Source organism: Poecilia formosa, unplaced genomic scaffold (assembly GCF_000485575.1).
Source record: "Poecilia formosa unplaced genomic scaffold, Poecilia_formosa-5.1.2 Scaffold191, whole genome shotgun sequence".
Classification (NCBI taxonomy): Eukaryota; Metazoa; Chordata; class Actinopteri; order Cyprinodontiformes; family Poeciliidae; genus Poecilia; species Poecilia formosa.
The window spans coordinates 261,356-332,584 of NW_006800130.1; the positions used below are offsets into that span (position 1 = coordinate 261,356).

Consider the following 71,229-nt stretch of genomic DNA (forward strand, 5'->3'; position numbering starts at 1 on the left):
AATCCAAGAGATGATGCTGGAGTCTGGCGCAGCGAGCTTCACAGAAAGCACCGCGTTCATTGGGAGGGCAGGCTCCTGTTTGGTGGAAGATGTGCTGATAAATTAAAGATGGCCTGCCTAGTCAGCTTCTCCTTGTAGAGAGAAATCAGCATCACGGTCAGCTTAGAGCGTGCAATGTGGCATGAAGGGCCTCGGCTAATCCCGGGCCAGGATTGGGGAATGAGCTAACTTCCTTTTATCTTTTTTTCTGATGCCGCCTCTAGCCGAGATTGGTGATTACGACCCTAGGAAGCATCCTGAAGGTTACAGCTCCAAATTTCAGTTCTTTCCCAAGCACTCGGAGAAACTGGAGCGCCGGATCGCAGAAATACACAAAACTGAGTTGATGTAAGAGATGATGTAGATAAACGTTTAATTCAGATTTTGCTTTTTGAAAAACATCACTAAACATCCCCTTACATTTTTGTAATTGCCTATATTTTGAAGTATTAGTTGGTAAATATCAGTTGTCTAAACAGATGGGAAAGATAAATAAAGATCTACTCATTTTTATTCTTTTTGCATAGGTGAAATTATAAATGGTTATTGTTGGAAATAAGCATTGGCACCAGCACAAAACCTAAATTACAAAGTGGAACCTGTAAAGACAATAAATATTTTTTTGTTAATCAGGCCACAGATTATTTTTCTTTTACATCTCATTCATACACAACTACATGCATTACTGAATTAATTCACAAATCTATATATTTCTTACATTTTTTTTAGGTAAGATATTAGGTTAAATGTAGGCTGGCGCATAGATAAGTTTTAAAATATTTAATGACACACAGAAAAAGGTTCTTATTGTATCAATCAAGTCAGATGTTTAGTGATGAATGCTGCATAACATTACACGCTGCTGCCCACTTGTGGCAAAGCCTTTCCTCTGCAACTGAGGCTCATTATGAACTGACATCTGGGCTGTTGCTTTTCCTCAGCGGACAGACTCCTGAAACATCAGAGCGAAATTTCCTGCTGAAAGCCCAGATGCTGGAGACATATGGTGTTGATCCGCATCCATGTAAGGTGAGAGGCAGTTTTTTAACTACCGTGGTACTAATTACTAGACATTTTTCAGGCATTTCAGTCCAAGCTGTCATGTTAAACTATTGCCACAGAAAGTTGCTCGAACACACATTTTTGCCAGAATGGTCTATATATTAGTCCTCGTCTATATAAGATGCTACAAAATGAAAAGAAAAATCTCTTTGCAGTTGTATAATCTCACTCCTAATTTCTGAGAAAAATTCAATTTTAACCATGAGTACATTTGTTCAGTAGGAAAAAATATAATACTAGGGAATGGTTGATCACAGTGTCTAATAATTTCTTAGTAATAATGTAGTCTCAACAACCACTAAATGCTGTCTAATTGCCACCGGTTGTTTGGGAATCGTACAGGAGAAAAGCTTTTTCCATCCTACCATCACTGTTGCAACAAAACGTAATTTTATTTTATGGCCTTTTACCTACTTTTGTTTGCGTGTCAAAAATTGGTCCATATATCTATGTCTTCTGTTTTGTTTTGTTTTGTTTTTTGTTGCATCTAAATCTGATTGTATATCTTAAAATATTTTAGGATGTGTCGGGGAACCCCGCTTTTCTCGCCTTCACGCCATTTGGCTTTGTGGTTCTTCAGGGAAACAAGAGAGTTCACTTTCTTAAATGGTGAGAGCAAACATGAAGACTCTTAGATAGATATGATATGATATGGTAACACTTACACCTTCGTATAAAGTGCAGATAAATAAGTAACTTGAGGATAAGTGGCTTGGCCAGGACCACATCGACATGCGACAGGAGGAAGCTGGAATCTAACATACAACTTTCTGATTGAAACACCATAAGTCCACCCACTAAAACCATTTATGTGTACTAGAAAATATTTAGGGCTAATACACCAGAAGCAAAGTTTATTAATGGAGAGGGAATGTATTTATTTATTTGGACATGTTTATCTATTTTCTATAAAGTGACTTTATCTATTTCCTCTTATGACAAAACTCCAAAGCTTTCTCATCATGGTCTGTGGCGTCTTGTGTGGACGTCAAACAGCAAAGACTTAAAAAAAAAAAAAAAAGAGGCAGGCCTCTACTTTATGTAGTCTGACATACCTGTTGTTTGTTATTTATAACATGATGTGTACTACAGCTGGTTGTACAGCCACTGTCAACAGTCTGTTCCTCTGCCTGTGCCTGTGCCTCGAGACAGCGGCTTTTACATGCACAGATGGCTAATTACAGAAGCTAGATGTGTTGAGCATCTTAGTAGAGGTCAAAAAGTGGCTCATACCAACAGTATTTACGTAATTTAAAAAAAAACAAACAAACACCTACAACAGAGTAATTTTCTGTTTTCTGTAACGGGCATGATTGTTGTCATCAATATAAAGGCAAATGCACTTTCGTGTATTTTTAATAGCTTACTTTGTTTGCCTTCAGTTGTTCTCCATCCTCTATTTTCTCTTTCTCTTCCTCTGGGGAATATTATCGCTAATTTGTTTTGTCAGCTAAACATGAAGCGCCGTGGCTGTTTATGTGATCTCAAAGTGGCTGCATGAATATTTAAAGAGGTTGTGGCTTTCTGTTTCTGCGCGGCTGTACGTGTGCCGGTGATTGCGCTTGCTCTCCCGGACAGGAACGAGGTGTCCAAGCTCAAATTCGAAGCCAAGACTTTCCACATATATGCAAATCAGAAGGAGGTGAGCAAGTGAATTTATTTAATGTGTCTTGCTTCGGAGGTGTGGCTTTTTGTCACAGCTGGCTAATCTTTTTCTGCAAACCTCCATATCTCTTTTGTGCAGGACAGAAAGATCATTTTAACGTACTTTGCGCCCACGCCGGAGGCATGCAAGCACCTTTGGAAGTGTGGCGTGGAGAATCAGGCGTTTTACAAGTGAGTCTGCAGCTTTCATATTTTATTAGGCTCTTCTTTCGCCCTCTCTCCATCCCCGAACAGTGTCAGACAGGATACCATCACATCACGATGGTGTCCTTAAAACCCCTTCCCTTCAGCTTGTTTATCAGCTGGAGAAGTGAGACGTGAGGTCATGCTGATCTTTAGTTTCTGAGCAGGCTCAGGAATGAGACTCCAAACACTTCAGTGCTTTTCCTGATAGATGCTTCCAATGTCTTAGCCATGAGTTACAGTTCAGGATCTCCATGATCTACAGCTGATTAACAAAAAACTAATAGTCTGGGGTGCTGGGTAGAGTGCTAGCACCATGGTTAGAGGCTATAGTTCTCAATGTAGCTGTCCTGGGTTCGATTGGGACATTTGCTTCTCTCTCCCCTTTATTTACTGCACAATAAAGGTCATTAGAGCTTAAAAAACAGATTCTGCTTTTAAAAGGAGTGCAGTAATGACAGCTCTTCTACTGAAGCATGTGCAGGAGTTTTTAGGTTTGAGTCTTTGTCTTTTGTTTTCCAGTTTTCAAACTTTTAAGCACAACACATAGCCTAAAATGCTGCCATTTTCAGTTAAAGGGACTAGAAAGAACGAAAAAGCTCCTGAGATCCGAAGAAAAACTTTGAAAGACCTTTAAAATATTGTCACCTCCAGCCCATTTCACCTAGAATACTGCTTGTTTGAGAGCAGTAGTCTAGCAGTAGTAGTTTTTATTTTTTTGTTGGCAAAAAAAATAAATAAATAAAAAAATAAAACTAAAACAACTTTTCCCACCTTCCTGATCGAATATACTTATCCAACCTGCGAGTGTCAATTAAAAAAAAAAAAAAAAAATCCTGTGTGTATTATCTGTATTCTGCAATGCGAATACATATTAGTTATCCTGTTTTCTGTTCCAAGAACTGTTTTCTTTTCTTTTCTTTTTTTTTACACATTTCCTCATAGATTGCTACTGGCAAGCAAATCATGGAGGAAAATATTAGTAGTTTGTTTAATGATTCTTTTTCTTCTATCCTTTCTTTAAATTTAACTGACTTGATTGTTTCTTTTTTTTTTTTTTTTTTTTTCCTTTCGTTTGGTCAGGCTTGAGAAGTCCAGCCAGGTTCGCACCGTCTCCAGCAGCAACCTGTTCTTCAAGGGCAGCCGTTTCCGCTACAGGTAGACTACCCGGCAAGGCAGCCTGAGTGATAACAGGGAGGAGAGGACATTGAAACTAAAAACACACAGTTGGAGGTGGATATAATTATTTCCGGAGGATGTGACTTCCCGACCTTTTGTGCTGCTTCTTCCCAGAGGATGGTTGCGACACCTCAGAGGAGAGGGGAGGTAGAGGTGGAAATGAAGGGCAACTGATCACACTTTGAAACTGCTAAACTTCCCATGTGTATCGTTTCTTTATCTTAAAACAGTGGAAGAGTAGCGAAAGAGGTGATGGAGCAAAGTGCCAGAATCAAACGTGAACCTCCAGAAATACACAGGTAGGGTAAAAAATGACCTCACATACTTAGTTGTTGTTGTAAATATTTCTACAGCACTGCCTCCTAATGGTTACATTGTGCTTAATTCTTTGATATTTAAACCTGTATTATGTTGGTTGTCTTTTTTAAATAACAGGGCTGGCCTTGTGCCCAGTAGAAGTTGTCCATCCATCACCCATGGGCCTCGCCTCAGCAGTGTTCCCCGTACACGTCGGAGAGCTGTGCACATATCTATCATGGAGGGTAAGGAAATAGTTGCCCATGTGTTTCTCAATAGCAAGCCAATCATACATTCCTAACATTTGAACATTTCCTATTTTGTCAAGTTGCAACCCGAAATTTCAAAACTTTTCCCAACATGCTTATCAAAGAAAATCGTCCATATGTCTTTAATGTCCTTTACCTTGAAGTCCTAAAATAGAATCCACGTCATTAGACATCGATTATTTCACGATAAGAGTCTAAACGGTGTGTGTGGAGGAAAGCTAACTCCGCACACAATCCTTGTCGTGACGGCATCATGCTGTGGGGGCGTGTTTCCTTAGCAGGATCAGAGCAGCTGGTCAGAGTTGATGTGAGCATGGATGAAGCTAAATACATCATTTCTGGAAGAAATTGTTGAAGCTACAAAAGACCCAGCAGGACAACACAAATGTACAGCCAGAGCTGCGATGATATCTGTTGAAAATTTCGGGAGCCATGTATCGTTTTCCTTCCATCGCACTCACTTGTTTTGGTATTTTTGATTCGTCGCCTAAAATCCCAACAGAACACCTTGAATTATGAGTTTGTACCGTGACAAACTTGCAGAAATAGTTCAAGCCCGACGAATGCCTTTGCAAGGCACAATCCTTTATTTTATGTGTCCGCAAAGTCTCTGACTCTGAACTCGAACTGAATTAGAGAGCCTCTGGGCCTGTTTTTAGAGAATTCCTCCTCCTCTGTCTTCAGCTAATCATCTCAAACTCTCTCACGTTCTGCCTGAAACTGGAGCCATTTGGCTGAGTTCGTGTCAGAACAGGCGACTGCAGGCGTGAGCATCACTCAGTCACTTTGACTCAGATCAGCAGAGCCTTTAAGTTATATGTGTACGCTTATGTTTCTGTTCTGCCAACACACTGCCATCTGAAGTGACTTGCGGCCTTCTGCTCCAGAACCGATTGGCCTTGGGGTAAAGCGGTGACACACGGTCACACTCTTAACTTTGTGCTCTGTGTGCAATAATATGGATGGAAGACAGAAGTAGGTGTGTTGTGTATATTAAGCAGAGCAGCAAGACTTTCCCACCGTCGCTTGTGTGCTGACTAGATGTCTTAGGGAGGTATAAATACCTCAGCTGAAAATAACCAGTGTCTTCTGCTCCATGTATGTCACTGGCCTGGGTGGGGCCAAGCTTGGGAGGCTAGTGCTGCTGATCATAGCAGTGTTCACAGAAAGCTACCGTTTCCCCCTCTGTCAGAAGCAATAAAGCCTTTAACCCGAAGCCTGGACTTTGGGCGGGGACCATAAAGACAGAACAGGCTCCTGCATGCTCCAGCCATGGTGAAGTGTCTGATCCGCATCACCACTCGGGTGAACGTTCACCTGCGTATGATCAACCACTGCTACCGGGACGTGAAGGTCCGCGTGCTGAGCCTGGGGCCCCGTATGCTGGGCAAGGCCCTCGGCGTCCTGCCCCTCTACCCTTCCCTGATGGGGCAGCAGGAGCCCAGCAGACTCAGTCCTCGTCTGGGTACTCCGCTGCCCTGTTCTCAGGCCAGTGGTCCTGCAGGTAAAGTGGGCTCCAAATGAAGCTTTTTTTTTTTTTTTTTTTTAATTGTTTTCTTGTTAGCTTTTTGCACATTTATGGTGGTAATGAGACACACTTCGTGCAGTTTCCTGTGCTTCTTGGTTGTTTGGTTTCAGCTGTTGGTTCAAAGGAAAACTTTTGTTGACTATCGTTAATGTCAGCAGAGGTTTGGATTTTAGATGTAATCCTTTCTGCTGTTCTGAGAGTTTAAAACTATATTTTTATGACCTGTTTTCTCATGAAATGCTTAAATTTAATCCCCCTCATTTTACAGTAACGGTGTAATGTTGCTGCTTTGACCCTTGTGAGAATGTGACACCATCAGCAAAGTACTCTGCCATGTCTCAGATTTACTGTAGAGCGTCTCTCCTTCACTGTACTTTCATCATTTGCAGCAGAGTAGACAATTTACAGTCTGACTTTTTAAACCCTGCTAGTGAATCTTTGTTGTATGATTTAGGGGACTTGGCTGTAGCCAAGCTCAGCAACAGGGGGGACACAAAAAACTTTCAAAATCAGATTGCCCTAAATTATGTGTTCCAGCAAAAGAACTAGAACTAATTCATCATGTTTAAGCACATTTTAATATCATTCTGGCTTTTTCTGGATATTAAAAATATCATGATTAAAAATATTTCTGAAGTTTTATATTTGTGCATTTTGAAATGTGCAACACGTTGTCAACAGAGTTGAAGTTTATTCAAATAATATAGTTCCCCCCTTTGATATAATGGTAATTTGTAACTTGTACTAACAGTTCATATTGGCTAAGGAAACTTCATAATGGATTTCTAATAATTGAAGTATTCTTGTGATTCCAGGAATTATTTGAGGCTGTGCATTAAATTGTTTAAGCATTTCAGCAAACTTTAACATGGATTAATGAGAAAGCTCAAAATTCAAGGCAAGGCAGCGTTGTAATTTACATCTTACCTTACGGATGCTCTGTTGCTGAAACAAATCTGTTCAGTATTTCTTGGCCAAGGTTGAATTATTTTGTTATGCTAGCTGGAAAGTCCCTGAAATACAAACTCCATTCAATGATGGTTTGACTCTAAGAAAAACATTATCGGACACGGGGTGTGACTGTCTCTGCTCTGTCTCTGCTCTATGGCAGACCTCCAGTGAGAATTCTTCAAATTCAGATGGTAACACTACCATTGAAATGCCTGGCAGGTTCTGTATCCTTGGTCGTGGGAAAATTATATTGTGGGGGTGATTTGCTTCTGGACGGACTGGTGCAAAAATTGGATGCAAACCTTGCTTGCTGATTCTTTAATCTCCCCCGCGGTCACTTCCTTGGTGCAATTAAATTGCCAAATAAATGGAAAAGCTTATCACATTGTATGTTTAAACTAAAACATTTTTCTTGACTAATAGTTGTGTGTTTGTGGAAGACAGGGTAAAGTAATTATAGAATTTGGTCCAGTGGCTTGTGAATGTGTTTATGTCCCTTGACACAGATCATTTCTGTGATTATCTGCTGGACTTGATTTAGGATTTTGTGTTTTTCTTGTTGTCATATTTACAGTGATTTCCATTTAGTTTTCTGACTGCAGTGTTTTCCTGTGTTAAAAATGTATTTCAGTTTCTCCTCTCGTGCTTCCTTCCATGCTCTCTCTACTTACCTCCTCCTTGATATTTATGTATGTTTTTGTCCATTTGTAACTTCCATGCTTTTCCTTTTTTGTTGTCTTCTATTTCTTTCCCTATATGGTTCTGCTTGTGTCCTGCCTGCATTTGCAATGTAATTTCTTTTTTTTATTATTTTTCAATAAACTAACACCAAATAGTGCATAATTATAGAGTAAAAAAATATAAATGATTTTATTTATATTTATATTAATTCAGCCCTGCATTCCACCTCTTGGCATTAGTTTTGGTTGTTGCCCTGGTAGGTGACAAATATTCACTAAAGTCTCTTGTAGGCTCTAAAAGGTTTTCTTCAAGTATTAAGAGTGTATTTAGTGCCATTCATTCCCCCATCAACTCTGACAAGCTTTCCTGTTCCTGCTCAAATAAAGCATCACCACAGCATGGTGCTGCGGACTTCATGATGTATTCAATGGTGTATTCAGGTGATGCTAAATCTTGGTGTTGTACAACCAGACCAAAAACGTTGAAGTCATTTGACAAGAGCACCTTTCTCCACATGTTTGATACATCTCCTATAATTTCTAGTAAACTACAATTTGGACTTTGTTTAACTTTTTCTTTTCTTTTTTTGTTGCCAGTATTCTAAAAAGGCCAAGTTTGTGCACTGCTTATAATTCTCCTAATAGCAGATTCTCCCACTGAAGCTTTGGGACTCTGCAGCTTCCCAATAGTTACCACAGGCCTCTTTTATGCTTCTCTTATTACTGCTCCTCTTGCCCTGTCTATTGCTGGATGATGGTTTGGATGGTGAGATGAGAAGTTAGAAAGTTAGAAGTTAGAAATAGTATTTTATAAGCTGTCCCTGCTTAACCTTGGTGAACCACTTTTTGACACTATATTTGTCATTTTAAACTGGCTCAACATGTGACTAAATAGTTAAATTTATTGCATATTTGTTTATAACCATATTATCCAGACAACAGAGGCAATTCTTGAACTTGGTCGATGATTGAGGAATGTGCGAACATTTTACATAGATATTTTAGTCTTTCAAGCCAACCTTTCCAACCTAATGTAGTTTTTTTTTTCACTTTTTGTCTTTTTACCCACTCCCCCAGGTCTGGAGTCTTTGCGTGACAGTGCCCACTCTACACCGGTGCGTTCGGTGTCCCATGGAGAGTCTTTCCTACCACGGTCCCGCAGCCACGCTACAGATGCCAGCGAGGGGATGGCAGTCATCTCGGACGAGGCCTACAGTCCCTCAGACAGCGTCCTTCCCACCCCGGTGGCTGAACACAGCACAGACATGTCCGTCTCACGCCAAATAAACGGCGCGCCCTGCAGCATCGAGGAGGAAAAGGAGTCGGAGGCGGGCACCCCGATGCGAGGGGATGGGGGCGATTTCGGGGCGGACGGTAGAGCTGCACAGGAAGGAGCAGGGGAGGACTCAGCCCTGAGCGAGGTGGAACAGGTGAATAAGTTCGTCTTAAGCGTCCTCCGCTTGCTTCTCGTCACCATTGGACTCCTTTTTGTCTTGCTCCTCCTCCTTATCATCCTCACCGAGTCAGACCTTGACATCGCATTTTTAAGCGACATCCGTCAAACCCCCGAGTTCAAACAGTTCCATTACGAGTACTTTTGTCCGCTCAGGCGGTGGTTCGCCTGCAAGCTCCGCTGGGTGGGCGGGTTGCTCATTGACAACTGAGGGTGCGGTTGTAGCATCACAAAGCCCGTTCAGGTTTGTGAGAAGACGGCTAGGAGTCTGGAGTGTTGAAGGACAACTTGATCCGAACCAAGAACCCAGCTTCTCATCTTCCTCCTGCAGAAAAAAAACAAAACAACTCGGACCTCTCCTTCTAACACTAAACCAGGATCTTTCTCCCACCACCTATACTCCTTAGTTGCATCCCCCTCTCTCCTACTACCATGTTTGTTTTTGTTTTGCTTAGCAAAGCCTGAAGACATTTATTTTATTTTTATTTTTTGCGTTTTTAAGTCATTTCAGGAACTTTATTTTTTACAAAAAAACACACAAAAAAAATAAATTATGAAAATAAGTAACTGATGAAACTAAAATTTATGTTTCTGTGGAATGGAATATGTTGATTTTATTTTATTTTATTTATTTTTTTGTTCTTGGTGTGGATTAGCATTGCAGATGGTTATTTATTTCTGAGAAGCATACAGTGGGCTGTGAAAGGCTAAATACCCCAGTTGCAAGTTTTTTATGTTTTAAAAAAAACTTTGGATCGTGACAAGTAATTTCAAGACTTTTTCCATCTTTAATGTGACATATTACATTTTTCCTCAACAAATAAATAAGCAAATATGTTAGAAATAGATGAAGTTGTTCACCCAGCATTAAACTAATGCTTTATTGAAGTAGCTTTTGTCTCAGTTTCAGTACTCGGTCTGTGGTACACAAAAATGCAGACATTTCTCAGAAACTATTGAATGCTATGATGGTAATTATTTTTGGGAGGCTGCCAAGAGGCTGACAGCAAAACTGAATAGGCTGTAGAAAATCTGCAAAGCATTACATGTGCTCAACAGTGTAGTAAAATTTTTATATCTCTGGATTTGTAAATAAGGTGGCAAAGGAAGGCATTTTTCCAAAAAACAAAAATGACTGCAGTTTTAAAAAGAACATCCTACCACACAGCAAAACGTGGTAGCAGCAGCATTATGATCTGGGGTTACTTTTCTTCACAGAAAGAAAGTGGTTCCAAACACCTTCAGGTGTTAAGGAAAATGAAAAGTCCAGCATCCCAACACGCATCCATATCAACACATGAATGGCTTCACTAAAGAAAAAGTAAAGTTTTGATTTAAACAACAGCTTACGAAGTCTTTTGGTCCTCCTGAAACGGGTTATGAACAGGATTTGTCTTCAGAATGGGGGAGTAATCCAATATTACCAAGTCATGATGTGGTATGCTGATGAGGCTGGATGGTGAAACTGAATCAAAAGATGCTTCTGTAAGGTATTAGTTTCAGTTTATACACACTTCTGCAATCAAGTATGGCACATTATTCGTTTCTAGATTTTCCCCTAGCAGATTTATGTTTTCTGTTAAATGATCCAGAGCACATAATGTAACATGATGTATCAAAAAAAAATCTGCCTTTTTATCAGGGGTGTGTAGATATTTGAGAGCCACTGTATGTAATGAAGAGAAAAAGTGGGAGGTAATGAATGTTAATCCAGGAAGTTGATTCATCTTCAAGAGACGCAAGTGAGTTGAGAGTCTGGAAAGGCCAACTGCTGCGACGGAGTCGACGTCTTTTTGTGTCCATTCGCTATTATAAGAAGACAAAGAGCCGGTTAACCTCTTTTATAAAAGACTGAGAGGAATAGTTTGAAAAGGGAGAAAAGAAAGAGATGTTGAAATGGAAAACAGACAGGGTGATTACCAAATGCCTTTTTTTGAAAACATATTTATGACTGGACTTTTGGGGGCGATCTCTTAAGTCTTGTTGAACATCCATATACAGTGCTATACGAGATCAGCTGATGGGTATGAAAGTAGTTTTTCAATTATTTTCTAAGAATCCAGTGAACTGAACCTGCAGTGTCATGTGGCTCGATAGCGTCTGATGCAGTTAAGACAAATCCTCGCGATGAGCAAAGATTCACTGGCTCTAGTAGATAGTGTTCTAGCTAGATGTGCAATGCTGATGTGATTTTTATTAATTAAGTACTTTGAATGTGCTCATTTATTTGCTTTTTATTTTATTTTTTTTTTGTTTTCATCAAATTGAAATTCAATGAATTTCAGTTACTTTTTTATGAAGAGCTTGATCTATTTTGGTTTCAGCCTTGCCCTTCAGTTTGTGTATTATACTATGTTATTATAACTGTTAGAATAAGAGCAATGATGTACATTTTTGTACAAAATAGTTTGTTTCCTATATTGACAGGTTTTTTTCCATGTATATTTTACCAGAACTGAAATGTTATTTTGTTATTGAAGATTAAATTATACCTTTTTTAGCACTGCGTTTCAAGTGAGGTCAGACGCGCTGGAGACGTGGAAGGAGTTGGGGGGTGGGGGGAAATGTTCAACGGGACTTTTTATCAAGATTCACTCACCAGTTATCACATCTCCCTTCACTACCAATAGTCAGTCTAAAGTCTGCAGTGTACGTTTAGTTTTTACAGATTAACTTCAAATATCATTTAGTGGTGCCGATCGTTGAAAAATACGATTTTATCTGTTGTAACTTTATCAGAAGTTGTTTTACGTGAAAGAAGAGATATGGCTCCTTCAATACTTCCTGTTATTTTTTTTTTGGTAAAGATGTTTAAAAAGTCTTAAAATGGAAAATACTTTCATGATAGTAACACAAGTTCACTCGTAATTTCTTTTAAGGTACAAGTTTTAATCTGTCTTAATTTATTCAGTGGGGCCAAAAATGCATTTTTTTTTTTTAAATCCCCGCTGTAAAACCTTTTACCAGTCGGACACCTATTAGCCTTCATTTCACAAGGTTTGAGCATACACAGAGGGTCTTCTCATCCAGACTCTTAGGTTTCTTTTATGCACTTTTCTCAACTCGCCCCTTTGGTTTTATGTAATATTTATGACTAAAATGGTCAAAGAAAAAGGTCGATTTGATGTTTTCTGAACCACGTCTTTTTTTCTTTGGTATGTTTTGGATCATGTTTCTGATGAAAGGCCCCAAAATGAACCCATTTCCAGCTGTCCATTAGAAACCATCATCATTTTTTATGTAAAAGGCTCCTGGCATTTCAAAGAGTTGATGACACAATAAATCTCAAGCTATCTTGAAGATTAAATAAACCCACAGCATCACAGATCCTCTATCACAGTTAACACTGAGTATTTGATCATATGAGTCTATTTTCCTTTCAAATGGAATATTATGAGAGTACATGGCACCATAACCTCTTTAAAATACTCAGAAAATAAAAAGAACCGGAGCGCACACAGATTCACAGATCCTCCACCTAACTTAACGGTGATGAGATACTTCCACATGCTCTTCCTCTATCTCACATTTCAGACTTGGTTACTCCATGATGCTTCTCTACTGCAGTTCTCCAACATCTTACTGTTCTTCTAATTGTGTCCAGTGGTTAAAAGAAGTAAGGCTATTTGTCACCAGATAAATACGTAGTCTTGGATTACCAATTAAAATGAATTATGTAGTAAAAATGCTCTGATTATCTTTGTTTGTAAGGATTGAATGCTAATAAGTGTGTTTTTTCTGACATTACAAATGAAATCATATTAAAGATACAAGTTGTTTTCTTCGTATTTCACTGAGATTATGGTAGAACAATGAAAAAGTGAATTATTTTAAGGTTTGTTACACATCTTTACCATGGTTGCCAATATATGGAGACGGTGCACAGCTCTAAGCCTGATTCACTGCATCAACAGACCAATAAATAGAAAACACTTGATTTATTAATTATCTAATTTACTTATATTTCTATGACAATACATTGGATAAACTGGAATTGACGTGATTTGTTTATTGATGTATTGTATTGCCTTTACTTTCACAAATATTGCCAAGTTTGTCTGCTGCAGTTTAAGCATTTTATTTTGTTGGCTATTACGAAAACAAACAGATTAGAGATTCTTTGTATTTAAATCAAGCTGTTGACTCTCCTGCATGTCAGCTCCAGGGAGCAATAACCACAATGGCTGCTGGATGGTGGCTAAATTCTGGCCTTTTGTTTTGTAATTGTGTGTGAGAACAAAAAACAAGATTCAAGTTGATAGTGGTAGGTGGAGAAACTGAAGCAGATTAGCCACGACCGAAGGGAAAATAGTACAAATGGATGATCTGAAACAGTTGGGCAATAGAAAGCACTTTGTTACTATCTGTGTGTGTGTGTAATGGCTGGACAGGGTTCTCCTTTTTTAACCTTCCTGCAGCTGCTCCTCTGAAGGCCTGGCGGTGCTAGTTTTCTGTCTGCTCTGGTGTAATACGAGCCCATCAGTCCCTGGTGCGGTTGTAGTCCTGATGGGGGAGTAGCATGCTCTCTGGCATTGTGGCTGGATCCACTCCTGTAGCTCAGTATCTTTCTCAGTCAGTGGAAATCACTGTTGCAGCAAACATTTTATATCAAACCAACAGAGCTAAACTAGAAGGCAACCTGCCCTCCACTTCAACTGGGAACTTTTTTATTATTATTATTATTTCAGTATAATTATGAAGTACAGATAAAGCACACATTTCAGAATATTAGAAAAAGTTGTTTTTTATGTGTACGATTATATGTTGTTTATTACTCCCTCATGGAATTCCAGAAATGTCACTATTACATAAATAAATATATATTTTTAAATGTCACTCATTTTCAAATTCAAAACTTATTGATGTCATAATCTATGACATCAATAAGTGTTTAAATTTGCCACTTATTTTTTAAAATTATTAATAAAAGCACATTTAATTTTAGAGTTATTTAGATGTTCTGTCAACTTTACTCTGTCAAAGATCAGAACTGACACTGCTGTCATTTTTAATTGGTCAGAAACCAATGTTGTTCAGAAAATTGATTTAATACTTAATTATAAATTTGGAATAGAACATAATATTTGAATTAACTATCTCAATCATTTATTTTTATATTTATCATTGTTAAATATATAAATATTTATTAGATCAACTTTTATGTATTACCTAGTGGCACTTTTGGAATTCCATGCTTCTTCACCCAGCCATATTGTTGTTATGAAACATTTCTTTGAAGTATGTGCAGGTATTTTCTGGACATCTATCAGCATTATGTAGCTTTAGTGGTCTCCAAACATGCAACATTCTTTTTTTCTTTTTAAGGCAGCATTATTCTAGGAGCAATAAACCAGCTCTAGGAGCAAACGGTGAGATGCACAGAAATAAAGAGTTGAATAATGTTTCATATCTCACTCATGTCACTTTCTTGAAATAAGCACATACAAAACTGCTGCTGGGTTTACTCTGACAGTGACCTGCAAAGTTACGGCTGTATTGAGCAAGATAACATTTTCTAACACTTCTTGAGTTGATGTTTGTTCTGCTGTCTATTTCTGTTTTATTGACTGTTGCTCCTTGTGCCTGCATCTTACAGTAACCAAAGTGGCTGAAATGAAAGAACAGAGTTGCTTTCAGCAACAGATCTCTGCATCTTTCTCTATTTTTATGGTGAGAAGAAAAAGGACAACAGTTTCTAAAAATGCTAAACATAATCTTGGGGGACGCTCAGATCCCATCTTGGTTTTGCGTTCAACATGTATGTTCTATTTCATGTTTACATGTAATTTTTTTTCATTTGCTTTTATTCTCTTTAACGGGAGATGAGTGTAGGTTTGGTCAGATGTGCAACTATGATCAATATATTTTCTTGTCTGTAATTTATAAAGAAAATAGGGTCATCAGTACTTGAAGCAGTGTTTTATTTCATTTTATTTCTTTTGCACTGAAAGATTAAGTACTCATTTCACTTTAACTGCTGAAAAATGAGATTTTTAGTTGTTTTTTTTCTTCCTTACACCATCTCAGGCACGTAAGAGGTTCAACTGATTTTCTTTACAATTAAGAAAATTAGCAATTAAGTTGATTTATTCTGCATACTGTATAAATAGTGTGCAGAATAAATCAACTTAATTGTTAACCTAATTTTCATATTTAATCCTGGCAAGTCATGTTGCACATCACAAATAATGAAACTTGCCATAACTTTAAATCCAGCTCTGCTTTCTGCCTCCGTTACTCCCGGTAGAAATCCCCCACACTACGGCGCATACATGTCAGAATATGTGCGTTAACGTGTCTGGTGGTGCGATTTGTGGTTTGCCTTGTTTTTTTGTTTTTTTTTCCTTCGATTGGAGATTATGTTAAATTAAATTATGTTAAATATTTAAAACATGTAAATCTTCTAAAAATCCATGTGCCAAATCCAGTTCTTGTTTCGTCTGATCCATTCCAAACCCATGTTTGTACTGTAGGAAAGCTTCTGTACAAGTCAGTATAAAATATTGTTTCTCCCCAATAGTCCCTGTATCTGGTGCCATTAAAGGAAACTATTCAAACTTGAAATAAAGAAAAACAAAAACAAAACAAAAAAGTGTCTGTCGTTGTGGTTCATGTGTTCAGAATCCTCTTTCCGACAAGCAAAATACAACTTGGAGATATATTTATAGAAAATCTGTTTATTACAAAAAACATTAAAGATTGAGTCATTGAGCGCGGAAAATTTACATGCATCAATTTACAACGGTTACAACACAGAAAACATTTCACTAGCAGTACAGAATTACAACATATAGCTCTTACATTAAAGATTTGTGTTAAACTCTAAACTAGCTGACTATTTGAGAGATTGAGAGCAAAACCCCACTTAGCTGAAGTGAGAATAGGTTGGCTTTAAAAACGGCCGCTGGTTGCTTTGAGGAGTGGGGGCAGACAGGAATCCTAGTTTTTTGCCTGCTGCAGAACTCGTAGACCCCCGACCCGAACTCTGGGAGCCACCCCTGGAGCCGGAGGACGATTTATTGTAGCCAAAGCCACGGCTACATCCACAGCGACAAAGAAAAGAGAAAAAACAGACATCAGAAAAGGGAAACTTTAATTCCCTTCCCCCAACCAAACAGATTGCAGCTACTTTTAGCTTTTTTGTCACATGTGAAGTGTTTCAGACCACCAAATATGAATCAAACAGAGATAAGCAGAGGGGATGATGGTGACGATGGCGGTAGGAGTTCGTCCTGCAATTGGTAGGTTGCCGGTTCGATTCACTCTGCCACTGTCATTGCCTGGTGGTCATCACTTCAGACTGTGAACAACTTTATCCAAACCAAGGTAGATAGACTACTTTCTATATTTAATTGGGTTATCTTGATGAATATAAAATTTGTCTGATGATCTGAAATACTTAAAATGAACAAAGAAAACCCCAGAAGAAACCTGGGAGGTGGTGAATTACTTTTGGTAATGAGACTATGACTCTACATACCCTTTAGAAGAAGAGCCTTGGTTGCCGTATGCTTTCTTCTTAGAATACTTGAAGAAAGGAGCTTTCTTCCTCTTTTGTCCTCGAGCAGACTGGTTGCTGAAATAGGTGGAGGACTCTGTATCGTCATCTTCTGTGCGTCTTGTGTCTATCCAGCCATTTCCATCACTTTCAGTCTGCTCATCCACTACGGTGGGGGGGAGGGGGGAGGGAAAAAAGAAAAATCACAACAGTGTATACCACAGACACGCACGTAAAAAAAAATCTTGGAATAATGAAGATGCATGTCCTCCTACCAGGTAGCTGCCATTCAGAGTATTTCTGAAGAACCTTAATGACTTCAGCTCCATACTTCTCCAGTTTGTCCTCCGTCACTCCATCAATTTGTAAAAGAACCTCCGGATCGGAAGAAAGTTTCTCTGGACGTGGGAAAGAAGAAAGTTATAAAATTCACTTCAAGTCCAATCATCTGATACACAGTCTCATAAATTACCAGATATCTTCTTCAAGGCAGCAGTGGAGAAGATGTTGTAATAGTGAAGGCCAAACGCTTTGCCCAGCTGCTTGCACAGATCTATCAGCTCCTTCAGACAATTCTGAACCATTTCCTCTCTCTTGGAGATGCTCTTCACAGCAGCTCTCTGTTTCCTGATGCTGGACGCGCTCTCCGTCTCATAGAACTCCACCTAAATAAGACCAGTATGGAAGACTGTTGATTTATTCACCAATAAATAAGATAAGGACAACAGGTCACACTTTGTCCTAACTCTGCAAAGTGCAGTTGGGCACCAAAATGTAGCAATTACCTAAGATGAGTTAATACTGAAATCTGAAATGGATCTGGATGTATTTTTTAACATATAACAAAATAAAACATGCCTCTTCAAAACAGAAAGGCACCATCACACAGTATTTGAATAACTGTGTTGTGTAACTGTGCAGAAAGATTGTTTATTGTTGTAAACAGAAATCTGGCAATTTCCTTGAAAAAGACATTTTGAAGTTGTATTTTTTGGTCACCTATTGGAAACGCAAAAATGACTGAACACTCATACTTTCCCTAGAGAGTTAGCTATATGTGTATCAGTTTATGTGTTTTAATTATTTATGACACAATAATAATATTGGCGACCTGGAAGGAACAACCCAAGGCTCAGGGATGAAGACAGCACGGCTCATACGACCGCTACGTCAGACCGTTCCAGCTTTGCAGCAACAAATCTGCTGCAGTTTTTATTTTCTCATGTCTTTGTCAGTACAAAACATCAGCTGTCATTCTTAGATTATTTTATTACACAAGTTTATAATTGTTTTCTCCTCATGTTCCTCCTGTAAGTTTACTCAAAAATAATTATCTGCAGCAGCGAATACTTAATATCTCACCACACTATCCAAGTGAAGTTTTTCTTCTTTCCTGGACCATCTCTTTCAAATTTTTATGCTATTAGTTTAAAAAAAATTAAGCCTCGCCTTAAGACTATTTCCTAATCAGCTCTGTTGTGTAACTTGACGACTGACCAGTTACCTCCATGTGACCGGACAGTATGTTCATTGCTTTTGGTCCAGCAGAAATGTAAGACACGGCTTGGCCATTGTTGGTGATGTAGAGATCCTCGACCAGAACATTATCTAGAACCAGCTTCTTGAAGAGACGGTCTGCATTGTGGCGAGAGTAAGCGGCTCCCATCCCAAACATTCCTGTCTGTATTTTGGCAGATTTAGCCCCTGGACAAGATATGTTTCAAAACAGGAGGTGTATAGTAAATATTGTACTTTTTTTAAATACTAGTTTTACTGCAGGAAATAAAAGCGTTTACCTATAAATATGTCCACGAGCATGTTCAGTGTCAGTCGGTTTTGCTGGGGTGTCTTTCCAAACCGTGCTCCAACTTTCTCACAGTTCTCCTGGACAAACCTCACAATCTTATTCACATCGTCGGTCACCTTCCTCAGTTTGTATTCCTGCATAAAAAATGAACAACATTCAATCATTTGGGTAAGGTTTACAAACCAATCTCAACAGAAAAAAAACAAAAAAACACAAAAAAAAACAGTTCCTACATTGGGTTTGGCGCAGTTATCACAGCTGACGTCCGGATGGTCTTTACAGAAGTTTCTGTTGAACTTCAGTTCTCCAAAGTAGGCGAGAAGTTGAATCCTTCTGCACTCCATCACATTCTCACAGAAGTGCACCATGCTGTGGAGGTTGTTGAAATGAGTTGTCTTGGCGTGTTTGTCACCTTCTCGGTCCACTGTGATGACAAAAGAACAACGAGAAACTACTGAAGGGGAGAACATTACAAATCTCCCTCAAAACTAAGAGACATTCAAAACAACAAACAACAGTTTTAGTACTATTTGGGACCATGAGTTGACGGTATTTATTTTGCAACAGGTTGGCATGTACAGTTAATCAAGCCATAAGTAGAAATAACAGTATCAAATTTGGATCTATTAAAACCAATATTCCCAATAATAACAAAGCAACCTAGTTCCTTATTGCAAGTGTCATATTATATAATATGGATTTCTTTTTGGCTTAAGCTTTGGAGTGCTCATTTTGTGGAATACTGTCCCCTTTTTGGCATTTAGGTGCTTGTACAGTAACACAAGTATAATAATCTATTAAATTATTTGTCAACCTATCTGCAACTGGTTTCTTTAGCACTGACATAGCGTGTCAATTATAGTTTAAAAAAAAAATATTGTGAATTTTTAAAATGAGATTTGCTCTCTCTTATTTGTAGTAGAAATGCGTCATATCACCATAGGCTTGGAGGACATGACAGAAAACAATTCAGAACCTGCCAAAGGTTTTAGTGAAGTTTTGAGACTGATTATTTAAAACTTTGGTCTAATCTTGATTCTGGTAAGCAGTTCATGCCTCATAATAAGTACAGTTTTATTTATTTATTTTTTTTTGTTACATACTGCTGATGATCCTTTTGATGCGGTGGACATCAGTATAGGAATAAAACAGAATGCAGTGGGAGATCTCTCCATCTCTGCCGGCTCTTCCGGACTCCTGGTAGTAACCCTCCATTGATTTGGGCAGACTGGCGTGGATCACGTAGCGCACATCAGGCTTGTCTATACCCATACCAAAGGCTATTGTGGCACAAATGACCTGGGGGACAAAAGAGCAAACAAACCCAATCAGTAGGCAGCCTCAGCATCCATCAGCAGGTGGAGTTAGCAGTTCCCAAATCTTTTAACGTTTAACTGGGAATCTCCACGAGTTGTGATCTGACCTGACAACCGTCCTGATTGATCCATTTGCTCTGCACATATTCTCTGTTGCCATCGCTCAGTCCGGCGTGGTACGACAGTGCCTGTATCCCTGCTCTCTTCAGACTCTCTGCCAGGGCATCGCAGTCATTACGAGACAGGCAGTATACAATGCCAGAGTCTCCTGCCAGAATGAGAAAAAGAAAACAAAACAGGAAAAGTGCTGTTATGTATTTCAGCAAAACTGGAGTAATGACAATACAAAATAATTAAAACATTACTTCTACACTGACAAAAAAAAAAAAAAAAATCCTGTCTTTACAGCCAGACAACTTTTTTCCCCCCTCAGTAGACTGTTATTGCTGCCCTCAAGTCATCACATATAGTTGAATTTTTAACCTTGCAGTAACAACAGGGTTCCAAAAATAGCGCCAGAATCGGAAAGAGACTCAATTATTTACGTGGGTAGTGCTTCTTGATCCAGCTGATGCAGTCCTCGTCAACCTTTTTGGGTTTCTTGGGCAAAACGGCGTACTTGAGGTTTGTTCTGTTGAAACTCATGGTGAATCTGAAAAACAAACAGAAAGCATGCAGTCACTCCTGGCTATCCGAGGTCGGCGTTCGGAATTGCCGCCATAAATAAGTGATGCGGTCTGAAAAATGAACACATACACTTGCGGTTTACTCATGTTTAGCTGGTTGAGGATGTCTTTTTGCACACGGGGGGTGGCGGTAGCCGTCAGGGCCATCATTGGTATGTTGGGAAACTTCTGACGCAGTTCATGCAACTTCTTGTAGTCTGGACGAAAATCATGACCCCACTGGAAAAATATGGGGATAATTTTATGGCTCATTGAGGTTGCTTAAAAAAATTTAAGCGTAGTTGTCTGTATATACACAGACACAAGTGCAGCAGCATACCTGACTGACACAATGTGCCTCATCGATGACAAAGCGGGCTAGAAGGCCTCGCTCATACAGATTCTGCAGAGCAGAGATCAACCTGTTGCTTGCACTCACCTTCAAGGAAAAAGAAAACCACCAAACGTCAGGATATAAATAAAATTCATACTTTTACAAACACAAATCACTAAAACTCACCTTTTCAGGTGTGACATACAGCAGTTTAATGATTGGGTCTTTGCGGGAGAGCTGCATATAAATCCTCCCTGCCTCGCTGTCACTTTTATCACCAGACAGACTTGTTGCTGGAATCTGAAATTTAGGTAGAAGTTAATTTACTATATATTTCATTGTGTGTGGCGAAGTAGACTAAATATTACAACAACTTATCTAATTTTATATTCAATGCAAAAAAAATTCAACTGGTGCCTGACAAAATACTCACATCTAGAGTGGTGAGTTTCTGGATCTGGTCAACAATAAGCGACTTAAGCGGAGAAACAACAACAGTCACTCCAGGTGAGAGACAGGCAGGCAGCTGGTAGCACAAACTTTTACCCCCTCCTATAAAAAGCACACCAAAGTGAGAAAAGAGGTTCATCTTACTAAAAACGAGTTAAATTTTAAGAGCAATGTTTGTTAAATATAGCAGAAGTCTGCTCAAACCAACCTGTTGGCATCAAAACAAATGCATCTTCTCCCAGCAAAGCGGCATTAATCGCTTCCAGCTGATTAAATCTGAACTGATGGAGTCCAAAACGTTTATGAAAAATCTTCATCATCTCCTGCGAATGAGGGAAGTTAAAGCCTCGGAAGCGATCGTGAGCCGGGTTTTTGAAGTTGGGCTCTAAAAATTATGAGAAAGATGTTAAATAAGAACATATGCTGTGTCCTGTAAAAAAATAAATATTATATAATATTGGATTAGTGCAACAAGATATATTACAGTTTGTTCAGAGGCTGATAAAGGTACTTCTCCAGTGTAACTTACTGCCATCTAGTGACCAAATGTAAAACTACTAATTCTAATATTTTTGGGAAAGAAAGAAAATTGTTTTTCCAAGTGAAGATATTCATATATTTCACTTGAAATACTGGTTGCATTTTGCCTTGCCTGGTGAATAAATCTTCTGAGGTTTTGGAGCAGAAACAGGAGTCAATGGTTTCTTGTCCCATGACGCCTTGTTTGGTCCTCCTTTTGTCACAGCAGCACATGTAGTGTTTGGGTTTTCACTCCACGTAGACGAAGTCGGAGGTTCATCAAAGTAATCAGGGATGTCAGAATCATTAAAGTCATCTATATCAAAATCGTCAACATCAAAGTCGTCTTCTTCAAAGTCTGTGGTAATTGCATGTGTTGGCGTTTTGGATTTGAGTTGTTCCGATTTCTTGGCGAAGAAATGATCAGTATCATCAACATCGGAGTTTGTTTTCTCTGAGAGACTAAAATGTGGTTTTGTGAAGCTTTGGGCTGACGGAGAGTCGCAAATACTGATTTCCCTCTTATTCCAGGGCTTTGAACTGGCACTGTCTAAGTAGTCAGAGTCACAGTCCACAGAGATTACTGACGATCTTTGGGAATTCAGAGGTTTCTTAGTGTCCAAAAAGAGGGAACTGCTGGGGGACGTCAGACTAGATGCACTATAACTGGAAAAAGTTTCTTTGTAGCTGGTGTCAGAAATCACTGTGCTGTCTGGCTGCGGCATGCGCAAAGAATCAACCCCACAAGCAAGAATCCTCTTCCTGTAAGAAAAAGGGAATGACTGCAGTCACACTTAGATTCAACCAAATAAGACATTAGCACATCTCCTGCTGAGTATAAGTGAACAAACCTGTGGGCCCTCTTCAGCAAAAGTTCATTTCCACAGGTCAAAGCGATCAGTTCATGTTCGGGGATGGAATCGACCAGAGTACAGATGGACTCCATAATGCTGAAGAGTTGTTCCTCTGCAGGAATGAAAGAGGTAAAACCGAGTACAAAAACTTTAAAAAGAAACAGAAAAGCAAGTAAATCAAACTCACTTGTTTTGTCACTGGAGAGGTGATTAGAAGGTTCAAGCAGAGTTGTGGCAGGGCTGTTTGACTGGAAAAGTTTGTCTCTGCTCTGTACAATGTCTGAGTGAGTTCTTCTATGAAAACAAGAAAAAAAAAAACATTTTACTGACTTTTATGAGACCTCAGATCAGTTCCACATGCAGAGGAATGGATTCAATAACAGAGTTTAAGAAAGTCAACAAATGAATCTCGATGAAATGCCTAGGAATATTCTCTAAAACAATAATTATTAAAGTAGATTTAAATGACTATTTTCTGTTTTCCCCCACAAAGTGTATTCAAAACTAAGAAGCATTTAAAAACTGAAGCAGCTTACACGATTTTTGTTCAGTGTTTAATAGAGCAGAAGAAAAACTTTTTGCATAAATACAATCAATCAGATTATGAACTGCAACGGCGCTCCTACACGTTTTTGTTGTCAAAATTAACTACTTTATCATATTAAAATGAACTCTATTCTCAATCCCCTGTATGTGAGGGTGGATGAACACATAGATCAGTAGATCAATAAATGGATTCACAAACACACTGGTAAATATATGAACGGATGATCAAATGAACAAGTGAACATATGGGGGGACAAGAAAATGGGATTGATCCCAAAGTGATCATTTAGGTTGATCACTTTGGGATCAATCCATTATCTTTACTTATCCAAACCTGGGAATCTTCCAATCAAATTTTATAGTGGGAACTCCATTTCAATAGCGGTGTGACATGATATTTGCCCACCTTGTCTCTGCTGAAGAAGGCCTATAAAAAGTCTCATCAGGAGGAGGTGAAGGAGGAATGTAATCCACATCTTCCTCAGGTTCAGAGTTGTCGTTTAGGTTGATCACTTTGGGATCAATCCATTTTCCCTTTTCATCTGAGAAGCACAAGAAACATCTCACTGTGACCCGTTGTATTTTAGTTCTTATCAAGACTATATCGGCTCTCCATATCTGAACATTATAAATCAGAATGCCACTTACCTGTTTTATCCTTTGAAGGTTCAGACATGGTGCTGATCTCCTCATCGCTATCACTCAACACAGATGTGACATGTGGAGGAGGACAGCGCCTTCTGGTCCTTTTAACAGGAGTATCTTCCACTTCATCGTCTGGAAGTCCGTCAACTAAACTAGGTTCTAATGAGACTGTTGTCTTACCAATTCTGGATTCCGGCTCTTCTTTCTCCATGCAAGATTGTTCTCTGTTCTTCTCGCTTAACTCCGATTTTAAATGACCAGAATCATGGCTTTGTTTTCCAGTGAACTCTGGAAATTCTTCATCTGAGGATGACACTGTCTCGGTGACCCGCGCTGATTTCTCTGAGCAGAGGGAGTCGTTTTTTGTTTTGGCAGGTGTTTCAAAGTCTTCAAAATCATCCCAGTCGTCAACAGGTAAATCAGATAAATCTAATCCTGCGGAGCCGATTCCTTTGCCACCACAGGAGGACTGGTTGTTGGGTTTAGCAGGAGCAGCAATCACCTTACCGCCAGTATCTGCTGGGGGCTCCTCACATGTTGAAGTGGAGATACCTGCTAGGCTGAAATTGGACTTGGAATTTGTACTTGGAGAGAAGAAGTTGTTGATTTTGGATTTCTGAGTTCTTTCAAGCTTGTTTGAAAATGTTAAAGAAGATTTAGTCACCAAACTGTTCCCCAGCACATTCACGTTCCTGTTTGCCAAAATGTTTGGGCTGTTTACCTTTGTTGGGTACTCCACTTTAGTTGTACCCAATGAAGATTTCTTTTTGAACGAGAAAGCCCTGAAAGTGCAAAAATATAATAAATTCAAAAGGCAGATACAGATACAGGGGGAATATATTGTGTATTTTTTTTTTATCAATCTTTAACAACTGAAAACTATAAAGACAATTACCTTCTTCGTTTTAGGTATGTTTCTCATGAAGCTTTTCTTTGTGTTCAATACTTTCAATTTCTATTTTCAGACCTACTGATAATTAATATGCTTTAAGGGTTTATTTTGTCGCCTTTATGAGACTGCTGATTTTTAAATTCCTTATAGACATTTTTAAATCACATATACATAAAATTTGTAATTGCTTTGGTAGAAGCTGCAGATTTAGTTCTTCAGAAGTTGGTAACTTGACTGTTATCTTGATCTCAACTTTAACATTTTAATTTACAGCGGGAAAACGTAGTTCTAACCCTTTTGCTATAATTTAAAACGGATAAGCTTGCATTTTCCGACAAAATGAAGTTAAATGACTGCTATGATACAAGCTAGCCCTGCTGATAGCTCAAATCTGTTAGCGTTTTTTTCTTTTCGCGTTTTGCTGCAAAGGAACAGCACTTACCCCGTTTTAGGTTTAGCCAGAGACAGCTTGTTGTGAGTAGCGTTGTTGTGTCTCGCCAGCTGTTCCTTCAGATTATTCTGAGGCAGACTGGACATTGTTGTTGTGAAGCTGAGCTAACCTATGTTAGCTGAGGGGCTACAAGACTTCTGGTCAAGAAACTGCACTCAGTTTTCTAAACATTGCTCGCGACACCAGACGGGAGCACGCGCGTTTAGTTCTTCCAACCGCTGGTTTGTAAATCTTCATTCAACTGGCGCAAACTTTTGAGCTTCTCTTGGACCAGGAAGACAACAAAATACTGGATTTTGCGCCGAACCAATAAAACGAATCCTCATTGGTTGAAGATGAGCGCGTAATTGCATTCTGGGAAATGTAGTCTTTAGATGTGCAATATATCCCCGTAATATGTGAGGGCCAAGTTTAACAATCAAAATGACTTTCAATAATTTGGAAATCAGACATTTCAAGCCAGTCTGGGGTGATGTCAACTGATTGTTCAAATGTAAAAATATTTCACCCGGCTTGTATAAAAAGATTTAAAGAAGCTTCTCAGTTAGAAAATCAATTCCGTTCATTTATTTCACAGCAGGTTATATCAAGCCACATTTCAGGAAAAAAAAAACAAAAAAACAACATATAATTAATTTCAATTCAATCACATAAATTCCAATTAATCAAATTATCAACAGTGCATTACACTTTATTATTCAAATTAGATTAGAAAGTTTTCTATCAAAGGAAATCTAGCAGGCAGCACTGAGTGATTGACTTGCAACATTCCTCCTGGATGAGCATGTAGCGACAGGAGACAATCACTTACATTTTGTAGTTGACTCTACAGCAATCCACAAAAAGCAGTTTTCAAATTATATATATTTTTTTTACCCAGGGAAAAAGCTACTCAAACCAATTTGACACTACATGAAAAAGCACTTTCCCTCTAAACTGCATGACAGGTCATGCCAAACTGCTATCTACTAGTATGATAAAAGCCTAGCCAGTGTAAAATCTTGGATGATTCAATTGGTATCATGACTTAAGTTAGTTAATTTTTTCATGATCTGACATTGTTTATCTCACCAAGGTCCAGGATTCAATTAAACTGAAATAAAACATCTTCATGTCGATTGGAGGTACACTGATTTGTCTTATTTTCTTTCTTTGAAGAAAGGCATTATTACATCTTTAACTGAAATGTCTTCAATTTTGCAACATCTAAACTGTTAAGTCTTGAAAAACTAATTCCCTGTCATATCTGGGAAAGCTCTTGCCATCTGCAGTGAACTGGTTAAAGAAACACACACAAAAGTTTAAAATATTTTATTTTTGAGTTTGATGTATGAAAGAATAAACAACAATTTGATCAGCTCAGTTATCACAATTACACATAAATGTCAATATAATTCAATCCATTGCATAATAATGGCTTAGTAGAGATTAAAACTCTTCAATCAAATGAAGAGAATAGCATTGTATTGCTATGGTTAAAAAAATCGCTCACTGTGCCCTAATTTTGTGAGACATGTCGTGTAATAAGATCACACCACTGGAAAAGATGAGCAGGCAGCGAGTCCACACATATTCTTTCCCCTTTCAATAAGGAAGTACCTGTGAGGGCAAAATGTTGTTATTTTTGTAGGCCTGCATTGATATTGTTGGACTGTGTAACTGAAAAAAGAGGTTTACCCGTCTATGCCCCAATAAGGTCCCCATGAGTTCTTCACTATCCAGTAGGGGGTACCGTTGTCTTGTCCATAGCCAACAGCTAGCACAGCATGATTCACCTTATCTGTTGTGTTGTGGCATTCAGTGCTGAAAGGAGGAACAGACCAAAAGTGACATGTGACTTTTTACTCATGACTGATTTTATAGGGAATGAGGTACTGAATCTATTATAATATCTTCTGTTAACATAAAAGTCCTGTGTTTTAGCACTAAGAACTGAAAGTCAAATGGAAAATTATGAACAGCAGATGTATGAATTTAGCTTTGCGTTTTACTCATTTGTAAGAGAATTTAAGACACACATTTTCATCTACTCTAATTACAGAAAAATATCAATATACATAGCTTAAACACAAAGATATATGTTTTTCATATTAAGTTTTAACAACTTCCATATCTACATTTGCTCTCACCTGGTGTACACACCCTGGTGGTAATGCATGAAGTCACTGGTTACCTCAAAGGCGAAACTAACAGGATTGCGAGTGGCAACAGCATCAACCATTCCCATCTCGTCGTACTGAGAAACAACAGTAAACCTTTTTTCTTCTTACACTTTCATAAAGATCTTCTTTTTAAAATGATGTCGATGGTCACTTACCGCTGTTATGTTCCTCACTTCCTTCACAAAAGCAGCAGCCATAGATGGTTCATAATAACATACACCCTCCTTAAATATCCCAAGAGAAAACGTTACATCATATCATTACAGGCACCTTCAAAATTCAGCTTTTAGAACGGTTGAAAAATTACCACAGCTGTGTATGGGTAATCCTTCTCTGTCATCAGTCCCTTGTTGTACATGATGTACTCAAATGCTTGACTGGGAAGACCGCTAGGGGACAAATACGGGTCTCGATTATAGAGAGATGACTGATGCAGGGAAAGAATTAAAAGTGGATGGAAACATGCTAGCACATACCCATTACATCCATGGTTGTTGAAATCCTGGGCGCAATCTACCAGCTGCTGTTCTGACTGAATCATACAAGAGTCAGTATTAGATCACGACTGTTATTTCTGGGCACAGGAAAATAAGTTTTGGCAACAAAGTAAAAGTATGTCACCAGTGGCACGAGCTTCCCAGTGGAGATAGCAGTAACGGACTCCAAACAGCCAGTTGTGGAAAAAGTCCAGCAACTTCCACACGCCCCCTGAAATGTAATAATTGATAGCAAACCAAAAAAAGAATAAAAAGTTGATGTCACTGATTTTTATCTGTGATATCAGCTCACTGATAAAACTCTGGTCTAAATAAAGAAGAATGACCGATGCAGAACATCAGTTTGTGTCATGTTTGTGGGTGTTGTTTTGGATGTGTTGCTATTTTGTACACTGTATGTGTACTGAGATGAAGGGTGTGATATTCAGAGTGCTACTGAGTCAGGTAGGAACAGTCAGAGAGCTGTATTAGAAGTAACATAACTTTCTTATTTTTATTTCCCATTCTTAATAAGTGTCTCATTATCTTGGGCTGGAAGTTTAATTAGCTCATATTAGCTGAATTAATTTGACTTCAGGTCAGACTGGAACCACTCCAAGCATTTGACAAGTAGTAATGAATTCCCTAGCAATGGCGATTACATGGAGATGGCGATAAAATGTGATGTGACACTAAATATCCAAATATTAGGATATTTTGACAGTAATGGGAGATGTGCGTTGTTCATGTGTTCAAGAAAAGTTCAGTTTTTACATGTTAGTGTCTCCCTTGCAGATATCAAAACTTTGTGCAAGTACAAAGTGCGCTACATTTATATAAATGGAGAAAAAACTACAAAAATCTATAGTGTGAACGTATGAATTTAACTTTACCTGATTCTTTACTGGTGTTATATAATTCCCCTTCTTTCTCCAATCAATGGAATCTGGATGTGGTCCATTACTGCTCAAGTAGCTTCCTTTAGTGGCAGAGCAGTTCTACAAATTGCAATAGGCCTACAAGTTGACAAAGAAAATCCAACACACAAGTTCTTTGTGAACAAAGTTTGGTGCAAATGACATTACCTGAGGTTCAGACAAGAGGAAAGACTTTCGGAACTCATTGAAAGTCATGTCTGAAAATTCGTTGAGTCCCACTTTTTAGAGATAAGAAAAACATAGTTTAGGGGGGTGCCAAATGATAGAATTAATTAAATGAATAATAATAAAAAAAATCCTACTTGTGAAAGAGTGATTCCCTTCATTGTGTTTGTCAATCATCCTCTTGTTCTCCGTGAATATTCGTAGTCTTTGGTAGTACTCCTCGAAGTCGTACGCTTTGTTGTACTGTACAACGCAGGAGCGCAAAGTTTATTGTCAGTGCTGCACTGATTTTTCACCTCAGGTAACTTCCGTGTAACAGTGCACTTAGAAAACACATAGAAAACTTTCAGCAGGAAGAAAAAAAATGTAAACAGACCCACCTGTGCCATCCATGATTTGAAATGAAACTCGTCTGAAAAATAACACAGAGCATCAAAATGCGTCGGGTGCCGAAAATAAACAGTAAAAAGTAACTTGACACCAAAGTGGTATATTGAAAGTGAAACTATGCAAAAGCGAACAATAAGAGCCACTTCACTTCAGTATTGATGTCTTACCTCGTTTAGTCAAGTAAAAAGCTGAAGTTAAGGACACGAAGCTAAGCAGAAGCCAGACCCTAGTCATGTTCACTTGTTAGCGCTCCGGCCGGAGTTGAAGGTGGAGAGAAAACAGATGAGGGAGTCACGAGGCGAAGTGCTGCCCTACAAGTAACATGAAACGTTCAGCAGTTTGTGACGTCAGTTTGTTGTCGGAATAAGGCACCAATAAAAAAAACACAGCTCCTGCTGCCACAGTCGGTAACCACGGAGTAGAGAAGAGGAGAGGGAGCACCTGCTGAACCACAGCTCAAGTAGGGAAGTTGTAATAGCATTGCTATGCTATGCTTTATCATAACTTTGTAAATATGAAATGAACAACGTAGTAAAAGAGCACCAAAGTCCAGTCTTTCCTGGGTTCAAGTTGGTCAATTAGGAAAACTAGCCAAATCTCTATTTAATTTTATGCCTCCTGCATTTTATTTTTAATTTGCAAGCCTGAATACCGAGAACGCCTTTAATAACTTTTCATTTTACAGACTACATGCAATTTAGTACAGTTTCTGAAGTAAACCTTTAATCCTGAAAATATTAATACCCCTGGCAAATTTAGGTTTGAAGCAATGTTTTACTTCTGCCAAAATTTTTTGTCTGACTCAAAGTAATTTTGACATTTTCGAGTGGCCCAGCCAGAGTCACGATATGAACCTCATGGAGAACCTGTGAAAGGAGCTAATGATTTGGGCAATTTTAAGGAGGTTGTTCTGTCCACATATGCTTTGTGCTCAATTGTAAATATAAACCATAAAGAGCAATAAATGATTCAATGGAAACATGCAAACAGGGTCAATGAAAAACACGTACATGCTTTTTCAAAATTGATACTCTTTTTACAGTGTTTTGTTGTCTTTAGAGATATGCCTGTCTCTGTGTGTTAGAAAAAGAAATGCTTGGTTGAATTGAAACAATATTAAATAAAAAATTATTAATGTTATGCTTCATTGTAACAGAAAGATACAAGCTAGTATCTGTTTTTTCCAAGTAGTTTTGACATTGATGATTGAGGTTTACATATCTTGTGTATTTTTTATGGAGACCGATTCACCAAAAATCTCAGTCTTTCACAAAAAGGAATTCTGCTTTTTAATTTTTAAATTATATTTCACTGATATTCAACAAAGAAAATGTGTCCTAGTTTTCTTGCTGGACACTACATATATTTTAGCCTTATTACAAAATTGGTTGTGCAGAACTATTAGATCTACAAAAACACTTGAGACAACATAACCCTGAGATAAAATGGATTTATTAACAAGAGGTAATTGGGAAACATATTTTTGCTTATTTGTTGTTATGTTCATCTTCATAATTTTCTTTTTTCATCTTTTTTTTTCTTACAAACTGGGAATATTTCTTAAGCTGTGGAAACGAAAGGATTGAAAGATAATTTTCATACCACTGGGTATTGCTAACAGCAAAAATGTTTATTTGTTTAAATACCTTATAAGATTATGTGCATGTATAAGTGTATACATTATCATTAAATAGTTCAATTCTGTCTGTGAAGGTGTTGCATGCCTACTACATGAGCCATAAAAGTGTACTGTACATACATCGTAAAAATACATACAGATATTCACAGAATAAGCACTACATTACTATATTCCTGCTAACAGAAATGATTATAAACAGGATTACAGTATAAATGCAAAACACTTTGAAGTTGTGTCTCTACCTCTAAGTCATGGTTTCAAGACCACACTGTTGTAGCATTTTACATAGAGCTTGTTTTTGAGAGGGATACACTGTTCCACATTGAGAAATATGCCAGCTCGCATGTACAAAATGTACAGCATGTCTCAGTGAAGTGAATTAACAACAAAGTACAAAATACTTCCCCAGGTTCATATAAAGAGCAGATTCACTCTCTTGTATACTACTACAAAAATAGTGTTTGAATGCTGCAGGCAGAGGTCATTCACATACATTTTATCATAGTTTTTAACAGCAATGCATATAACAGAGTGATATACAGTCACGTTCCACAATCACTGGAACAGCAAGAAGGACAGATTGTCTTTTTAATTACAGAAGAGTAACAACCTTTTACTCTACAGAAGTAAAACCCAAACTTTAAGGTATAACACTTAGAACCTTATGTGGTGTTTTAGTGAATCTTCTAAGAAAGGAAATTTGAGCAAACTGTATAGTCTTGTCAAACCTTTAAGCAACAGAAATCTTTTTTTTTGTTTTTGTTTGTTTTACCTTAAATCATTCCAATGCATAAGAACATAAATCTTCTTAATCACTGCAATTTGTCATCCAGCTTTCAGCTGAATTTCTTAATTAAACCAAGATGTTTAGATTCTGGTTCCCTCATGTAAGAGGGGTAGAACACTTTCCTGTCAAAATTCATACACTTCATCAATTTCAGGTTAATAAAAACATGTATCTCAGAGCTGAGGTTTGCAAATCCTGGACTGATGACCATTGCAAGCCTTTTACAACATTTACCAGACAATAAAACAGTCGTGGGGTTAAAATCAAAGACAGAAAGGAACTCCACAATCTAACAGATGTTTAATAGTTAAAAAGCATATATCATATTTTATAGCCAGAAAATCTACATTTCCATTGGTTTTAAAGGTGGAAAAGTAATTTTTAAAACTCAACTTTCTGAAAGGTAAAACAAACCCCCTGAGCATAAAAGAAAAACTTACTTCCCTATTCTATTGTGACATCCATCTTGAGACATAGCACTTTCAGAGGGTGTAAACAGGTGAGTGAGAGGCAGGGGGGCAAAACTTTCTAAGATTTGGCAAATTTGGATTAGTTCAATGGAAGTAGGCACAGTCAGGGAGGATGGATTTTTCCTCAGTCACCAAATCTCTCCATTTGAAACTTGTGTTTTCAGATATAAATCACTAGAAATTCAGATTTAAGAGAAGGAACAATCCAAAACTAAGACTAAGGACACAATAGCTCATACCATGGCAATAATAAAAACCTTTAACAGGTAATAAACAGTCTCTTACTTTTAAGTGTCCTCTGTTGGTACAAAACAATATGTCGAAAACCTCAAAATAAATTTTTGACTGCTGTTTCACTGTAGTTTAGTTAAAGCCTACGTGGAGCAACGTGGAACCTTTGCAATCACTGCATGCTAATATAAACTAGGCTAGTTGCACCGCCTTTTTTTTATTTTTTTATTTTTAGAGAAACGCATGCCTGTGCACATCAAAATAATATTGTTGATTAGAAGCAGATAAGAAATTGCACCTATCTGAAAGCTGCCAGAATTTGGGTGTTTCAAATTGCATGACTTTGGTGCAAGAGTTTATTCACTAATACAGTGAATTAAATACATTGTGCTCTCCATGGAGCACCATCATGTCTCCAGGCTACTCCCTGTCGGACCACGCCTTTTCTCATTTCCTCCTCAGTTATTAATTTGTCTATAGATGTTTCCCGGACGAACTCATACTTGAGCTTGAAACTTAGTTATCACATTTTGTCTTGGAAAGCTAATGTGTTATGCATTGAGTGCATGAATTTGGCACTCCACTTTGCCATTATTCCAAGGCAGTTTTTGATTGTGGGCAAATATCACTTTTCTGCTAGTTTTTCTTTCAAGGCTTTTACAAAAATTCCTAAGTTTCTGTTATAGAAATTAACAGATAAGTTTCAACTACAAGCCTAAGCACAATTGAAAAGTTGTAAAAATAGATGATATATGCCCTTTAATAAAGTCTGCATAATATCTTTTTAAATGTGACGATCTAAAATTGTAGCTGTTTTTGTTTGCATATATTTATTACAAATTAGAAAGAAAAAAAAACCCTGTTGTCAGATTTCTCAGTATACCTTTGTCTAACTGACATGTAAGCAATGTTTAATGTTATTTTATGGTTTAGAACCAGCTTAGAAGCGCCTCTACGCTCAAAACATCCCCAGAGCAAAACCTTATTTTGTGAAATTTGCTAAAAATGTCTTTATCACTGATAATACTGTATCTAAAGCAGACCATGCTTGCTGTGTGATTTCAGCAATCTAAGGATTTCAGGAACCTTTAAGGATTAGGATTACTCTAGAAGAAGAAACAAAGATACACAATTATGTGTACCTTAGAAGTGAGCAGAATGACATGAGCATTTTCAAAATATAACAAATATAAACAATGCTCCATCTAAATTGCATTCCTGGTTGGTCGGATTAGGTTGATTCACAATAAAAGTCAGTGAAATTGATATAAAACAATTGGGAACCACCAGGGTTTAGACTGATGAACGAAAACAAAGACACAAATATCTTCCTTTTTTGGTTTGGGAAGCACAGAGACACAAATGCTTTGGATATCTTGCTGTCATTTTCACTCATCATTGTTCCCTCTTTTAAAATACAATTAGCCTATTTCCTCCAGGCTCTTTTACCTGATTTTTTTTCCTTTTTTGCAATTCATTTATACAATGCTACATTGGTTGCAGAGAACTTCAATGATCAATAAAACTCAAGCCTGCTGAACAAAGGCCAGCAGCATTAGTGCTCAGAAAGTGCAAATTCAACACAGTATTATATGATGCAAAAATAATGTCATTGGTCACTAAGAAACACGGTTGCATGCAACTACAGTGACCTCTATTATTATTAGTATTATTATTATTATTATTATTATTAAAATACTCAAACAATTTAAAACAAAGGTCCCTAGGGGAGGCGTCAACATGACAACAAAAAATATACACCAAAATTATTTGTGTCATCAAACAACTTTGAACATCTACTGTACAGAAGAACAAATATCTTTACCATGTACAGCTATACAAATGCAAATGTAGATGTTAACTTATATGTAATATTAACAAAGGAAACAAAGTGTGAAGGTCCACTTCCCCCATCAGTTGGGCACTTTAGGCTCAATTCTGAGTGAGGCTTCATACATGCTTTCCTCATCAAGAACAAAGCTCTTGTCCAGCAGGTACTGGGCTACCTGGAACAGACCAAGAAACAGCAAAGGTTAAGGACTGCAACAGATTAGGTAATATGTTTAGGTTCACAAACAAAAGATCTCTGGCAACCAAATATTTTCTTTGAACAATTACAGAGATATTCAACATTAACACTGCAAAAACTTTTTCTTCCACACTAAATCTAAAAAAAAAATACTTCAAGATATGTTCGTATCAAAGATCCTAAAAAAATATGTCTATCAAGCTCATCTTGAGCTTGATAGACACTAGTGTATAACAAACAGCTCTTAAAACCATACCATGGTCCATTGCCCAATTTTAACAACAAAATACTTTCTAACTAACACATGCGTTTTGGTGCTTTTGTTACTGGACGTTTATCGGTTTGAGCGTGATTTTTAAAGGGCTATTCCGCTGGTCAAGAGGTGGCTACTTGAAAAACATTCAGTTATTAAAAGAGGTAGATATTTTTCAGTAGTTACCCTAAATTATCTTCAATGTGTCAATAGATCTTACCAACCAGAATATGTGGCCTGGTCTTATATTCCTCTGGGTTTATCTTGATTATTGCAAAACCATGGACCTATGCCTTTAAAATATCTGCTGCTTTAAAGATACATGCACCTAGCACTCACCATTTAGTCTGGTCCAATGTATTTAGTACTATTTTTCTGAAAATTACAGCAAAAGGCATTTTTTTATCCTTTGCGGAAAGGGTAAAAAAACCCAAAACAAAACAAAAAAAAAAACTACTTCCTCGTCATAATTAGGCCAACTTCTAAAGCTAATTTATCATGCTGGGAACTTGCATAGCTAGGGACTTTTCATAACTATGCAACCTCAGAAACTGTCCCCATATGTTGTAGATTTACACTACGGTCCCTAGGAATCTGGATAGACTCTCAGTTCCTCTCCACAGAGCTCCCCCTATCAGGCCCAGCTCCAAATAGATGGATTCAGGGCACCTTTAGGTCTCCTTGATTTATAGAAAAGTCATTTCATGGATGAAAAGCCACAGTCACTCATTTACCTTTGGTTGCAGGTCAATCTTATATGCTGTTTGTTGAAACTGCCTGATTTCTCTGATGATGTGAGATATCTATAAAAAGAAAACAAGCAAGATGTTACTTTCTGCTTGTCAAGATCAAATTTGCGTCTAATGCAACAGAGCCCCAAACATCTCACCATCCTCATCTTTGAGAAGTTGACCAAATTGTCTTCGGTGTAGTTCGGCGTTCCTTCTTCAATGAAAGCCAAATCAGTGAGGTACATCCCCAGATATGGTACACAGGGAGGATCACAGCTAGTGAAAAAAAAACAAAACGTACTATCAGCATCCACCTTCTCTACTCGACCCTTTATTCTCTTACTTCAATAGGAGGTGTCTGGACAGAACTTACTTCTTCAGAGCTTCTCTCAAGTTTTTGAACCTTCCCTCTGATGAAACCAGCTTTTGGAGCTTGTCAATAAGCGCTTTTGTCTATGAAAAAGAGCAAATAGGAAATGTATTTTTATCGTCAAAGCTTCAAGGAGAAGTTTGCAACAGCATCTGCAGAAACTCATACCTGTTTGGAGACTTTTAGCCAGGTCTTCTTGAGGCGAAAAACAGAGCTCCGGTTTAGAGATGAGGTGATTTCAAGCACAGCATTGTAGTTATGCAAACAACGGCAGATGTCGGCCACAGCCACCCATTTCTCTATGACAGCCACTCGAGTGACCAAGTCGTCACACCGCAGGATCTCTGTTGCGATCAGGTTGCTTGTCTTCAGAGGAAAGAGAAAGAAAAATAAGTTTTGGAGTAAATAAAATGAGCTTAAGTGTGTCTATATAGCTTACATCATTGAAATGCTTGGTGGTTCTCATGATGTACGGTGTCTTCTCATTTTTGTCATTCTTCATCCAGCCTTGACCGAAGAATTCCCTGAAATACAAAGAACTTAACTTAGAGGAGGAACTTGAAAGATGAACCTCACTTAAATAACTAATCGACTTTGTGGTGCATAGGTCACAGATGTGTTCAGCTTTACTGTGGCACTTACTCATATGGGATGACTTTAAACACCAGGTGGTCAAGCAGAGTTAGCTGCTCTGCAATTTCCAAGGCAGAGTGGCTCTCAAACGGCTCGGCCTTCCCCCCTCCCACCTGTGTAAGGTAAACAAGTGTGAGCATCGGTTAAAATGCAAAACATAAAATAAACCTTGAAAAATATATTTTGTTGAGATGTTATTCAAGTGCTTTGCACAGCCACTTTTTACCGCAATCATGGCGACAAGTCTTTTGGGGGGACTTCACGTACTAAAGCCTACTTTGCATCAATTGGCCACTTGATGGCACAGTAAAGCAAATTAATGTCATTGGAGTTTTGGCCCATAAGAGAATAAAATAGATGAACAGCTTAAATGCGTCTTAAAGCCTTATCTCACCATCACCAGGGTTTACAGCTGATTTAGTCATAATAATACATTAAAAATAAATTTTATTAACAGGTTGAGTAAAGAATAAGCATTCATCTTATTTGACCAAGCACTGCACATATACATTTAGACAAATCATATCCACTTGACAATTCACAGATGTCTGCAGGGCTTGGAAACTACAAGGTTTCAGATACAACTTTTGAAAAAACACCGTACAGCTACAGTAGGTTATGGTTTAATTAATTTATTAAGTATTGTAAAAACTCCAAAATCACGGGTTTCTAATATAAACAATTTGTGAATGTCAAAAGCAATTGACTCGACTCACCAACTGTGTCACGTCCTCCATTGTGATCTGGTTGTCACTGTGATCTTCCTGAGTTAAAGTCCTGACAGAGAAAAAGAAACAAAACCATGTTGAACTTTGTTTTTGTCAATTTGTTCAGGTGTGGAATGAAAAAAGACTTTGATAAGTTTTATAAATGAGTACACCAAACCACATAAACAATATATCTAGGAACACTTATAAGAATAAAATAGATGGACAGCTTAAATGCGTCTTAAAGCCTTATCTCACCATCACCAGGGATTTGTTATTTTACTTTCTGTTAAAAATAAAATCCTTATAATTAAAATAATGATGGTCATAATTATGTATTTTTTTCTGCTTTATTTTTTAAAATAATATGTTTTGGGTGTTTGCTCACCTCATGGCCACTGCACTGCACTCACATAGCATAGCAGTACTAATGATTATGATATTTGTAACCCCTTTTCATTTATTTGCTCATAAATAATCAAATAAAGGATTTCTTGTAATTTTATTTGTTAACTAATAAATTAAACCCATTTTAATCCCACGATGTAGCAGCGGTCAGTGATACCTGATGATGTTGGCTGCTGCTTTCCTCTCCTGGGTCAGCAGCTCAGGGTCATGCATCACTTCCTCCAGGAAGGCAATGACCTTTGTCTTCAGCTCATTGTTACTCTCAAAGTCCTGAAAAGACGCAGAGAACACACGTCTGGGTAACTTTACAAAGATCAATTATTTGGGTCATGATAAAAAAAAAAAAGAAAATCTGCATCTAAATGTATCTGAACAGAGCATTTACCGGAAAGTGTTTGGACACCCAATGTCTCAGTACATTCAGGACTCTGTTGGTTGCTGCCCGTCTGATCACAAACTCCTTGTCACCGTTTCTCTGATCCGTTGGAAACCCTAATGTTCACAAAAAATAAAAAAATAACAAAAGGTAAAACGTGAGGAAAACATCAACAAACCACAAAATCTTCAATCGGTTTAATTCTTTACACTTAATGACAGTTTTATTAGGGTGTAAGTAAAGGTGAACTTCGGTTTATATTGTATACAATGAAGTGAGCTAGCAGTGGGTATAAGTAGACCGAGCTACTGTTCAGAGCTTCTTGCTGATCTGGGGCCCCAGGAGTGCTGGAGCAGAACAGTTTGATAAATGTTGTACTTCAAATTAGCTCAATATGTATGTTAGCAAAGTCATTATTTGAACACGCTAATGCTAGAATTATATTGCTCATATGTGAGCAGGGACCTGGGGATACCTTTCAGACACAAGGTGTTTGTAAATAAACCTTGAAGCATCAAAACAGTATCTGCTTTTTAAAATATTATTATTATTATTTTCATCTTAGTAACTTTCCTAAGCCCCTCTGTTCATGCATGTAGTGCATTGTTTTGCTGATGCAATGTGCAAATGGAGTGAAACTTTATAGCTCAAACTTTCCCTTGTGATTTGACAGGAATGCACTTTGTTCAAAAGATATAGAAAGTTATGACACATTCCACTTTTAGATATCCAAGTATTGTTTTAAAACAGTAATTCCTAAACAAGTTGGATAGGTGGTGCTCCTTGAGCTCTCAAGCTCATTTTTCTTGTCTGCAAAAGCTGTTAAACAGCCAGATTTGTATTTATGTTAGAAAGGGAAAAATGTAGCAATGTTTCAGCCAGCTTATTGGAAAGCAGGGTAGTGCTGCTTATCTCTTTTCTATATGCCACAAATGAAAACTCTGGAAACTACAGCCTTTTCTTCAAATGTTTAAAAACAGTGGTATATTAATGGAGGAAGTTGGCCAATGCCTACTCAAGCAACACATATTTAAACAACTCGGAAATAGTGATCTAGTAAAAATTGATATCCAGTTTTGGTGAAGTAAAACTTCCCCCAATATTTGCAAGACAAACTATATAATATTTTGTAAAAAAAAAAAAAAAAAAAAACCTGATATGCAGATAAATTATCTCAAAATAAACATTGTAAGATCTAGCTCTAACCTCAATAATCAATGCTTTATATTCAAACGCTTTGTTTGTCAAGTTGAGACTCACGTCCTGCATAAAACTTTGAGCTTTATTTACATATTATTGCAATTATTGTGGTCACACATTTCCAAATCACCTATAAAGTTCTACATTTGCCAACAAAAAGTCATATCAATTGAATCGATGTTCAACTAGAAAAACTTTACACCACAAATATTTTCTAAATATTAAAATGCTTATGCCAAGTTATTGCAAAAGATATCTTGCCACTTTCAAGACTCTGCTCGTTTTGTCTGTGAGGACCTGGATCTCCAGTAAAAATCTTCTAGCTTTTATGGGGAGACCCCATTCACACTTACAGCTGAGATATTGTATAAACTTAAGAGTTTAAGATGTTTTTTTCATTTTTATTTCACCCTCATCTTCATTTTAACAGTGCAATTAAGACAAACTGATCTATCAATGAATAAGCAGCAGCAACAGAAAAATTATGACTTGAACAAGGAAAAAGTCAGGAAGGAGCCTTTTAAGTCAGTTTTAGAGTATGTTGTAAAGATCAAAGAACTTCTAATTTGATGTGATTGTGAAACAAAATACTGGAGAGTGCATTCAGACTTAATTTTTTTATTGGTTAAAGAGCAGGGATGGATGCAAAAAGAGATGTTAGAGGTGGACAAATGGGCCCAAAAGTCCCTGTTCTACCAAATATTTTATGGTCCAATGAAGCCTTGACCTGACTAACAACCTACCTTTAGATGTAGATCCCAAATGTATTTTCGTTGTACAGTTTTACTACAGGGTTTTTTTTTTTTTTTTTTAATGAATCCTTTAGTTGCACATACCTGTGCTGGCAAGGGACATCCGCCGATATTTTTCCTTGGTAGGCGTTCCCTCATTGGCTCCAGCTGTGGCAATGGCAAAGGCCGAGGCAGCAGACAAAGAGCTACGATTGTTGTCCAACTCTCGACATGAGGACATGACCATGCCATTGTTGTACGAAAACAGAGAAAACTCTACAAAAAACAAAACAAACAAAAAAAAAAAAAACAGGTTCCTGTAGTTAAAATAAATTATTTTCAAACAAGAACTGTTATGTAACTGCATTTTACTAAAAATAACTGAATTTATTCAGACTGCAGAATAACCTGGTGTTGGTTGCACACGCCTCCACCAGGGAGCACTAGAGACCGACACAACAGTTTCCCTCTACACTTTTCTCTTCAAGAGGCTTTGATATTTAAGATGGTTGCTGCTAAATATAGCCAGCAAATATCAGCATAACAGTGAAATCAACAGACTCTCAGCTCTCTACCCTGTTCGAATCACCAGCTCATACGCTGATGGAAATCTGTAACCCTGCTCAACAGTTTCACCAAATGTACATGTCGTTGTCCAAGACTTGCTGTTAAAAATCTAGCATGCATTTTTTTTTGTTTTGTTTTGGCAATAGATTTATAAGGCAAAAATAATCTTGGTGGCAGCGAAACAGACTCATTACTGGGGGCGCCAGGGAAAGCACGCTCTTGATGTAGTTGCTATGACACAAGTTTTTCTTAACACCTACTGTAGCCAAGATCTGGTTTTCCCCAACATGCTCATGAACCATGAACACATTATGATGTGCAGCGGCTTTATCCCTATTTTTATTCCAGATAACATACAGAACATTTTAGCCCCCGGAGAAGGAAGATTTTTTTTTTTTTTAATCCTTGAAAGTAATTATTGTAGCACTGCAACTAACTAAAATGTGTCTAACTGCAACATAAAAAAATAACAGTTTACAGGATAAATTTTGAGTGTTTAGGGGAGTGTGCCATCCAGAAGATTGTCTATCATGTTCATGATGTGAGGTTATGTCACACTTCTTGTTTTGGACGCAATGTACCTGAGGAGTTTTTGCATTTGACGTTTTTTGGTGTGGTTGGAGACTTGGTGGGAGATGCTTCTGGATCCCCGTCATCGCTCTGGTTTTGATCATTGTCGCTTTCCTCTCGCACAGAAAGATCTGAACAAAGACCAAGGTTTTGATCACATTAATAATGTCAATATAAAATCAAAAGGAGTGTTTTTCTAGGATTGCCTGCAGCCGACCAACCTTGTTTGCACACTGATGTGTCTTCCACCTTGTCTTTCTTGTCCTCTCCCTCATCAGGGATCTTGCTTGTGATCGGGCTGGACACGTACAGCTTGTTGATGTCCAAGGTGGTCTTGCTGAATGGCGACATGGTGGAATACATGCTTGCATAGCCATTTGAGGAGCAGCTGAGGGCAGCCAGGTCAAGAGCTTTGCCCCCAGTGATGATGGGGATGTTGAGAGAGAGCTTGCGTCGGCGGTTGGGGGATGAGTTTTTGGCAATAGCAAGAGGAGGAGGGGAGGAAAACTTCCTGCTTGCTCTGGGAGAACTCGGAGCCTCTCCATATAGAAGCTTATTGTTCTGACTGCTGGCAAAGAATAACTCCAGGGACCTGCATTGTGGTTAGCATAAAGAAATATGTTTGTATGATATAGTAGAATTTTATTTAGGTAATAGGCTAACTGAACAAAGAACACTTATGGTACTGGTCAGAAGTTTGCATGAACTTGCATGACATTGGGATATTAGAGTTCCTTTCTTGGCTGAATTGGTAGAGTAGTAAAAGGATCAAGCCTCATATGCAGTCAATCATTAACTGTGGCAAATGATAAGCAACTCATTTGTATAAATTATCTCATTGGTTTCAAAAATCTGAAGGAGTAATTCATGTTCTTCCTTATTGACCTTTAATTGCATATGTTACAGAAAAGAATGAGAGAAATATACACCCATCCATCCACTGTCCATATCTGCTTATCTATGTAAGTGGGGCAGCTGGTGCCTATCTCCATCGGTCATCAGACTAGAAGCAGGGTGCACCCTGGGCAGGTTGCCAGTTCCTCACATTGCCAAAGATGAACAGGAAAAATTACCATGCCTTCACGCACATATACCTAAGGGCAACTTATAAAAACCAATTAACATTACAGTCATCTCTTTGGACTGTGGGCGGAAACAAACTCCATGCAGAAAGAACCCACACCAGGATTCAAACCCAGGACCAAAAACACTTACAGGCATAATTTGAAGTTCTAAATACATGAAGGAACATTCTGGTCACATTGAAGGTTCACCAAAACAAACCAAATGAATCTGGCTGGAACTTCAAAGATTGGATTCACCACAAGTTAAGGTGAATGAAAATAACTCAACACAGTTTTAACCAAGTTATGCCAGATTAAATAAATTCGACTGGAGCTGCACTTGGTTCTGCCATTTGCATCTCTCCAAGACTGTGTTCCCATGACTGTCATCCAACTCTCTTCTTATGAAATCCCCAGTGCCAGTCTATGGCATGCTGGATTATGGTAACTGAGTCTAATTTGATGAGGAAAAATATATTCAATATATAATTCTGATCCAGTGTGGATAAGAGAAAAGCTACACTTGATTCAAATGTATTCATTAAATTCCATTTTGTTTGTTTTTTAAAAAAGGTGTGACTTTGTTTGTTGTATTATCATTCCACCCACAAAAAAGTAACAGTTCAAATGAATCACAAAAAAAAATCACAAATTAATATTAGAGTCATTCCATGGATGAGTGCATATAAACTTCTATCCAGAACTTTATACTTTTCTTGTGAAACGAGCAAATCCAGCAAATCAAAACTGTTTTTGCGACCAAGTCTCAACATTTTAGAGCAGGATACAGACTGCAGCATTTCAGTAAACCTCTCCCACTCCCTGCCACCCTCCTGCCGACCTCACGGGTTCCCATAAATAGCACAGCGAGTGATAGTGCGCATGGCCACTGCTGACACAAGCAGCCAAGTGTAGGTGTCTCACAGTGACATTACAAGCACCATGGGAAAGCATACTGCAGGGCGTGGACATGGGGAGTTCTGTCTGATCTGAACCTGGGTCCTCACTCTAGGCATGCAGTGCTGGGAGTTAGCCCACAATGCAACACTTCTGTCTATATTTCACGGTACAGATATTCTCAAAAAAAAAATGAAGAGAGGGAAACAAGGGAAGGGTGGGGTCCTGCAGCATTAATCATGGTTGCCATAGCGCGACAGATCAGAGTTTGGGCACTCCCAGCCAAAAAGAACTAACTGGACCCAATCACTGACCCAAAGCACACATACAACCTACACAAGTTCATGCAGACAAACTGAAACATAATAGAGCATTGCCCCTTATTTGATGCCTTTCTGTCTTCTCACTACCTGCTGAAACAAATATGGCGCAGAGAGAAAGTATCTGGCCTCCGTCTGATTTCTTCTGCTTCTTCTTTTTTGTCTCTCTTAAATGTTTCAGATTGTTGAATATATTTTCTGATAACATGCAGTCATTATTTTAAATTACTGTAGCAGAAATTTGGCTGTCTGTTCTTTGCATGATTGTTTTAATTTACCTGCAATTGAAGGTTTTCAGCCATAAATTGTTTAAAATCATAACAGAGCATCCCAACTTTTGCTAAATCGCTCCAAAACCACAATTTTGTTATTTCTTTCAGCTGTTCAGGTGGACTTGCTGCAGTACCCATGTGTGCATTGGCTAAGGTCCCAAACTGATGGCGGGACATTGATTATGGCAAATCTTCAAGGTCACATTCAGCATCAAATCAGCCTCAAGACTGCAAGTAAACTCTGCAGTCCTTTAGATGTTGTTCTTGTTCTTTTGTGAGTCATCAATGCACTCTCGGGGTAATTCTGGTCCACTGGCCACTCCGAAGAATGTTAATCGCTTTTCCATGTTTTGCCCATGTTTGCATAATGGCTTTTGATGAAGTTTGTAAGATTCTCAAAAAACTTATAAATGGCTTTGTATTTGTTTCTAGACCAATGGATTTTAGTGTCTTTCTTTAGCAACTGTTATTCAATTTTTTGGGCCACAATGTGTCGGTTTTTGCCTATTTCCTGTTGTTAAACTGATTCCATTTAAATGGTTTCCTGATTTTGTAATACTGGCATCGTGTTAAGCAGTGGCTGGAGAAACTGAATTCAGCTTTCCAAAAAAAAAAAAAAAAAAGTTGTCAAGTTTGCAATCTATCACAGGGAAGACGGACAGGGAAGACAAATTTCCAAATATCTCAAACACTCGATGGCACCTACTGACAACAGCAGCAAAATCAATTAGGTTCAGGAAGTAAACATGTTTTCACATAGGGCAAGATTGATTTAGATGGATGTTTTTGCTTAGTTAATAAAATCCTTAGCAAACTGCATTTACTATTTTGTGAGGTTGTCTTTGAGATAAGAATTTGTTTGATTATTTAAAAACATTCAAGCGTGATTAAAATGTCAAAACTTTTAAGTGGGGAACACACTTCACAAGCATCAGCCTTTTATCCAACGAGAGAGATGCTGATATGCCAGACTCTTAAGAGTTTTATTTGTTTTCTGATAAAAAAAGTGTCATTGATGGCAGTAAAACATTCAAATATGCTCAAATATGCCTCATGACTCACCGAGCAGGGATGGCACTGATGGGCTTCTTGTAGATAGTAATGAGTTTATCCAGCACCACGTCAGCGGTGGTGAACACACGGTAGGAGTGCAGGAAAGTGTTCAGGAAGTCAATCGAAAGGAAGCGGAGATCGGTCAGTCTTTCCAGCAAACGTTCGACGCTGGCATAGCGAATCTGCAGCACTTTGCAGGAGTTCATCATCTTGCTGAAGCGGATATCCACGTCATCACAGTACAGACTCGAATCGGATCTATTTGCAAAAGAATGGCCCACAAAGATCAGAAAAGAAAGGGCTCAGAGAAGGCAGGACGCACAGTATTGAATGCAAATAAAATATGTCTCACTTTATCATCTGTGGCACCGTGACTTTAGAGTTGTCTTCAAAAGCGTTCATCATCAGCCCATTGCAGCGGATGTTGTCTATGCACTGCAGGAAAGGGGCAGTGAAGTAAACAGAAGAGACAGAGGAAACGTTAGTGAGTTCCGTAATATGAAGGCTTTCAGCCGACACGCTCAGCTTCGTGTCTCACTGCTGGGGATTGTTATGTGTGTTGACATGCCTGGCTGATGTCACTGGTCCACGCAGACTTCTCCTGCCTGGAGGAGGCCACCAGGATGATCGTGAATGACTGACTGTCCTTTGGCTCCACAACAATCTTAAAATCCAGGTGCTCCATGTCCTGGCCGCTCTTATCGGATTTAGCTTTGAGGGGAGCAAAAAGACAAGATGTCATTCTCTATAGCTTTAATCAAATAGGCAGTCATGGCACAAAAAAAAATATATTTCATGTAACTGTAGCAAAGTCAGCTTAAAATACAAAGCTTGTGATGTAAAGGACAGTAAAATCGCTCTAGTATACCTAGTAAGATGTCTTTAGTTATTTTATTCTTTTATAGATGAGAAATCAGCTAACCAGAACTAACAGCTTTCTAGCCCTGACCAGTGACCCACTGGTGACCCACTGGTCAGTAATTGCACCATACGCCGATAACAACACTGCTTTCATGAGGAAGCTGTTACAGACTGAACAAGACTCAGTGTTACCTAAGTTTACAATCCCTTGGGCGTTTCAAATAAAGTCAGAGGAAGCACAAACTAGCAAGAAGCTAAATCATAGAAACTGTTTTCACTGAATGTCTGCATTTCATTAAGGATGCAAAACTCTGTGAGAGAGCAAGACTTTCTGCAGACAATAGGAAGGCTAAATGGAATATAGCAACCTGTATGTGTTATGGAAAATAGTGAAATGGAAAATGTTAGGAGGTTTTTGAAGACTCCAAAATGAAGTTAAGGATCTGCATTCTTTCTGGAATACATAAGAAGATAAGTTTTGGTAATGTTTGCCACTCTATGTGAACCTCCACTACTACAAAATGTTACAGAGTTAAAATGTCAATTCTAAGTTATTTTGTGATTTTGTTCTTGATTATAAGTAAAATCCTATTTTACAGTGACTGTGGTGAGCCATTACCTCTGCTCCTAACATAAATAATAATCACTTATCGAATGCCCTAAAATATATAATGCCGTTCTTTTATTGCTTTACATTACAGCTCCTGAAAGAAAATATTTTGGTTGTTCTGCTGAACTGATTAAAATTTTGCCACTTCCAATGACCGAATTTATAACATTATTACATTATTATGCACTGTGGCAATCAGACATTACACAAAATCTCAAACACACTGCATATAATGCGTATTGCTGCAAGCTGGAACATGAATTAAACTCTTACACTCGTCATCTGTCCCCTCAGGCTCCTCCATCAGAGTGCAGTCTATAAGCGAGACCACTCCGTTCTAAAAATAGCACGTAAAAAAACAGACTTAGTGTTTCACACCAGCCGTTTTTCACTCAACAGAATGCATCTTTGTGTAACAGCAAGTAACCCTGCTAAAATACTAATCATTTTAGAATGTACATTTCTCAGAGTTTGTGAAAAAAAAAAAAAAAATCACAGATTGATCTTACTGTAATGCAGATGAATGTTTGCATGCACACCATGTGTAGATTGAACTACGAGAATCAATAACATAAGTCGGATCTTAAAACCTTCAGGTTTGAGTTATGTGGAGTAATAATAAATGCGCTGTTTAACTTCTTGGACACAAATGTACAGTGGATCTAAGAGTCTGCATGCCCCTGTTAAAATGGCAGGTTTTTGATGAAGAAATAAATGGGGACTGTAGTAATTTATTTAAAAATATTTGCCATCTGTCATCTGTTCTGCACATTTCAGCTGAAAATCAAACAAGTGTGTTCGGAGGAGAAATAAAGACACAAAGGTGCAACAACCCGGATCAGTTAGTGTGAACAGCCTTAAACTAACGCTCTGTGAAAATACCTAGAAGTTTTGGCTTTCAGAGTTGTTTGGCTGGAGTCTGTTCTGATGTAATGTTTCAGTGTTTAATTTTAGCTACTTTAAGTGGGAATAAATATTCATTCTCCATCATGAATGACACCTTAATTACATCTTGTAGAGCAATTTAAAATATTTTTCCTTCCCTTTTGTTGTTGTTGTTTAGGTGACATAAATAAATATTAATAAAACATAAAATTCCCTAGTACTAAATATCTGTATGACCAAATATGCTCAGAAAACACAGACTGCCTTGACGTTATCCTCATTTTTTCCACATGACTGCATTGGTGCATTCACTCTTGATATGTGTGCTGTTGATTATGGTTCTTCTTTTTTTTTTTATCTTGAACATTCACCGTACCACAAGACATGTTAAAAATGAAGAAAATATACAGTTCTAGCCAGCTCTGCAGCTTAGGCCCACCTTAGTGAGATGAAGCTTGGCTCCTGAACCCCTAGTGCAGATGATCAAATGCTTGGAGAAGAGAAAGCACTGCCTCTCCCCCTCCTTCTTTAGAGAGAGAGAACCCAGTCGCCCACGGGTGATCTTGCCCTTCTCGCTCATTGGCACCTGGATTAAAGACCCTATAGTCCACAAATAGAAAAGGAGATAAATATTAACAGTAGAAACCCAGATTTTGGCATGCAGTACCTTAAAAGACGAAAACCATTTTTTTCCGCTTATCATCTGCCATGAAATAAACCTAAGCTTGTTCTGTTTCACATCAGTTGGGATTAACAACATGATTTTTATTTTAAGAATCCTAAAAATGACGAGGTCATTTTATATTGTTTACTTCAAATTCAAAACTTTACATCTCTGGATGTATTCTTAGGCAACGCCTTTGCACTTTGTGTGACATAATGGAAACAAAAACTAAAAGGCATCAGTCAAGACATTAGGAAGAAAATTATGGACGTCCACAACTCTGGTTCACCCCTGGTTAAAATTTCTACATGCCTTGAGGTGTTCATATGTTCGTCTAAGCAAACTATTACATACTAGGGTGTGTGATGGCTCACTGGTAAGTTGAGACATTTTGCAGAAAGTTGTGACTTGAATTCTGTCTTCCTAACCTGCCATATGTCAATGTGCCCTGGGGAAAGTCACTTAGCTGCAAGTTACCTAATGCTTTGCATAGCAGTGAATGAATGTGCGCACAGTGTGGCTTGCTGGAAGTGGCTATGGCGTAAAAATGCATCAAAAGTGGTTGGCATGACCAAAACAAGCTATATATGTTAACTCCGTGTAAGAATAAACAGCATGGGGATATCCAGCCATCATGCCTTTTAGGAAGGAGACACGGGTTCTATGTACTGGAACATAGAACCCGTGTCTATGCAATTTAGCACAACTCTAGTGAAGATGCTGAATGAAGTGAGTAAGAGAGTGTCACTATCTACACTAAATTGGATAGTGTCTATTTATTTCTTGCACTGACCTGGACTGAAAAGCCAGTCAGAGAAGAAGACATTACCAAGAAGCTGTTAACATCTGATTAATCCATCTAGGAACAAAACTTTAACTTGAGGAGATATGTGCTGTGGTCTGATGGAACTATGAGCAAAGCGTTTCGCCACAATGACCATCATTACATTTCAAAGAAAAAGAGGGAAGGCTGCAAGACGGAAATCGCCTTCCCAGCTGTGAAGTAAGGTAATGGCAGTAGTTGTGTGGGTCTTACTGTGATGAATAAGAAATGCAGATCACAAAATACATGGCATCATGAGGAAATAAATTATTGTGTACACATTGAAGCAAAACATCACAATATCAGAGAGAAAGTTAAATCTTCAGCCCCCATATGTTTTCGAAATAGAGAATGAGCCAACGCATTAATTACAAAGTGAATTAAAGACAACGAATGTCTTTGCTTTTTGGAGTGGCTTTCACAAAGTCCTAATCTCAGCACCATAGATAATTTGTAGGCAGAACTGAAAAGGTGTATGAAATCAATGAGACCTACAAACCTGACTCAGTCATCAGTCATCCTTACAGAAGAACAGGTGAAATCTCTGGAAAACTATTGTCAGAAGCTTGTGGAACAAATAAGATACTTTAAAAGTTAGCTACTAAGATAATGTTTGAAAAGTTTTAAATCCGAAGACAGGTAAAACAACATTTAAAAAAAATGTTTTTAATTATTCCTAAAAGATCTAAAATAGGAACAATTTTGTGTGATTAAATGCCAGACAGAAATAAATAAATAAATAAAAAAACAAAAACAAAAGCTCAGATATTGAAATATCTCATTTTGAATGTATAAACATAAAAGCAAGACTGGGTTAAGATTAAGAGTGGAAAAAAAAACAGAGACAAACAAACATGTAGTACATTAGATAATAGGGATTGAATCAGCTTCCACCGCTTTTCCCCTCTCCTCACCCACAAAGGCCTGTTGGGGACATGTGACATTTACAGTTCCTGATTCATCATCAGTGTGCCTCAGAACAGTCTAATTACATTAGGAAATTACAGACTCTCCCTGTGAATAATGCTCACACTTCCCAAAGAGCATCAAGCAATTCCCTTTGCTCCCTGTGCGATCAGGCTGTCAGTCTGGTAATGTGAAAGGACAAGAATTCCCCGCGTGTTGTGATAGCGGCGGAGGATACCTTGTCTCACGAACGTCTGGCTGGTGTCAAGGAGGACTTCGCAGCCCTCTATGATCATACGTTCTATTGCCAGGTTCTTCCTGATGTTTTCCGTCTCGCTCACCTCGTCATGCATTATTCTACGAGAGAGGAAATTTCATCATTCAGATTTAGCAGGACCTAACTTTGAAGATGAGCAGAAATTTGACGATGATTCTGAGTTTTGGTCATGTGAATACCTCGAAAGCTCCTCCAGCTTAGATTTGGCGTAGTCCAAGCTGTTCCTTTCTATGTGTTCGTGGGGAGTGTGGGCCAGAAGCTCATGGAGTGTAAGAATGTATCTTGGAATCTGGAGAGACACAACAGTAAATAAGACAGGTGCTGTGACAACAACATAGTTGAAAATGGACATTCTATATATGGAAAAACTGTCTGACTTAAAATTAATATCCTTACAAACTGCAAGGAGAGCTTGGCTTGGGTTAAAGCAGAACACTGACAGCAAAACATGGTTGTTTTTGTGGTATTCAAAAAGATAATTAATGGCAAAAACAAACTAACCTGGAACATTGGGTAAGTGAGGAAAGTCTCCAGAGTTCGTTCCTCACAGTCAGGCTTGGCCTCATACTGCTTCAGCAGCTTATCAAAATCCCGGTTTTGCTTACAGTGAGCCAGAATCTGCAGGCTGTACTGGTGGTTTCTAACAAATTCTTGGTAGATGTTCAGCATAGGTAGCAAGATGTCAAAAAGGTCAGCTGTGGAAATGTGCCAATACAAAGAAAGTATCCATTTTAAAGGGGCTCTGATGTTATTTCAATCTTGTACGATGAGAGTAAAAAAATAGAGGATTCTTACCCAGTACTAATGTTGGCCAGCTTGCTATTCTGGCCTTCAAACCCTGGTAAAAAATCTGATGCAGGAACATAATAGTTTCACTAAAATAAGAAAAAAACAAACAAACAAACAAACAAAGAAAAACATTATTTAATTAGTAATAATAACATTTAAAACCTATAAATCTCAAGACAAATCTGGAGTTGGAGTACAAAAATCTGCTGTTTGATTTTGATTTTCATCTTAATTTGTCTTCAAAATAGAAGCTGAAGAACAAAATCAACTATTCATGGAAAAACAAAAATGCCAGAGAGAATAATGTAGAGTGCACTCTTAATAGTAAAATCAATGCTTATGGTTTTCCAACAAATTTTTTTATTTTATGCAGTTTCTGTTATTGATAGTCATTCAATCTCTTGCTAAAGAAAATTAATTACAACTGACATGCATGTAACACGGAAGATTTCATTTTGCATGCTACTGAAAAGCCAAGAGGAAGATTTTTTTTTTTCTCATTTTGCAAAAAATTTGAAACATTTTAAGCTAACTAGTTTCATAATATCAACCCTGTATATAATGTCCTACAAATCTGAGGATGTGTAATGGATTTGTCCACCACATATTGTTTAAGGAAAAGAAGAAAGTTGGAAACTACAGTGCCCCCTCAAGATTTCTGTGAGAAAGAATGAACCAACCTGTTGAGGAAAATGCTGCTGACATCATCGTGTGTAATCGGCGGCTTCTTAGAGCTGGCGGCCATGCGCAGTGGCCTCAAGAAGTTGTTCACCAGGATGTGAAGCTGCTGGACGTACTCGGCCTCTGAGTCCAGCATGCTGAACACCACCTGGTTCCTCTTCCTCATGCTCTCTGCGTGAGGTGAGCGGATGTAATCCTGGATGATGGTCTTCCACTTTCTCCTACAGATCCAGCCTCTCAGAAAGCTCTGAACCTGCAGCAGGCAGTGTAGTCTGTTGACATCTAAAACACAAATGCATGAATGAAATGACCCTAAAAGTCTCAATTCTACGCAGTTACCTTTTTGATCTTTTTGATTTCTGAGTCGTCTTCTGTCGGGGCGGCTGCTGGGCTGGCATGGATCTTCTCATTGTCTTTGAGCAGTCCAGCAATCTGTGAGAAAAGCAGCCAAAATAAAGACTAATCGTTCACACTCTAGTTGTTATCTTCCTCACACTTACTGTAGCAGCAAGTAAACAAAGTGACTAAGTCATCTGGACAGGTCATAGCAGTGAAAATTGGCGAGATTAATTCGCCAATTTTCACTTCGCTTGTAACTATGTCTAGAGTCAGTTCTAAACATCTGTCAGTAAAATCCAGTGTATTTATTGACAGTTGATTCAGTCAAACTATTATTTATTAATAAAAGCTAATTGGGATGTTAGAAAAATATAAATCCAATGAGAAACTACTCTGAGCTCTTCCACTCTGTGCGAAAATGGATTCTCTCATTTTGTTGCCACAAAAACAGTTAGCTGTCACAACATTTCATAAAGAGTTCATACACATTCCAGACACGGTTTGATTAAAAGCCTCAAGTTTGCACATCAAAGTAAAATGACTACTTGATCCTAAGAATACAAGCTGATATTCAAGTTCACAGAAGGCTTTTTGCTTGTTTGTTTGGGAGGGGATGCAAAGTAGAGAACTAGCTCGTTTCACCAAGTTAGTCACTCTCCAACTTATTTTATGACTCTTTAAAAACCTTCGCATTTAAAAAAAAAAATTGTATTTGATTACAAATATGGTCTGCTTGTCTGCAAAATATTGACAAAACGACAAAAGTAACTTTCTCTGACCTTACACAGTAACAATCTTTAAATATCACACCTTTCATCCCAAAATACACAAAAGCCTTTAATTTTTTTATTTCATTATTTTCAAGATAACCATATATTAAACATTATAGCATACTAAAACCGAAGAGATAATATAAATGCATATAAAAATTCAGTTAGGGAAAATGCTTGCATAGGCTTTACCAATATTTTTCATTTATTGGCAACTGCGATGATCTGCAATGCCTGGGATTAACATACGTTACATTCCAGTGTTTCCTGTGAGCATAAAAACAACAACAACAAAAATCTGTAAATATTACCTCTGACTTTAGCCTTTCAATCTCTATTTCGCCATCTTCTATCTGTTGACGAAGTTGCTTAGCAACTGTTTTCTCTGTCTCGACAATCTGAAGCAGATGAAGATACTTCTGCATGAGGGACTCATGCTCTGTGGCCAAGTTTCTGTAACTGCATCACATGAAAGTACACACAAAACACACTTAGTACTGTGCTGAATCTTGAGTAACATGTCTCATGCTAATGAACACAGCTTCGTGTCATGTTAAACTAACCAAGTCATATGTCTGAGAACCCCAATAGATGTCTAACCCTACTCCAGAGTCTAATTGGCTTTGTGTGCACCTTTACCTGGCATGTGATATTGCAGCCACCCATTCATCGCAGTCTTTTACATCTTCTGTGCGCAACTCAAGAGCCTTTTGGTTTTCATGGGTGAAGTTGACAGTAAAGTAGTACTGAAACAAAGAAGAGGAAACAATAAAACAGCAACATTTTTAATCTCTGATATAAAGTTCCAGCAAGGTTTATTTCTTTGGTTTGCACTTATAGTAGGATCAAGAGGCACCTTGTAGATTATTTTATTTTTTGTGCTACAAAATTTGCTCTGTTGGAACTGAGCTGATGGTAACAGGGTGGAGATGCATGCTGGTTCCAGAAAGGTTTCAGCCTCATCTGACCCAGTAAGGCACTTTTTTATCAGGTTGTCTCTGCCGATTTAGGTGTTAAAAATCAATTAATCAAATTTGACACATCTTCATTTGACAGATTTCCTTGTTTTGAAATCTGCTTTTATCTTTCCCAAACTTTGTCTTAGGTTTAAGTCAAATATGTATGACTTTAAATTGTGTGCAAAAATACTGCATTTAATATAACCTTCATCTGCTACAGACAGTTGCTCGACTGAGGCCTATCCACTACTTGTGTGTTTGTTCTGCTCCCTTGTTGCAGACATCAAGCGGGTGATTTAAACCACACAGAGCCTGGGGAAGCCACATCTTCTTTGCCCACCAGTGCAGCTGATGGAGCACACTGAGGAAAGCCTCCCCCAATTCAGATCCTGGGATGTCTCATGGTTCCCTGGAGGAAATGCTATAAGACACGGAGGCTGGAGCCATGGCTGAGTACAGAACAGTGCAGGACCTGTTTCCTAGCAACTCTGGTCAGTCAGAACAGTTGTTCACAGCTGTTGTTTTATTATTCTGTCTGTTGGACTGAAACTGACTGAAGAAATAAAGAGAAGTCTTTCTTTGTTTTCAGCTGTGGGACATACAGCATATTTTACTTGCTGGAAAATAATTTTCTGTGATGCCCTTATGTTTTTAATTGCTCTGGTGGTATTCTGAATTAAAACAAGGTTTAAAATAACACGCCTTACCTTCAGACAAACAAGAGAATACCTGATGAAGGAGAAGGAAACAACTGAAGGAATCTGCCATGCATACAACAGTGCTGTGATTATTTCTCCTCCAATTGATTTATTTAATCTTTTTAATGCCCCACTAAAATTTTAACTTCAGACGAAGACAATCTGAGTAAATACCAAACCCAGGTGGTTTTAAACAGCCTCTACCTCAATGTCAGGTGCCTGGATATTCATCGCTGTCGGCGTACTGAGTCTGATCACGTGGAAATCCACCTCCAGTTCCTTGATCTTCTCAACGTTGTCAGGAGATGGTTCTGCTGGAACCAATTCGCAAAGTCCTGAGTTCACCGTCTGTACTCTGAGTCGTCCTCACCTGGAGAGGCTGACTATGGCAGAGTCAGAGAACTTCTGCGTATGGCAACCCGGGGAGTTAATGGAGAGGTCTGCAGCATAGACTTCGGTAGTGTAGAGGCTGAAGAGGGCCAGTGTCAGCACAGTTCCTTACAGCCGTGTGTCACCAAATACTACGAATGGACAGTGATGTAATCCATTATCCAATGGAACATGTGGCGGTCCACTTCTTAGAGATGCAGCTTGTCCCTCTGAAGTCCAGAATGATTGGTGTTAAAAGAATTGGTGTAGGAGGTAGACGACGACGTCATCCACCCCAATACCAGGCCGGTAGACAAACTGCAGCTTATCCAATGAAGACCTCACCAGGTGGACCGACCTGTCAAAGGTCTTCATCAGATGCAGAGTGAGTGCTAGCATTTTTTTTTTTTTGCAACTACAGATTCAAATCTTTTGGGATATGTTTAATCATATGGTGATTCTTTTTGCAAAAAAAAAAAAGAAAAAGAAAAAAAAGAGCTTGAGTTTAGTCTCACTGGCTGGAGGGAAGCTGTAGACATCAATTTAAAAATCTTCCTGACAGATTTTAACTTTGGCTTAGGTCTGGACTTTGACTAGGACGATCTAAACCATTCCATTGCAGCTGTGGCTCCACTAACATTCTGCTTGAAGCTGGACCTCAACATGGGTCTTAAATCATTTGTAGCATCTAACAGATGTTCCTGAAGCATCACCCTGCATTGAGCTCCATTCACCGTTGCGTCAACTCTGGCCATGCTCTCCTCTTCCTGCTAATAAAAAGGACCTCCAGATCATGATGCTGCTGCTACCATTATTCACTGTTGGGCAGTGTGTTCAGGGCAGTGTTAGTTGTTTGCTACACATAGTGTTTTACATGGAGTTGCATTGTGATCTCATCTAAGATAATCTTCAGCTATATGGCGCGCAGGGAACGACAAAAAGAATTTCCTATTGCTTTCTTTTAATAATGACTTCCTACATTCACATTTCCATAAAGGTCATTTGTGGTATGCACAGCTTATAGTTGTCATGCTGACATGAGCAGATGAACAGAAATGTCTTGAAAAGTTTGTTTTTCTGCCTACTTTCATTGGGAAATGTTGGTTTTCAAAGCTCTGCATGTTTTATAACCTAACCTTGACAGTGCTATTTGTTGAGTAATGTTATGCAGAAACATCTGAAACTGTCACAGAACCGATTTATTAATACTTAGGTTAAATTGCACACACCACAGCTCTAAGTTACTAATTAGGTGACTTCTGAAGACAGATGGATTTTGGTTTTGTGTTCTCTCAATATAACATGCTGAATACAAATGTGCACCTTTTATCAGTTAGACTTGGAGAAGACTTTTAAAACTATGTATCCAATTTATAATGATGCGCAATGATGCAACGCTTTCTGTTGGTCTGTTACAAAAACCCCCCAACGAACTGAATATAAGGTTTGTTATTCAGGGAACTGCTAAAGTTCAAAGGGTTTGGATGCTTTTTAAGTTAACCTATACTGTGTGGGCTTGACCGAAAGTGTTTGTATCAAACTCAAATGTAGTCAAAATTAATGCATCCCTGAAATCCTTGACGATCACAAAATATATTAAACGCTCAGTGGTTTTAGATTTATGTAGTTTGTTTATGCACCACAAATTTTTCTATAAAAAATACCTCAAATCACCAAAGATGTGTCAACAGAGACAGGCAGATTATGTAGGTATATATTTGAAAATAAATCAAAGGTTTCAATTGGTGTACAACTCTCTTCTAACACGGCTTTACTTCACCCTAAAACTAGCCATTGTCTCTCCTTTGAACTGCCTCGGTCAGATCAAATGAGATCAATCGTTGGTCTGCAGATGCAGCTATCAACCTGCAGCTAATCGTTATTTGTGCCGTGTTGCTCCACATTTGGAGTAATTGTATCATGGATATGAAAAAAAAAAAAAAACTGACAAAAAGAAGCAGACATGTTACAGTTTTACCTCATGATCTTTACATTTATTCAACAAAAGCTTGTTTTGTTCCCTTTGTCGTTCTCAGACACTGCTCTGTGTTCTAGCACCACAATCACTTATTCTATATCAGAATATATTTAAGAGATGAGCATGTTTACAATCATTCTGCGTATATACCACTTCATTTGAATAATAGTCTTCGCCTTACTTGCAACTGTTGCCCCTAAAGTGTTTTTTTTGTGAAAACTGTTGGCACATATAACCCAATGCAGCACACAGCCAGCTTTGCGTGTTTCTGGCAAAAGTGAGGCCGCAACCAGGCGAGAACAAGCTGCGTTTTTCTATAATTGGACTCTGACCCCTCGAAGGTACCGTAAGGAACAAATTTAACTCTGATAGCGCTTGCATTAATAAAAGAGATGCGATGCACTGACTCTCTCTCTCTCTCTCTCTCTCTCTCTCTCTCTCTCTCTCTCCCTGTGTCTGTTATCGCGCCTCTTCCAACTGCATCATTCTTTAGGATGCAAATAAGGGTTGCCATGGAAACCCTGGGCTCAAGCGTTATCATTTTCACACTAACTCCATTTGAGAACACATAATATAGAGATTGTGCGGCAGCATCTGTAGTTTCAGTAGTTGTGCGTTGCTTAAATTTTCCAATTAGATGTTTCTGTTCAATTTGTTTCATTAATGTTTTCGAAAATCAGCTTTGTAAATCTGTTACCTTTGTGCACCTCTCCACGTTGTGCCAAACGCGTAGAAACGACGTGGAAAATTTTGCATTTGGACTCGTTTCTGCAGGACGCAGACGTGCGCGGATTTCCATGCAGAAACGAAACAGCGGGCTTCAGGAGAAATAGGTTTCAGATGATCACTGTTTTGGTTGCCTTTCAAGCAACTCTGAGAGCGTGTGCTACGTTCTGCTTTGTCAGCAGAGGGGCAGCTGTACGCAGTGAGAGTCTGGCCTCAGTTTGGATAGCAGAGCTATCTACAGAGCAGGGGAGAAGCTCTCTGAGGAGCATCATGTTCACAATAACAGCACTGAGACCCATTTCAAGCTTTAATTTTCAAAATGTTGTGCAGGCCGTGGAAAGAAAGTGGAGCGAAGCTTAATTTACGGTGGCTTGATGCTCAAATTATGATACTTATAGTTTGGTAAGAACATTTCAGACATACCTCTGACTGCGACTGACCTGTAGGTTGTGTATTACTCCCATTAGAACTATCCACACTCAATCATTTGATTCAGGTAATACAGATTAGAGGGAGCTAAACGGTAACTATGTGGTTTCGCCACAAGGTGGAAACCTCGAAACAGTAACTTTTTTTTTTCTACAATTCTCATTATGTGTGCTTGTTTTATTTATAAGCCATTAGATAGGCTCCAACTTCTCCACCCTTAAACGTGGAATACACGACGACTGATATTCGAAAGCCATTTATGTGTTTAATGTGTTCAGATGCCTTCCCCACCCCCTCGCCACTTCCATAAATATATTTACATTTTACGCATCAGTGAAAAGTGCCAACTGCTTAGAAAAGCAAGAGAGGAAAATAAAAAGAAAACAGGTTTTGGTGCGAAACAAAATACGCTGCATTGCTCGCCACCAGGACTGCTGTAACACCGTTAGGTGTTATTTTTTATTCTTACCTCATCATTAAAGCCGTGCATGAATTACATAACGTGCAACAAAGCAATCTGAAACCTGACGCTTTTCTACTGCATTGGATTTGAGATTCTCTTGCGGATTCGTGTGAGAAAAATACGTGCATATTGCAAGAAAACTGACATTTTTTTAGCGCACAGAAGCAAATTTTACATTCATTGCTGCACCTTCTCAGTATTTTGTGCACATAGGGAGAGGATCGTGTGCAAGTGCATGTGTGTGCGCATGTTGTGTGTGCGTGTCCCTGCCTGTGTGTGCTCTCTCTCTCTCTCTCTCTCTCTCTCTCTCTCTCTCTCTCTCGCTCTCGCTGTGTGTCTCTCTCCTTACCTGCTTTTCCAAGCACTCCTTGGCTGACAGAGAAGGTTTTGGTGAAGGCGCCCTGTCGCATAAGCACCCCTCCAACAAGTATAATCCCGACGGCCGAGAGCTAGACTCGTTCTCAAAATAAAATAACATGTTCTGCAACAAAGCGAACCACTTTGTGTGCCATTTCGTGTTGTCCGAGCTCTTTTTGCTTAAGCATCCTCGCCTCGTACCATCCTTCTTCGCCAAAAGCCCCAGATAGGTGACATGACCATCGTTGAGTCGTATTCCCTTTTGCATTTTGACGGGGGACGCTTCAGCCTGCACACGGCAGGTCGGTCGTTACATCCTTCTGAAGTGAAAAATAAAAACCAAAGAGAAGATGATGACTTTCTCAATGCGGACTTCCAGCAGCGGGCTCGTCCACTCCGTCCGACGCATTCACCGCGTTGGCATTTAATTAAAAACTATAGTTGCAGAACCGCAAGCGGCAGTCCGACATGCTAAAATCTTTTGTCACACTCCCAGTGCGTTGAACGTCCTCATTATCCGTGTGGAAAAAAAAAGAGCAGAATAGAGCCTTTAAAAACTGCCGCAGACGCAGGATGAGAGAAAAGGGGGGCTTGAGGTCCGTTTCTCACGTGAAATCTCCAGAAAGCAGTAAGCTCGGCGCTGAGCTCGGCAGTCACATGACGCATGCTTGGGAAAACAAATTTCAGGACCTTGGAGAGGGTCGTCCGTCTGGTGGGCTGTTGAATCTGAAACATTTAAGTTAGAAAATGTTAGAACGTAAAGTTGTGCTACTTCTCTGACACTGGGATTTAGGAAAGTAATTGTAAAATTCTTTACATAAACAACTGCGCAACTTTAGTGACAAAATAAACTTGTTACTGATATTATTATTTTTCCATTATTTTCAAAATGTGTTTACACACTCGGAACTGAAAGTGCCTCACACTCCTGAGCTCAGAAAATGCTGTCACCCCTTTTTCATCCCCAACATATGTTGATGTAATCACTAATTTCTAATTTAATAAGTTCCACTGGTTTCATCTAAGCTGAAGCCACTTGTTATACAAACTGTAAGACAATATTTAACCAGTTTTTACCCCCATGGTTAGTGCATAATCAAAAGGAGCTCTTGGTTCTCCTCCCTGCCTCTATGGAGTACAAGCATTACTATTGTATAGTAATACTTTACAGCTTTATATGAACAGGCTTGGCCAATATAAACAAGATGTTTACAATGCTGTAAACCACAGCTGTGGTGGCTGTTGAGCAATAAGATTAACCCAGTGGTGTCCAGAGTCTGCAATGCTTTACATATTTACCCGGTTTAACTCACCTGAATGACATGAAAGAGTCTCTAAAATTTCTCCTGGAGTAAATTCAGCCATCTCAATCAGCTGTGCGCTTGAAGACCTTCTTTAGAGAAAAGTGGGCAGTCAAATGGAAATCCATAAGGAACTCACATACACACACACACACACACACACACACACACACGCACACACACACACACACACACACACACACACGGTCTAAACAAGCAGTTGCACTGAATAGTATTTAAGGTTATGAGACAACGGGGGCAAAACATACGTGTATGCCACACTTTTCAGATTTTATTTAGACCTGTTTATTTATGCTGTTCTATCCTACAATATAAAAAAATATTGAAGTTTGAGGTTGTTGCATAAAGGAATGGTTAGTAACAGTAAAGTGGGATGCTTATGCTTTGCGCTGCAGAGGAGCATGAAACTGCGACCGAGCAAAAGTAAACAAAAAGAACAACGGTACACAGTGGACGGATTAAAAAGAAAAACATCAGATCTGTTACTTTGTAATTCCCCTCCATTAAAGAGGATTATCATGGGCTCTAGTTCATCTTGCAGCAGTGAATCTGCTGCCTTACTGGGAGCTACACAATCAGTCTGTTTGAATCCAATTACTTATGTTTTTTTATGGCTATCTCAATGAAACTTTTTCTAGAGCTCACGAAAACAGATCAAGCAAACAGTGGACACATTTAACTGGACTCTTGTAAAATACATTCAATAAAGTTTCATCTCTGAAGGGGCAATTAAAAAAATGTATATATATATATATATATTTATTTTTATGGGATCTTGTAGCATTTTCTGCTGTCAAGAGTGAACCTAATATTTTGTCTAATAATAAATAAATAAACAAATAAAATAAAAAATAATAATAAAAAAATAGCAAAAACATATGAATACATATACATTTTATTTTTATTATCAGTCCAACCCTCTGACATGCCTAATTTTATTACTCATTACACTTACTGTGTGTTTTAACAGGCAATATTGGAAACTTTTTGTTGGACCGTTGTATACCTTTGGAGCCATTATTGTAAAAGCACCACATTTTCAGCATAATCTAAATGGTTTATAATTTACATCCTGGAACAACCTTTTCCTCAGAGGGTGTTGTTAACAAGTAAACAGAAGACTTTTTTTTTTTCCTGAGTATTTCTAATCGAATAAGGCTAGACAGACAAAAGTGATAACCAAGAATATTCTCTTTTGTTGTTGTTTTCATATGCAATTATTGTTTATTCCATCAAATACATATCCTTTAAAACTACTATAGCAATGTTTTAGTTTAATGAAGACACAGGAGTGGTAAAGCGCTGGTGTGTTAGCACAATGAAAATCAGTAATACTGATTAATTTGAAGCGTTAGCCCACCTTGATATTTTTTTTATTGCCCTGCAGTGGTATGATATAAAGTAGAAAATACAGAATTGTGTGGTTCCATGACTCGGGAGCTGCACAATAAAATGTTTTCTCTGTTTTTAAAAGCTTCAATTTGAAGGTAAATCGACTCCTGCCACGTCTATATCTTGTAGAGGAGGAATAAAATGTAACAAAGTTTATTTAAACTTTTATGGCTGGTACATTTGACCTCCTTTCAGGTTACACAACATTTCTACAAAAAACTTTCAGTTTTCTTCGCTTCAATATTTAAAAGAGCGACAAAGTGAATTGAAATTCTGACTGAAATTCATGATAGGGGGATAACAGTTGGCTCATAAACTCATCCAGTGTCCAAAGCAAATAATCCTTTTTCACATTTAGGAATACATTTGCATAGACGTCAGAACCTGCTAAACAGTAAGTGTATTGTTTTTGAGTGTTGATGAGACTTGTTGCTTATATAAATTTGTATGGATTTTGAGGCGATTCTACTTTGTTTTGCTCCAGATGGTTTTATCAAGCAGATATTTCACAGCTCTGAAGGAAAGTGTTACAGAGGAGGGTATGTAGAGAGGAGGGAGCTTTTCATATGTTTTCAAAACAATTACTGAGACTACAGTTTTCCATCAGTAAAACAAACAAACAAACAAAAAAACTGAATCAATTAATCATTTTAATTTTGTTTCACAATCAGGCCCTATTTTGTGTTGGCAAACATGTGAAAATTGGAGGATATATCTAGAAATAAATGTCACGACAGATTACACTGCACATCACTAAAGCCGCATACTAAACCACGGGTCAGGATTGGGTTGCTTTTCAAGCTCAGAAAAATGAACAGAAGTGTTGCTTGTTTTCTTATGACACATACATCACACACACACATACACAGCAACCAGAAATTGCTGGTGATTGAGTTTGAAAAGATGATTTTTGTCACAGTTCGTAGTGCCACCAGAGTCTGCTCTTGTGTCCTCTTCCTTCCCCAAGCCACCAATGAAAAGGCTCCAGTCCTAATTACATGATCCATCGGGCTTCTAATTTGCCATACTCTCCACAAATGACATTTACTAATTACTTCTTCCTTTCTTTTAGGAACGGTTTTCTGGATTCCCCTCTACGTCCCCCATCCGCCAACCCCCATCCTGTCACGCTCATGTCATGTAGGGACAAGCAAGATGGCTGCTATCTGCTCTGGCAGTCACATCCTATTTGACTGAAAGCTACTGAGCAAACACACAAATGTCTACGGTCTTTTTAAAGCATGATGTTGTGTGAAAGAATCTGGATAAAATTTTTTCCCCTCACAGCAATAAATTTTACAAAGTGAAACAGGGCACAAAACATCACTTGGAAATGCTAAATCGCATGGTTAAACGAAAAGAAAATGTCTGTTTGATTGGCTTTTTTATTTCTTGTAACAATGCTTCTTGATATTAAAGCGTTCATTATTTGATAGCCTATTTATTGCCCTTAAAATGGTGCAACAATTGTCACGAAGATACGTCTTGAGAGTTGCACTGTGAAAAACGTGCTTCGTTCTTTCGATCAAAGCCAAACAGCTTCTATTGAGATGAGATTCTGCAAATAGTGGCAATCTCCTATCTTCACTCTTAGAGCCTAAACTTCATCTTCCCTTAAAATTGCAAGGCTTTTGAGAGACTAGCTCCAGAATTTGGTAGGGAAGATGCAATGGTCTGCCGTCAGTCCTCACCTCACTGAACACTTACATGGTCAGCTTTGGTGTCTGTTAATATAAGACTAGACATTTTTTTGTTGTTGCTTTTTTTCCCAAACCACCTTTCAAGACCAATCTTTTATGATACTCACATGACTGATTTTATTTTTTCTAAACCATGCAATGATAGTCATTCAGAGAAAATTTGTTGGAGCTTGACAGCTCATCATCCTCATGTTATGACAACTTTTAATGGCATCTGCATGAATAAGAAGTTTGCTTTGTCTACAGTCCAACAATGACAATTTGGAGGGACCTTGAAAAGGGAGCTCTTGCGGGTGAAAGGCAACGTTTTTGTCCATAAGAGTGGTGATGAGAGCGTGTGAATATTTAAAAAAAAAAATGCTGTGTAAGTCATTACTATACTCTTGTTCATCATCCATAAAACAAACACATACATCTGCATGTCTGCATTACTCTGAGGAATATTACACAAGAAACCAGTTTTATTATGTCGTTCTGCAGCTTTTTCAAGTTAGAGTCAAAATGAGCAAAAACAACATCAAGGTTGAAGACGAACATTATTGTTGGAAAAAAACAACGCAATGTTGATTATCTGAAAGACATTTTTTAATAAAGCCCTTTAATGATTCAATGCCCCATAGGCTGATTTAATTGAAATTGTTATTAGGTGAGGGTTCTTGTATGCCCTGAGGTGGCATAAAAGTGGCACTTGAACTAATCTCAGTGTACTTCTGCAACATTTTGCCTCCTTAGATCACAAAGGGAACAGTGAGTTCATAGGCACTGATTACAGGACATTAAAAGTGTGAAGACCCTCCATGTTTTATTGATCACTGTGTATAAACACATCAGAAAAAAAAAACATTTGTTTTCTGCCTACTGTCTTTATGCTCCACTGACCTAGCTGGATACTGCTCGGCATGTTTTTTTTTTTTGTTTTTTTTGAGACTGCAACCAGAATAGAGGCTGCAGCGTCTCCCTGACGTTCTCCAATCTGGCACGCAGGCTTTGCTCCCACGGCTGCTCCCTCTCAACTCTGACTGACTCTCCTATGTCAAGGCTAGTTAGCCTGAATGCCACTCACAGCTCATGGATGGGCGAGAGGGAGATGCTGGACACAGCAGACAGTGGGTGGTTGCAGCAAACAACATGTTTTTCAGGAGACAAGCTACATTTCCAGGACAAGTACACCGGCTTTTTATTTTTATTTTTTAATGGTTTCATGGTCAAAACTGAAGCCATATTTAGGGTGCTGACTATCACATAATTTGCATGTCTTGTTCAATTTCACAGAGAAACTCAGAGGTGACTGGGTCCCGGTCACATGGAGGAAGTCTGGACTTGTGCACATGTTATCGCATGAGCGCTTCATAACCCGCTAGAAGGAAATGTTGGTTCTTATCTTTATAGGTGTAGCAGCTGCATACATTAAAACACAAGCACTTTATTCATCCATCCGACACGGAGAAATTACTGCAGCAAACAGCCTTCATGTCAGTCTCAGTCTGTCATTTCTGAACTTATACCACCTTTCACCGCACACACACACACACACACACACACACACACACACACACACGCAGTTCTATTTCCTGCTAGCAAAGATGAAACACTGTGTGCTGTTCAAGTACTCTATTTCAGGAGCAGAACATGAATTATAGAGAAAGTGGCAAACAATTTGTATGGCAATCCCTTTCTGCTGACCTAAGTGCGCAGCCAGACAGAGAGGAGGAGGCCTGGGTGGAGAGGGTTTGAGGCGAGTGACCATGAACTGCTCTTGGAGTGTTGGTGGGCTCTGTGGTGGCAGGATCCTGGCTCCTGGCCAACGGACATGGTGCTGTGATTTGTGTGTGTCGCTGCCCACAGGGTCGCCACCTGGCTGCCACCTCCCCAAATCTCCCTGGGTTACATAAAGTGCGTTCACAGCAGGTCTGTAATTGAATTCCACACACGTCGCAGTCAGCTTCTTTCAGTTTTTTTTTTTTTTTTTTTTTGCAAGGTGTGTGGACAGTAACTTATGTAAAAAAAATACTTTTAAGAAAAAGTATTGATTGTAGAAATAAACTATTCATTTATATTAACAGCTGCATTCATTCATTGTTTCTCTTGCTTTCCTTCCTGCATTTATATAATTAGAGTAATTCATTGGGGTTTTATGTAACAGACTGACACAAAGTAGTGCATAACTGTGAAGTAGATGGAAAACAGTGCATGGTCTCTATTTTTATTTTGTCAAATAAAATCTGCAAAGTGTAGCTGTATTTGTATTTAGCCCCCTTTTTTCTGTTAAACCCCTAAATAAAATGCAATTCAACCATTTACTTCCAAAATCCAACAGACATCTTTATGTACTTTCAATATAAATCCAGCTGTTCTTTGAAGGCTTCAGAGGTCTGTGTGTGTGAACAAACAGCACCACAAGGAGTCAAAATTCACACCAGACAGATAAAGGAAAAAGTTGTAGAAAATGTAAAAGCAAGATTAATTAAGTGATAAAAAATATTGAGGGTATTGAATTTCTGAAGGAGTGCTATTTAGTCTGTCACCTGAAAATAATACTGCAAATGTGCTAATAAACAATAACCAGTCAAGTCCTCAAGGGTTGCTGTCCTGCAACATTTAGACATTTAACACAACTAAGTCAAATGAATTAATTATTTCCTCAGCAGTAAATGTCTGCAGAGTTTGGTGTGTTGAAGCAGAGACGGCATCTAAACATTGAAAGACACCAACTCTATAGATCACATCATATTCACATGTTAAAATGGCATTGTCAACATCCAGCTCTAAATCAGATTGACAATTTGTGACTTGAAAATTGCCATGCACAAACTTTTAATCTGAAACAATTTTCAGTTTCTGTATGAGCTAAGCTGCACATATATGGGAAGGAAAGAGTGGGTAAAATGAACCGTTAGCTGCAGGAGACTCGACCCGACTGCATGTTAAAATGTCTGACATCGATATTTGTGGGTCTAGAAAGTAAATAAGCAAGTAAGTAAATGAGTAAGTAATAATTTTATTATCTATTTAAATCCAAAATTTGTATTTTGCACATTAAATATTAGAACAGTAAATGCCATACAATTCTAAACAGGCAACAAACGCTCTACTAAAAGTAGGCCAATTACTAGTCTATGAAGAAAGACATTAATGCAACGTGGCAGATCCCAAGAAGTGAAGGCAGGGTGTCTTCCTTCAGCTAATATGAACGCGGAGGGGACATGTAAACAAGTGCTTCCATTACATAATCAGTCCCTTCCTCTAAGAAGCACCCTCTATGTCCATCTTTCCTTATACCTTCTTCTATCTCCATGGACATAATAAAACTCGTCAGTAATGTCAAATTTAGCGTATTTCTTGAGATGAAATAAAATTTTACAATTGCTCCCCTCATGGTGGCAGCATGTTGGAGTAGCTTTGTTACATTCTGATTAGTTCCTTTTTTTTATTTTATTTTATTTTTTTACTTTTCTTCACAATATTTTGGGTTTAGGCATTACATCTTTGGACAATAATTTGTCCTGGTTTTGGGTGCTGTGGAGCTGGAAGGATTTTTGTTCTTACAGTTTTTATGATGCACAACTGTGGCAACAAAGTATGTTTTTACAACCAGGAGCAGTTAATTAGCGTCTCATATGGTCAGTCAGAGGCCTATTCAGATTTGCTGCAGTACTGACAGCTACTAGAGATCCTTCCTACCCTCAGCATCACCAGCCTCAATGGCTCATTGAAGATACTTGGATAATATGACTTATTTTTGATTTAGTTGTGTTTGATTATTGTGGAATATCTTCCAACTACTTAAGAAGCGATGGTAACAAATTACAAAAATATAACATAGTAAACAAGAAATCAGTTTCAGAGACACAGTTAAATAGTTGTTGAATTTATTAGAACGTAAAAAAAAGAACTTATTATTTCCAGCCCCTTTACTAAGTGTCTTCTTCTTTTTATGTATTTAGATATAAATTGACCACAAACAAAAAAAAAAGAAAAGAAAAAAAGAAAAAGAAATCATGCCTGCTTGTAAATTAGCAACATTTTTCAGAGTGACATATTCTGGTGGTATGTTTCACCAGTGTAAATATTATAAATTTGCATCGGAAGCTGCTAGAAAGGAAATGGCAAACACATTATGCCACATAATGCTTTTACTCTTAGATGGAAATATGTGTATTAAAGGAAACAGCTTGGTGAAACAAACAAACAAAAAAAGGCCAGTAGGTAAAGATTACTAGCACAGCAACAGATGCTTTGCAGGGGTCATTGCCAATAGTCTCCTCAGCACTCAATCACAGCTAAATTAAATCTAAGGATGACAGATGCCACTAATATATGATGGGTGAGTTAGGTCAAATTAAAATCCATAAGCTGACCTTTACTACCTCCTTTCACAGAGCCTATCATTGGGCCTATCAATAGGGAACTAATGAGTCTTAATGGTGTGCTCCTGGCACCGCGCCATCCCTTACACTGCAGCATCATGCTCACCAGAGCTCAGGAAAGGTTACACGACTGTTGACAAGGGCTCTCAATGAAAACACTATTATCTCAGCTGTTGCAGAGCATCAACAGGCTCTTGAACACAATTGATCCACGACGCACGAACCTGTTCTCAAGCCTCTTCACTCCATCAGTTCTTTTCTTTCTGGGCAACAATACAAGAAGACTGAATGGATGAAGGCAACTCTTTTGTTACTGTCATCGTGTACTATGCCATTACCACCAAAATGCATTTTAAAATGCAACAAAACCGATATCTTAAGACCTCAACTGGAGTTCAGTCCAGGCTTTTCGACATAGAAAATGAACAGGGAAGGTTTCCCTCTTTAAGACGCTGTAATTGTTGAAGAGCAATTCTGCTTGCGTGCTCTCGTTGCAGTTGGGAGCTATCTTTAGCCGTTATCTTCCCCTCGAAATGCAGTTGTGAACAAATTTGGACACTTGGGGGAACTTTTATCTGTCCTTGTGCAAATGTGCAAGCTCACACGAGATTGCACACAGTGATTGAGCCGTGAACCATGAAAATGTCAGCTCCTGTTAATAACAATGCATTGGATCCAGCACGCTGGATCCAGTGTCTGCACTTTACACTGCATACATGCCGTATTGGTGGACGGTCAGCAACTCAAGTCTATTTATGACACACAGCCAGTGCATGTTTCTCCTTCGATTGTGGCCTTTGGAGTGAAACTGCAGCACAGAGATTAATAAGCCTCTCGCAGTCTGCCTGGGTTAGACTCAAAGCCACAAGGAAGCTGAACAGTTGCTGCCTGCAGAGCATAACAACGGCTCAGAATCTGATGGCAATGGACAAGCCAGTGTAAGGGTGGGGAAAAAGAATCAGTTTTTTTTCTTTATACATGTACTGCAACATGGCATTAAAAAACTACAAAAAAAATAAAAAAATAATTTTATGAAGGAAGGTTCATTTTATATTACTGGAAACTGAAATTGAAATTATTTTTCTGTCATACATCTATCCATCATTGCATTATTGTAATGTAACAAACATGATTTGCTAGCTCGCCCAATATTAACTTTGTGTACATTATGAGTTTTCCTTTTCCTAAAAAGTAATTTTAGATTGTTTTAAAAAATATTGTTTAATTTATGTTTGTTAGCTAGTTGTACGGGAGGGTTTGGAATCAGCAGAGAGTTGGAGAGAAATCACACAAGGCCCAAATAACCTGAATGACAAGAAAAAACAAGGTTCATTTCAAAGGTTTCTTTTTTTTTTGATGATCCAAGTCAGAACTCCACTCTTTTCCAGATTCAAATTTCAAGATTTCACTCTGTCATCATGTGATGTAGTACGTGATGACAATATAAAAAATAATTCCCAGTCCTTTTCATTCCACTTTTGAAGTAGTCCAACTTAAAAAAAAAAAAAAAAATTGTTTGTTTTTCGCCTCTACCATTATGTTTAGCAAAGAAATTAGTCCTCTAATAAATTATCTTCCACCTGTGTTTTGTGGAAGATAATGTTCTAAAATGAACATAAGCAACAAATACATGTTTAATAAGAATATTAAGATGTTTCAATCTGTTTTTTATATAACACACATAGACATATAGTAGATGTCAATTTCATAAGAAGCTCATGTCAATAACAGTGACTGACTCAGTAATAAGATACAAGCTGCTAGTGTTGAGTGAAAAAGAAAGCTGTTGAAATGTTAGCATAAGCAGAACATAATGCTAATGCTTTCAGTTGGCAACGTAATGCATTTGGCAACATTTCAGAATCAATTTTTAACAATATTTTCAGCATAAACCATATTGTAAAAAAAAAATCTTTCTCAAAGTAGTCCATATGGAAACAACATAAACACACAAATAAAACAAAAATAGATTTTTCAGCTTTTCATATAATCACTAAAACATTTGTTGACTATGCTATATATTCACGTTGTTGATTGTTAATAAGTACAGAAATATTAAAGACTTTATAGTTACCTGAATGAGTTTGGTGTTAATTAAAAACACAAACTGCCAGAGCTCCACCTGATAACCTAAACTGTTATATAATAAACAACTGTCATTCCACATAACATATGAACACTCTAAAGCATCTATAATTTATCCACTAAGAATATAAAAGCTGCTGCTGATGATCCAAGGCCCTCAGAGGAGTGTTGTATCATTTGAAAATGACCTTGCATGTCCACCTGTGTTGAATTTGTTACCTGTCAGTTTCTTTCCTTTATCTCTCATAAATATTTATGCTGGGACCTGCATTTGTTTCCCTCAAGAAGTGCAGCCTCATCATGTGCAAATAATGAGCCTTGCGTGCAAGCAGTCCTCAATCTGATGATTTTTGACCTGATGTTGCCATCTAGCGGTCAACTGAGGAAATACTCAAACAACAAGCAGCATGTGTAAAGGTCTAAATTTCAGAGAGAAAAAAAATCACGTTATTTAAACAATAGAAAAGAAGGTAAATATCGATACACATATGCAGGTTTAGAAATTGTATTTATTTATTTTTTGTTTATGCCAAGTCAGTCAAATAAGAAAAAAAAAATCATGGTATCATCCAAGTTTCATATCAAAGTCCCTGATAGCATTAACAAAGCTAAATATTTAAGGGAAGGGACAAAGGCATAAACATCAGCAATGAGCAGATTTTGAATCTTAGTTGTAACTCTTCCAATTTCTCAATCACACAATTCACTATGTGGATGCTAATTTATCAATCAGTCAATCAAGTTTATTTGCACAGCACATTTCACCAACAAAGCAGTTCAAAGTGCTTTACATCACAAAAACACAAAAATACAAAGTCAAATACAAAGTTTAATTTGTGTATCAAACGTGAAGTCCATCTTAAAACTAACATATTTTCAGGTGAAAGTGACATTTTTCTTTTGCTTTGTTAACACATTACCTGCTTTGACATTTATCTGATACAATTGGAAACAGTGTATGTAGGTAGTTTTCAAGCAGGTTGTTTATGCTAATATTTTTTTCTGTTGACTGTAATGTGAGCCAATTTATGGAAGCTATTGTCCGGGTGAGTTAGAACAGAATGGAGACAGCCTTTCTTATAATGTACATGTGCATGCGCATAGCTGTGTAGTGCAGAAAAGCAGATGTACAATTACAGCAGAAATATTTCAAAATGAGTAAAAATACTCAAAACTGTGTTGGGCATCATGGAAAGTCATCGCCTGTTGATGCATATTATGGACTACATCTGCTTTTGAAAGTAGGACCATTTTTTCACATTGATATAGGATGAAGTCTGAAACAATGAAGGACTTTTTAGTGAATTAGGAGAGAGCAAAGTCTACTGCTCAAACTAACTAAGAACACAATTTGGCACACTGCTTTATTTATACGTATTTATTCACCGTTTATTTCCAAAATAGCATGAAAATAACAACAGTGTGTTTTGAAATACTAAAACTGCATCTTTCTTGTTTTAAAGAATAGATTTGGATCAGTTCATTCCCCAACTAACAGATTTTGTAAGTGCAAATTGTTCATGTTGATAGAAGAAATACCAATTATGAATGTTATACATTTTAAATTAAAAATATCTCACATCCAAGGGGAGCCTGAACAAGATCTGATTTTCACAATGCATGCCTCTCTGTCGCTGACCTGGAATACATTACCTAATGAAGACATTAACCCTCATCTCGCTCTGCCTTCTTAAATGCATACCATTTCTTGTAAAAAGCCATTTTGTTGTCATGGACACAGACAGAAAAAGAGGAGGAAAAAAAGGAAAACATCATCTGTGTCCATAGCAACTGAGTCAAGTTTAGTGCTGCCAAAAATGGTTTAGGCAAAAGTCTACTGAGTGATGTTAGATAATGTGTGTGCATGTATTATATGGCGTCATATGGTTCACGCAAGCAGCACACACACACACACACACATACACAAAAACCTGCACACTTAAAGAATTGAACCAGCAGGAGATTTTGACCCAAATCAAAAGATTGAATGTAAAACCTGGAATTTAATGCTGCTTGTGTAAGGTGAGTAAACAGAACAGCATAATTCACTAATTGTT

At 38.1% G+C, this 71,229-nt stretch overlaps 4 protein-coding genes across 6 annotated transcripts in view; 1 reads left to right on the plus strand and 3 right to left on the minus strand.

Moving 5' to 3' along the window:
* frmd5a (FERM domain containing 5a) overlaps positions 1-9,809 on the plus strand; it is a 49,762-nt gene extending 39,953 nt beyond the window's left edge. The window contains exons 6-14 of the mRNA XM_007566384.2: positions 264-387; positions 981-1,068; positions 1,622-1,710; positions 2,680-2,743; positions 2,846-2,937; positions 4,033-4,107; positions 4,359-4,427; positions 4,564-4,670; positions 8,931-9,809. Coding sequence (XP_007566446.1) covers positions 264-387; positions 981-1,068; positions 1,622-1,710; positions 2,680-2,743; positions 2,846-2,937; positions 4,033-4,107; positions 4,359-4,427; positions 4,564-4,670; positions 8,931-9,517 — 1,295 coding nt within the window. The 3' untranslated portion in view covers positions 9,518-9,809. The remainder of the gene's footprint in view (positions 1-263; positions 388-980; positions 1,069-1,621; positions 1,711-2,679; positions 2,744-2,845; positions 2,938-4,032; positions 4,108-4,358; positions 4,428-4,563; positions 4,671-8,930) is intronic.
* Positions 9,810-15,970: 6,161 nt separating this feature from the next.
* blm (BLM RecQ like helicase) lies at positions 15,971-25,625 on the minus strand. Of its 3 annotated transcripts, XM_007566386.2 has the most exons (22): positions 25,275-25,624; positions 24,662-24,722; positions 23,944-24,571; positions 23,702-23,837; positions 22,937-23,043; positions 22,747-22,861; positions 22,029-22,657; positions 21,585-21,761; positions 21,360-21,478; positions 21,113-21,226; positions 20,933-21,031; positions 20,684-20,832; positions 20,473-20,579; positions 20,035-20,195; positions 19,715-19,910; positions 18,845-19,035; positions 18,601-18,745; positions 18,309-18,508; positions 17,277-17,469; positions 17,080-17,202; positions 16,787-16,970; positions 15,971-16,343 (listed from the first exon to the last, which is right to left on the minus strand). In XM_007566386.2, exons 1-22 carry the CDS (start codon positions 25,367-25,369, stop codon positions 16,172-16,174), a joined length of 4,101 nt encoding a protein of 1,366 aa, XP_007566448.1. In that variant the 5' UTR covers positions 25,370-25,624; the 3' UTR covers positions 15,971-16,171. The 3 variants fall into 3 exon arrangements, with proteins under 3 accessions (XP_007566448.1, XP_016534298.1, XP_007566447.1); XM_016678812.1 differs by having other exon boundaries at positions 22,937-23,040; positions 23,944-24,722; positions 25,275-25,625; XM_007566385.2 differs by having other exon boundaries at positions 23,944-24,722.
* Positions 25,626-26,579: 954 nt separating this feature from the next.
* On the minus strand, positions 26,580-29,903 carry ctsh (cathepsin H). Its single transcript, XM_007566387.2, has 12 exons — positions 29,582-29,903; positions 29,405-29,436; positions 29,162-29,267; positions 29,007-29,077; positions 28,815-28,919; positions 28,067-28,153; positions 27,922-27,977; positions 27,753-27,834; positions 27,601-27,669; positions 27,413-27,519; positions 26,961-27,086; positions 26,580-26,882 (listed from the first exon to the last, which is right to left on the minus strand). Exons 1-12 carry the CDS (start codon positions 29,646-29,648, stop codon positions 26,813-26,815), a joined length of 978 nt encoding a protein of 325 aa, XP_007566449.1. The 5' UTR covers positions 29,649-29,903; the 3' UTR covers positions 26,580-26,812.
* Positions 29,904-31,023: 1,120 nt separating this feature from the next.
* On the minus strand, positions 31,024-58,983 carry rasgrf1 (Ras protein specific guanine nucleotide releasing factor 1). The gene is made up of 27 exons (XM_007566388.2): positions 58,299-58,983; positions 52,967-53,073; positions 52,639-52,786; positions 51,558-51,650; positions 51,218-51,471; positions 50,544-50,623; positions 50,250-50,443; positions 49,928-50,037; positions 49,710-49,828; positions 47,518-47,678; positions 46,467-46,530; positions 45,291-45,433; positions 45,075-45,157; positions 44,732-44,980; positions 41,338-41,708; positions 41,128-41,247; positions 40,085-40,255; positions 38,058-38,164; positions 37,830-37,942; positions 37,274-37,334; positions 36,567-36,670; positions 36,364-36,448; positions 36,093-36,290; positions 35,928-36,007; positions 35,713-35,830; positions 35,558-35,626; positions 31,024-34,547 (listed from the first exon to the last, which is right to left on the minus strand). Exons 1-27 carry the CDS (start codon positions 58,572-58,574, stop codon positions 34,455-34,457), a joined length of 3,771 nt encoding a protein of 1,256 aa, XP_007566450.1. The 5' UTR covers positions 58,575-58,983; the 3' UTR covers positions 31,024-34,454.
* Positions 58,984-71,229: the final 12,246 nt, after the last annotated feature.

Coding starts and splice junctions, on each gene's coding strand:
- blm (XM_007566385.2), bottom strand. CDS start 25,369: ATGTCCAGTCTGCCTCAGAATAATCTGAAGGAACAGCTGGCGAGACAC. Junction 24,723..25,274: donor CTGGCTAAACCTAAAACGGG/GTAAGTGCTGTT, acceptor TTGCACTTTCAG/GGCTTTCTCGTTCAAAAAGA. Junction 19,911..20,034: donor TCAATCAGGACGGTTGTCAG/GTCAGATCACAA, acceptor TTTGTCCCCCAG/GTCATTTGTGCCACAATAGC.
- ctsh (XM_007566387.2), bottom strand. CDS start 29,648: ATGACTAGGGTCTGGCTTCTGCTTAGCTTCGTGTCCTTAACTTCAGCT. Junction 29,437..29,581: donor TTTTTACTTGACTAAACGAG/GTAAGACATCAA, acceptor GTTATTTTTCAG/ACGAGTTTCATTTCAAATCA. Junction 27,520..27,600: donor AAGTGAGGAACATAACAGCG/GTAAGTGACCAT, acceptor GTTGTTTCTCAG/TACGACGAGATGGGAATGGT.
- rasgrf1 (XM_007566388.2), bottom strand. CDS start 58,574: ATGCAAAAGGGAATACGACTCAACGATGGTCATGTCACCTATCTGGGG. Junction 46,531..47,517: donor CCAAGCTTCATCTCACTAAG/GTGGGCCTAAGC, acceptor TGCTATTTTTAG/AACGGAGTGGTCTCGCTTAT. Junction 44,981..45,074: donor ACGGTGCCACAGATGATAAA/GTGAGACATATT, acceptor TTTTGCAAATAG/ATCCGATTCGAGTCTGTACT.